Source organism: Balaenoptera ricei, chromosome 20 (genome assembly GCF_028023285.1).
Source record: "Balaenoptera ricei isolate mBalRic1 chromosome 20, mBalRic1.hap2, whole genome shotgun sequence".
Lineage (NCBI taxonomy): Eukaryota > Metazoa > Chordata > Mammalia > Artiodactyla > Balaenopteridae > Balaenoptera > Balaenoptera ricei.
The window spans coordinates 55,252,489-55,307,096 of record NC_082658.1 but is presented as its reverse complement, the minus strand read 5'-3'; the positions used below and the strand labels follow the sequence as shown (position 1 = coordinate 55,307,096).

Genomic DNA, 54,608 nt, shown 5'->3' with positions numbered 1-54,608 from the left:
CCCAGTTATCCACGACGTCCCAAACCCCAAATCAGCCCCAATCCCCTGAACTTCGTGAGAGTCTAGGCCTCAACCAAGGCTGTGTCCTCCAAAGTACCCTAGGACCTTTAAAAGACTGTAGAGTTTCCAAAAAACCAGGCCTTACCCCAAATCCAGGCCTCCACAAGAACCCTCTAGGAACTGACTCTGTCCAAGCTTTGGGCCCACATCAGACCCGAAAGTTATTTAGATCTGAGGCAGGTCCTCGAAAGGAGGATGCAGGGCAGCACATACCAGGGACTTCTGTCCCACCCAGTCAGAACTCCTGCTCTCCCAAGGCTCAGGTGACCTACAATGACATTCAAACCTTCTCAGAGGTATCTGTGCTGATTGAGCTGCAATCATCCTCCCGGCGAGCAGGCGGCCAAGACTGGGTGTGCCACCCCATGGATACAGTTCCTCCAGCCTGCCAGAACTATCGCCAGATGTCTACGCCTCCCAAGACCAGCTGGAAGCCCTACTGTCCTGGGTCAGGCACCCGGCTAGGGCATGGGGTCTTTGACGCCCGCCAGAGACCGTTCAGAGCGGGCAGGGACAAATGCGAAGCTCTGTCTCCCAGGCGCCTTCACCGAGAGACATCCAGCACCTCACCGGAGACCATCAAGGAGTGGGGATATCAGGGGACAGATATGCATGAGGAATAAAGAGACAAGAGAAGTGTTCTGTGGTTGTGTGAGGACATCCACCCCAGCCCCATCCCACAGGGCCTGATGAGGACCTAAACTATCCCTGCTTTCCCTCCATCGCTGTCTAGCTAAATCCGTTATCCCCAAGGCCCTAGAGCTGCATTGTCAATTACAGTAGCCACTAGCCAAATATGCCTATTAGAATATAAATTAGTTACAATTAAGGAAAAGTAATTCTGTTAAAAATTAAGTTAAAAAGTTAAAAATTCTCTTCCTCAGGGAACAGAATTTCCCTGGCGTCCAATTCTGTTCCCTGGTGGTCCAGTTGTTGGGACTTGGCGCTTTCACTGCTGTGGCCGGGGTTCAATCCCTGGTCGGGGAACTCAGACCCTGCAAGCTTCATGGCTTGGCCAAAAAAGAAAAAAATTCTGTTCCTCAGTGTCATGATCTTCTAAGTGCTCAGTAGTCACATGGAGCTAGCGGATACTGTATTGGACGGCACAGATTTAGAACGTTTCCATCATCATGGAAAATGCTATTGGAGAGCAGTGCTTTAGAGTTTAGAGCAATTTTCCTTTCCCTGTCACCCACCCCCAGCATCTTAAAGCTCCCCCAGAGCCCAGAGAACTTAGTTCTTTCTGGGGTGGCTCAGAAGCCACCCTCTGGGGAGGAGGTAAGATGTAGGCATGGACACCCAACGCCTGATTTCCCCAGACTGTGAGAAAGAGCCCAGGCTTCAGTTTTCCTGATCTGGTCTCTTGGGTCACGACCAGAGGTATGCAAACTTGCCTCCCCCGTTCTGGGCTGTGTTTGGGGCTCGTGGTTACTGAGGGAGAAGACCTCTCTTGGTCAGTGACTAGGAAACCTTGTGTTTTAGGCTCCCCAAATTGAGCCTTGGATTCTGACGGTGCCCTCCTTCATAGGCCTCTAATTTTCTCGAGGTGTCTCCACTTAATTTTCTTGCCCATGGACTTAGGCCTAGTTCACTGTGGAGACAGACCCCTGGGAAAAAGGAATGTAAGAATTCCTGGTCCAGCATGCATTGGTCTAATCTGTGAGCGTGTCTCTGGTGTCCTATCTTTCTGTCCTATTATTCTGGCTCCTAGTTTCAGCCTGGACTTAAGCTGTGTCCATGATAGCACTGGCCGCTGAGAGCAATTTCCTTCCCCTCATAATTTCTCATTGCCCTGCCCTAGCCCAGCTGGAGTTTCCTCTGGACTTGATTTTCAGTCCTGATAACTCTTCTGTATACACACATAAGCTGCGAGATTGCAAAGTGTTTTCCCTGCCACCACTTGTGTGTCTGAGGTGGGCAACACTAATATGTCCCTTCCCTGAGTCAGATGTCCATCCCTGGGTCACTACAGGCACACTATCGGTGTGTTCTTGTCTAACATCACCACCACCGATTCCAAGGAGATACGTCCCAGCGGGAGAGCCCATTTCCAACACCTCTCTGGCTCAGCTCTGACCTTGGACAAGTCATGTGCAACCTTTCTAGGCTTGCAGTCTCACCTCTAAAATGAAGTTATAATTGCATGCAAGAACCCTTCTAGATTTAAATGACCAGGGCTCCTCTACTCCCAAGTGAGATGTGGAGTCCCCTATTTCTCCGCATGCCCTAGTGTATGTCCCTCATTATTATTGTTTGCTATTCAGATCCATCCTATTAGGCCTCTGTTTTAACCCCAAGGAGTGTTTGTGCGGTTGACCTGGCCTTGTAAAGACACAGAATAGTTTATCTGCATAGAAACTACAACTTCCATCAGGCACTACTTGAACGGAACCGGAAAGGATGTGGCGGCGTGGCCCCAACGCCCTGGTAGTTTTGAAGACAAACTACAACTCCCAGGATAGCCGCGAGATCTCTGCAGAGCGAAAGGATGGACTGAACTCTGACTGGAGGCCGGGCTGGTCCGGAACCACCCCGACAGCCTCCAGAAAGGGGCGTGGTTATAATTTAGGGGCGTGGCCTTGCAGGCAGCAGGAAGAAGTTACCTGTTGAATCTTCCTATCCATTCTCTTCCCAGCCTTTGTAGCTACCCCTAAGAGGGAAGCCGTAAACCACTAGCCTCTTCTGAAAAAGAGGTAAGGGGACGTAGACAAGGGGCAGCGAAGGAGGCTACTGCATTCCTTAGGAGGGGCCAAACAGCTACTTTCTACCTGCTGAGTCAGGTGAACCGTTCCATGGGGGCGGGGACCAGCATATGAGAAAAGGGCAAGGACGGAGGAGGTGTTTATTTGTTCCCTTTCAAGACTAAATTTAGGGCCCTTCGTCTGCAGACCCATTGGCGGACTGTGCCTTGGGAACCCTCTTGGCCTCTGGAAGAGAAAAGAACGGGGGCCAGTTTTCCGCAGCAAAAGGAACGGCCCGTCTGGGCTTCCTCCCGTCTGTGTATTTCCTAGCCCCAAAACGACAGAGCCATATGGCTTCCGCGGTCTGGGGGAGTGCTCCCTGGTGGGGCCCACCGCCCCCAGCCCCAGCCCGGCCGCTCACGGACATCGACTTCTGCTCTGGGGCGCAGCTGCAAGAACTAACCCAGCTGATCCAGGAGCTGGGTGTGCAGGAGAGCTGGAGTGAAGGTCCCAAGCCAGGACCAGATCTCCTCCAGGCCAAGGACTTTGTTTTCTCTTTGCTTGGTAAGTAACCCTCCCAGCCTTCGGGAACTTGCAGCTCTCAGCTCCGCCTCACCCCGCCCCGGCTCTGGATCACGCCTTTACGATCCCTTCTCTTTCCTTAGGTCTCGTTCACCGCCGGGACCTTCGCTTTCCTCCTCAGGCAGAGCTCTTGCTGCTTCGTGGCGGGATTCGCGAGGGCTCCCTGGATCTGGGGCCTGCGCCTCTAGGTCCCTACGCTCGGGGACCTCACTACGACGCCAGCTTCACCCTCCTGGTGCCCGTGCTTTCGCTAGATGGCACTGGGCAGGAGCTGCAACCGGACGTGGGATCCTGTTACGCATGGCTCTTCCTCCCAGAGCAAGTACGCGGAACCTCGGTCCGGGAGGCATGGCAGGATTGCCTAGGACCCCCAGTCCCAGGAGGACGTGATTCGATCCACCCAGCCCAAAGCAAACAAACTCCCAAGGATCCGCAAATCTCCGTGGACCAGCTGCACGGTGACGTCACTGAGCCTGAGGCACACGAGTCTTTGGAAAAATCACCTAGTAATGTTTCAGTGCCAGAATTGCCTCAACAAGACGTAACCGATGTTGACTTTTCCTCACCACTGAAAAAAACGAATGGTGACGTCACCAAAGCAGCCGACGTTAGCCCAGTGCCACAGCCGTCGGAGGCTCGGGAGGCATGGCCCACATTGTGCCCCGCCCAGGTGGCTGCCTGGTTCTTTGCTTCGCTGGCTGCGGTCGCTGAGTCCCTGTTTCCGGTCCCGGGTGCCCCGCGCTTGGTCCACGCAGCCCGCCACGCGGGGGTCACCACCATCCTCCTGGCTACGCCTGGGCCCCCGCGCCGCCTCCTGCTTTTCGACTTGATCCCCGTGGTGTCCGTGGCCGGCTGGCCCCAGGAGGCTCGGAGCCACTCGTGGGCCGGCCCGCTGGCCTCGGAGTCGTCTTCCTTCTACCTGGTGCCCGGCGGCGGCGGCACAGAGCGGCCGGGCGCCTCCGGATGGCAGCTCTGCTTCGCCCGCCAAGAGCTGGCGCTCAAGACGCGCATACCCGTTCCCCTGCTGCAAGCGCACGCGGCGGCCCAGGCGCTGCTGCGCCCGCTGGTGGCCGGGACTAGGGTCGCGGCGCCCTATCTCCTGCGGACGTTGCTGTACTGGGCGTGCGAGCGGCTGCCCGCGCTCTATCTGGCGCGACCCGAGAATGCGGGCGCCTGCTGCCTCGGGCTGCTGGATGAGCTGGGCCGGGTGCTCGAGGCCGGGACGCTGCCCCACTATTTTCTGAGTGGCCAAAAGCTCGGTGCGGGGGACGGCGCCGCTTCGCTGCTCGGGGCGTTGGCCCTGCTTCGCAGGGACCCTGCCCGCGCCCTGCGAGCCGCTGTGGAAGAGGCCAAGGCTGCACGCAAGGGGGGCGGCTTAGCCGGCGTGGGAGGCGGGGCCCATTAAAGACGCTGTTCCTACTAACCTGGAATGTGCTTCTGTTGGCCAGCGGGATGTGGAGGGGACTGCTCTCCCCTCACCTGGGAGACAGGCTGAGCGCCTTGGGCCCGAAGAACCCGTTCTAGAAGGCCTCCTCGCCGGTTCCTCCGCTTCCTCGCCGGTTCCTCCGCTTCCTCCCACCCTCCTCCCGCCGCATCCCTGGCACAGGTCGTTCCATTCTGGCCTCTCCACTTTCCAAATCTGTGGCCAGCACCCCTCCTGCTCCCGTGCAGCCTCTGGCATCCATCTCCCGCCAGTTCTTATGGTCTTTTCTCTTAGGAGTCAATAGGGATGGGGGTAACATATCTGCTGAAAAAACGTGTAAAGGAGAAAGGTATGGAGACCAGGGACTGACCAATTTGTCTCACACAAAAGCAGAGATATTAAGGAGGCCGGATTTCACCCCAGGCTAGACCTCACCACCACCGCTATCTCTTCAGTTATTCCCCCCACCTTCCTCATCCAGTTCTGTCCTCCATCCCGGGCAGTAGGGTCCCTTTCTCCATTCTCGGGGCATCTGCCATTCCATCTATCTAAGCCCAACCTCTCCCCCCATCCAGAGTTCCATTCAGTGGAGTCGCCTCCTTGTCCCTCCTCCTCTGAACCCCGAGACATGCGAGACATGTCCGCCGCCCCCCTCCCTCCATCCCTTTGGGCCCTTCCCCCCGCCTCCCCCCACCGCTACCAGCCACAACAACACACTCCCCAATCCCCACTCCACCACTCGGGTATAGGGGGAAGCTCGGGGAGGCCCCCCTCCCCGGCCCTCCCCGCCCACTCAGAAGGCAGGGAGGAGGACTTGGCGACAGGCTTTCGTCGTGTGGGGCTGTCACAGGTCGAGGAGCTTTAGGTGGACATGGGGTTCCTCGCCGGGATGTGTGCGCTTCTCCTGCGCGGAGTGGCCCGTTCTCTTCTCCGGACCTGGGCCTTTGAACAACTGGGGGCGTGTTTTTTCCCCTCCGTCGTCTGGACACCCGTCTTCGATGTGTGGAGACGTGGAAGTATTTTCCCACGTGGAGGTGTGCTTTCTCACGAGGGGGTGTGTTTTCCCATGTGCAGGGTGAGGTTTTTTTGCCGCCCTGGACACATGTTGGCTCCCTCAAAGAATTTCTGCGGGGATTTGTGCCCCAGAATCCTGTTCCCTCATGCCTTCTCCCACCTCCTCCCTCCTCCCACCCCCTGGAGACCCTGGAAGTGGTGTGTTCACAAACAGCGACCCTTGGCCACCGGACGACGCAGGGTGGTGCCTGGGAAGTAGCGAGGAAATCACAGCCCCCCTGCCCTGCCCCCAGCCGTCCCGCCCCGGCGAAGCATGTGTATCCCCCGTGGCACAAGTGAGGTGAAGCACGGTCTCCCCAGGCAGGGCTCGCCTTCCACAGATGACAGGCACACATTCCCTGCCGCGGGGAAGGGAGGAGATCCTGCATCCCTGTGCTGCCTGGGAACTTGTCTTCCCCTGGGTCCAGGATGCATTTCTGAGTGGAAACATGTTCTTGCATGTGGATGTATGTTTTCCCATGCAGCCGGCCCCTTTCTCTCCAGCACTTCCCTGCATCTTAGGGCCTCAGGCCCAGCACTTAACTTCTCACACAGCCGGTGTGAAAGGACTTCAAACTGACAGAAGCTGAGGGGGAGGGACAAACCCTGAGGAGATGAGCAGACCCTAAGCTCTGCCCTTCCTCCCCCTCGAGTTCGGGGGGTGGGGGGCTGCGTGGCACCTGCCACCTGCCACCCACAGAGGCCGTGCATGTTTGACCACAGCCCTCACCGCGGTCTGAGGGCAGCCCTTCTTCCCTCCGTCCTCAGACCGTCGCTCATCCGTGCCAAACGGGTGAGGTGGGTTTGAGGGGCGAAGACCCCCCGAAACGTGCCAAGGATTCCTCAGTCCTGGGCCAGGGCAGGTAGGATACAGGAGATGGGGAGGTGGCAGCTAAAGGGGTCCCACCTGCGTCCCTCTTCTCACCATGTCTCTTCCCTCCCTCTCTGCCCCTGTTTTCCCTCCCCCCTTCACTGTCCCCCTCTGAAGCCATCCCTTCCTGGTCTCAAACCAGCTTCTCCCCTCAGCTGCCCACCCCCTCCTTTGACCTGCCCCCTCGTCCCTGGGCCGCCAGGGCTGAAGGAAAGGAGCAGTGGAGGGGGGAGGGGAGGAGAGCAGGGGAGAAAGGCTTTCCCGGACAGGTTGGGGGAGAGAACGGGGTCAGCTGTACTGAGGAACAGATGGAGGGGGCAGTGGGGGATGGCGCTGGGGCAGACACCAGCAGGAAGAATTTGATTTGAAGGGATGTGTGTAAGGTGACTGCCCAAAGAGAAACGGTTTGGGCCTCTGGGGAAAGGAACAATGTCGGGAAGGGTTTCAAGGGACACCAGACGAGAAGGAGCCAATCCTTGTCTGCTGGCATTTTGTGGGTTCATTAGTGCCAAATTTGAATGGGGGGTGGAGTGCTGTCTTCCACTGACACCCAAATCCAGAATCCCTGGTCTTGGCTCCCCAGAACTTTGCCTCCTGACTGTCCCTTCTGCCCCCACCTCCACCCATGGAAACTTAGTTCTTTTCCCACCCCTTCCCCTGCCTGGTCTAGCTCCTTTCCAAACAGCCCTGCCCTCTAAATGCTAGGGACCTGGGCCCTGAACCCTGTAGACAGATGCCCCCCAAACTGGGGCATGGGAGGGGGGCTGGGGGACCCCATGATTCAGCCACGGACTCCAATGCCCAGCCCCTGTCCCCAGAACAACTCCTTGACAATCCCATGTCCCCACCCCAACCCTTCGCGGCTCTGTACACATTTTTAAACCTGGCAAAAGATGAAGAGAATATTGTAAATATAAAAGTTTAACTGTTGGTTTTGCCTGCTGTTATGTTGGGAGGTAGGGGTGGGGCTCTAAAGAAACAAACCTTGGAGAAGGGACTCTGCCAGTGAGGGAGGAGGAGGGGGTCCGAGCCCACAGCCCTTTCCAGTGAACAGCTCTGAGGTCAGAGAGAAAGGGGGAGTGGGTGCTGGGGTGAGGTGGTCATTGGTAATGGGGTTGTTTGGGGAGTTAAGATCAGGACCAGTGTCTGTGCAGAGGTCAGAGCCTGGCGTAGAGGACCAGGCAGGGGCTGATGGGGACAGACACCGAACAGGCCAGAGGGCCTATGGGCTGGTGCAGGTGGCTGGCTACAGGAGAGACACGCAAGGTGAAGGGTTTGGCCTCTGCTAAGCCCTGGCCCAGGCTGGAGGGTCAAACACAGGCCCAGGACTCTCCCTCTTGGCACATTGTGAGGGAGAGCCCCACATCATTGTGACCCGCTTACCCCCAGGAGCCTCTGGGACAGGAAGGCGGCTGGTGGCACTGTGGGCACAGTGGGCTGGGAGTCTAGGGGCTCCGGTGGCCCTAGGGACTCCCATGGCCATGGCTGAGCGGCCCCGGCCCGAGTGGGCCTCGTGTCACAGCCCCAGCACCAACAACTGCCAGGACCTGGGCAACTCCATCCTGTTGCTACTGGGCCTCATCATCTGCGTTCACATTGGCATCAATACGGTGACACTGGTCAGGGTGGGGCCGGGTGGGAGGGTGCTGGCAGGATGGCTGGGGGGCAGGCCAGGTGGCTGGGGCCTGCCTGGGGTCACTGTGTCCTCCCCCACCTAGGTCTGGCGCAGACTCCGTGGCTTCTTACACCACGTGTTTCGTGTTATTTGTGAGAAAGGTAAGTGGAGGATGGGGAGGTTGGGGAATAGGAAAGGCAGAAACCAGGTGTTGTAGCCCTGACCCTAAGCGGGCCCCTTCCCCTCCCGCTCCCCCCGCTCAGACCCCATAACTACGCAGCTTCTCTTCCTGCACGCTGCCTCTCCATCCCTGGAGGAGCCAGGCTCCCCACCAGCCTCTCACCTGTCCCCGATCCACAGAAGCTTCTAAGTTATGCTCACCTGGGAAGCAGACCCAGCCCCCGAAGCAGAGCGCCCCTGCAGTCCGCCTTCGGTGCACCATGGACCCTGTGAAAATGGCTGTGTCCCCCCCACCCACTCGCCGCCGTCGCCGTCGAGACTCTTCAGCACGCCGCGCCCACCGCCCTATAGCCTGGACCACTGACACTGACAGCGACGACGAGAAGCCCCCACGTCAGCAGACAACAATCTGCTCCCACAACTGGGATTGCCCCAGGGACTGGGAAGGCCTTCAGTCCACCCAGGGGTTCTGGACTCCCTGGGCCCAGGATGCTGTGGAGCCGCCTACCCAGACCATCCGCTTCCAGCAAACTGTAGAGGGAAGGCCGCTCAAAAGAGAGATGCAGTCAGAGCTGGGCCTAGAGGCCTACGTGTACCCTGTGAACCCCCCGCCCCACAGCCCTCAGGCCCTGAGCCACAAGAACAGTGGAGGGGGGCCCCAGGCAGAACAGGAGCAGTGCTCGCCAGCCCAGCCACCCATCCTGGGCCCGGCCCACGTCCCAGACATCCCCCGGCGCCACTCCTCAGGGCGCGTAGCCTATAATGCCAGAGACGTGCGGCGGTGGCTGCGGGAGCTGACCAGGGAGTTGGAGGCCCTGTCCCACTGTTACCCCCCGGTCTCTGGATCCAGCACGGCTGAGGGGACGGGAAAGGCCTGGGTATACCGTTCCCTGACAGAGAGGTGACTGGGAGAAGAATAAAAAGAAGAGAGGAGGTGGTTTGTGGTGGTGTGGGGGGTGCCAGGGCCCACACAGCACCCAGAAGCCTGGTTGCTAAGGAAATGATCTCCCTGGCAACAGGGCCTAGAGAGCCCTGAGGACCCTCATCAACCTCTTGGCCTCACCAGGCCCTGTCCTCAGCCCTTTCCCAGGCCCTTCTTGGTTCCAAGGCTCCCACCTGCCTCTACTCTGTTCTTTAGTGCCCAGGGAAGCCCCCCAAATCCCATTCCAGATCCCCAGGCAGTACTGCACTTGAGTGGAGACCCTCATCCCCATGGCCTCAGTCTCTCAGAGGTCCGGCTCCTACCAGAGCCCAGGTTTAGGCTGCAACTACAGGTGAGGTGTGGTCCCTCTGAAGCCCTGGTTTCTTTGGGGAGGGATGGCTGAGAGTGAGGGTACCCAGGCCCTCACAGTTCCCCAGTCAGAACCCGAAGCTCCTGTACACTCAAGAAGGCTTGGAGCGGAGGATAAAATATTGAGGACACTCGCAAGGGCTGCCTCCACACAGCCCTCTGTGACCTCACTCCTCTGATTAGCACTTCCATGTCACAAATGAGGAGACTGAGGCTCAGAGACGCCAAGTGACTTATTCATGGTCACACGGACACCAAGGATCAACTTCATGGCCTCAGACACTCCGTCCCCCTGCTCCCACAAGTAGATTCCCATTGCTACTGAGTCAGCCTGGCCCATCAGAGTCTCTTCCCACCTTCCTCAGTTTCCCATGTAAACTCATCAGAATATTGCATCCACTGGACAGCAGGGAAACCCAGGCCCTACCTACTTCTAGACGGTTGGGATCACACACACGCACACAACTTGGGAACAAGGAGCCAGGTCGAAGGGACTAGACGTCACCTTCCATACCAGATGGGTTCCTGGAATGTGAACAGATAGGCCTTTTATGAATCACCCTGCTTCTCTGTTCATTTTCATTTGACTAACGTTATTGATCATTTTAAGCTGATTCCATTAAGTGGGTCTATATTGAGCACCTGCTATGTGTTTGGAGTCTTGATGGAAAATGCCCACTGGCTGTTTCTATTTCTTTCTTTCTTTTTTTTCTTTTTGGCCATGCAGTGTGGTTTGCAGGATCTTAGTTCGCCAACCAGGGATTGAACCGGGGCCCTCAGCAATGAAAGCACGGAGTCCTAATCACTGGACCTCCCGGGAACTCCCTGTTCCTCTATATCTGTTGAGATGTTCATTGTGCAAACAAAATGACTTGAGGTTCCCCCGGTACCACTTTCACAGACCCCAGCAATGAACCCGGTTTATAATAGTAGATTCCTTTTGTCATATCAACAATTACATCTATTTTGTGCTTTGTGACTTTCATGTGGTTTTCTTAAGACAGCAGCTAACCGTTTTTCAACTCGGAGGGTTGGCTCAGTGGGAGGACAGTTGGTTAGGAAGGAGAGAAACCATGGTTGGGGTTGGTCTCTGGCAAAGGTGGCAAACCCTTGCTCTGAAGTGAAGGGGCCAGTGGGCTCAGTGACCACCAACACCTAAGGCTGCAACCCCTGGCCAGGAAGGGGTGGGTACAGTGGGTGCTAGAGGGGTTATGACTGGGAAATGGGCAGGACAAGGAGGGGATGGTGCAGTGGGGCGACCCCAGAGGGGACTCTTACTGTCACTCATCCATCTAGTCACCCTTGCTGCTGGCCCCAAGCAGGCGTCGGTGGGGAATCCCAACAGGCTACATAAGCTGCCATAATGTCTCGAACAATGAAATGGAGGAAATCCTTTATGCATGATTCAGTCCCTATGAAGACTGTCTCTCATCTGTAACAACCATGTTTGCAAATCAAGTTAAGCATGGCCCCATGGAGACAGAAGGACAGACTGAACTCTGGGGACTAAGCTCCATGGAGTGGGAGCCGAGGGCAGAGATGGCCACATAAAGGGCCAGCTGAGTGGATGAAAGATTGGCCACCTCTGCATTGTGACTCCCTGCTACGTGCCTCATTATGACCATGCTCCCTCACCTGTTGGTGGGTGACCCCAGGTCCTGGCATGAGTGCAGTGTGGGTAAGGGCCGGTGGGGGGGGGGCGGCCCAGGTGGCCCTAGGAGCCCCCACCATGGAAAACCAGCTCTGGTATGACAACCTGGGGTGCTGCCATCAATACCAAGAAAGTACCCAGAATGTGGAGGACTTCCTACTCCTGCTGCTGGGCCTTGTCATTCTTGTCAACATTGGGATCAACATGGCAGCTATGGTCAGCGATGGTTGGGGACCACCAGTAGGGGTGAAGAGGGCTGAGGGTGGGAACCAGCTGCAGCCTGCACCTCCGTCTGCAGGAACGGTCTTGGCTGGGACGGGGGTGAGGGTAGAGAGCCTGGCCTTCATTTTCACACACCTCCCCCCAGATATGGCATGGGCTCCAGAATGCCTTAGACAAGACCATCTATTGGATTAATCAGAAAAGTAAGTACGGAAGACAGGTAGGGGGCACCCCGCCCCCGCCATTCCCAGGGCCCTAGAAACCCAGGCCCCCAGGTTCCCAACCCTGAACTCTTCTGACAGTTGCCCTGCCCTCACGGACTCTCGCCTCCCCCAGATGAAATCTCGCAGGCTTGTGAAAGTTCCCCCAAATATCCTCCAGCCAAGGCCCGAGACGTCCACATCCACTGCACCCTGGACCCTGTGGAAGTGAAAATGGCCCGGCCCACTTGCTACTCCTCGTCCTCCTACCATCATCTCCACAACCGTAGCCGCAGCTGCAGCCGCCGCCCCTGCAGCCACCAGCGGAGACCGAAGAACCGCAGACAATTCCCCTACAGCCGCTCAGTCTTCCATAGGCTGCCTCGCAGCCACAGGATGTCACAGCTGCGGCTGATGCGCTCCTTCGATCGGGAGGACCCGGACTCCTACCTGGAGGAGGGGGATGACCTTTCCTTCCCACAACCCAAGCACCCGCGGGGGTGCTGGGGAGGGCTCTACCAGCGGATGGGCCTGCCCTCCAACGTGGGCCTCTGGGGCCGCCAGGGTGGGATCCTGGCCAGCCTGCCACCACCCTGTCTCTACCTGTCGCCCGAGCCGCGCCGCATGCCCAAGCGTGTGGAGGCCAAGTCCGAGCTAAGGCTGCAGTCCCTCGGGGCTCCCTGCTCACCATCCCGCATCTGGGGCAACGTGGAGGCTGACCAGTGGCCCTCGTCTCCACCACCCCCCCGACGGCTGCCCCCTAACCCCTCGTGGGTCCCTGGGGGGCACAGCACTTACCCCTCAAGGGGCCAGCTCCCGTATGACTCCTGGAATCAGCGGCGGCGTGGTCTGGAAGGCTCTGAGCCTCCATCCGCTCTGGAGCCTCGGGGCTGCCGGCCCGAAGCCCGGCAGCGCAACTCCCCCCAGGCCCACAGACGGAGCCTCCCCAGCAGTGCTCACAGCCAGCCCAACGGCAGCCCGCACCCCTCCACGGAACACTTGAACTATTCCCGGGATGCCCACGAGGTACGGCGCCGGGCGGCCGAATGGGCCGAGATGCTGCCCGTGCGGCGCCCTCTGACCGCCTCCGCCTCCCTCACGGTGCTGGCCGAGGCCTCGTACCGGCGGGCCCCGGCTCCCAGCTCAGCCCTGCTCGTCCGCTCCTCCCAGCCCCTGCCCGACGTCCAGGCTACCGAGCACCTTCCGCCCCGGCCCACCTTCATGCCACTCAGCCGGGACCCGGGGGGCAATGCCAGCTACCAGGTGTATGACAGCCTGGAGCTGAAGCGGCAAGTGCAGGAGAGCCGAGCGCGGGCCAACTCGCTGCCGCCTTCCACCTCGGCCTCGAGGCCCCCTCTGCACGGGCGCCAGACTGGGAAAATGAACTGACCAGCAGCAAACGGGGGCGGGGGCGGGGGCGGGGGGCGGCAGGGCATGGAGAGAGGAATAAAGAGCGCCAGAGTCCAGGAAACATTGGTGGTCTGTGGCTTGGAAGCGCCACTCCTTCTGCCAGCCTGGGTCCCTGCCCTTGGCTTCCTGCAATAAGAAGCCAGTGTCCTCTTCTTGGCCTGAGGGTCCCCTTGGTTTAGTGGCCACAGTCCTGCCAGCAAGCCCCTCCTGGTCCTATACCATGCACTAAGGAGATCTGCAGCTGCAGACTCCAAACCACTGGTCTCTAGGCACCTCCTCTGTGTCTCAGCTGTCCCTGTCCCCAGAGAGCCTCATACAAGAAGCTGCTTCCAAACTGGGAGGTTCCACATCTGGGCAGGTCCAGCTCCACGCCCAGTGAAGGGCATGAAGAAGGCTGAGGCTCTGGACTCCAGCCAGGCCTTCCCCAGGGCTCTGAGGCCAAGGTCCTCCTAGTCTCAGGAGGGGCCAAGAGATGGAATGTGTCATTTGAACAAGTGAGCCAGAGGGTGGTGAGTGAATGATTGACCACTCGAGGGGAGGTAGGCCGGCCTCCGGGCCCTGTTTGACTGTCCAGGCTCAGCTTACCTGATTACCTGGTTACCAGCGAATGCCACCCTGGGCCCTCCTTTTCCTCCCCCTCCCTCATTGTGACCCCAACCACCTGCCCCATTATGACCCAGTCCTTCTCCCCCTCTGGCTCCCAGTGAGTATGTGGAGGCCAGGGGGCCCAGGCAGTCCTGAGACCTGCGGCCATGTGTGAGCAAACCCACTACCGAGCCCAGCCGTGCTCTGGCACCAACCCCAGGAAATGCCAGGAACTAGGAGACTCAATTCTTCTGATCCTGGGCAGCTTCATCTTGCTCAACGTGGGGATCAACGTGGTGACTCTGGTCAGGGCAGGATCTGGGCAGTGGGGTTAGGGGAGCCCTGGGGTCTTGAAGGGGCTGAGGTGGGAGGGCTGCTGGGGTGTGGCCGGACAAGGGTTGGATTTCAGGGCTCACCCTGCTCCCGGCCTCCCCTCCTCCCCTGCTTCCCTCAGCTCTGGAGGCATCTGAAGAGCTCCTTGCGGACACTCTTCCGTCACGTTTTCCCCAAAGGTGAGTGGGCGCCAGCGTGGGCTCAGGGGATATGGGCCTGTCCCCTTTCTTCTATCCCTGCCTCGATTCTCAGCCCCTCAGGAACCCAGGCCCTGTCCCATCTCGCCTTTCCCCGCAGACAAGGAAGCCAGCTGTGTAGGCAGCCATCGCATGTGCGTGCGCTGCTCCGTGGATCCCAAGAACCTGTGCTCAAGAGTTCCTTCCCGCTTCCGCCATCGCCCAAGCTTCCTGCTCGGGCACCCAAACCACCTTGACTCGTGGATGCCAGACACAAAACATGAGAAGGCTTCTGGGTGCTGCTGGAGGCCGCCTCAGTGTGGACGGGCTGGGGCTCCCATGGAGGCTCCACGGGGACTGTGGAAGGAGGGGGTAGTGGGCGCTGGCGAGGCCCCTCCGGTCACAGCCTTAAAGTCCCGAGCCACCTTTTACTCCAGGCAAGAGACATCTTCCAAGCTCCGCAGGATGAGCAAGGTGGACGTGCTTCCACTCCGCCTGCCCCAAGAGAGCAAGACGAAGACCCCAGACTATGACCCAGCCCAGGCCCCAGCCCGGGCCCAGACCCGCCCCCCAGTTCAGCCCCCTGCGCATGCTCCTGCCAAGGCCCAGACCTTCTCCTCAGCCCACCCCCCTGAGCACACCCCCCCCCAGGCCGAGAGCTGCTCCCGAGGCCACGCCCATGAGCACACTTCCGCCCAGGCCCAGGCCTTCTCCCCAGTGGACCCCACTGGGCGCACACCTGCCAAGGCCCAGAACTTCTCCTCAACCCACCCCTCTGAGCACGCCCCACCTCAGGCCCAGACATGCTCCACGTTCCACCCCCCTGAGCACACCACCCCCCAGGCCCAGACCCCCTCCCCAGCCCTCACCCCTGGGGGCAGCCCTGCCCAGGTCCATGGCCCTGAGCATACCTCAGCCCATACCCCAGCCCCGGCCCAAGCCCAGGCCCCCTCAAATGCCTCAGCCCAGTCCCTGGGCCACACTTCTGTCTGCACCCTGACCCATGCTCATCTGACCTATACCCATGCCAACACTCTGGTCCCTCCCCCACCTTCGGCCCCAGTCCCTCCCCCAACTTCTGCCCCTGCTACTACTCCTGCCCTAGCCCCTACACCAGCCCCTGTCCCGATCTCTGCCACAACCTCTGTCCCAGCGCTGGTCATGGCCCTGACGACCACTCCAGTCCCTTCCACCACCCCTACCCCCATCCTAGCTTCTATTCCCTCTACCTTGTCTGCCTTCAGCCAAGGCCTCTCCTCCGGCCAGGTGGTCTACGATGCCCGCAGGGTAAAGCAGAACGTGGTCCATGTGTGTCCCCCTCAGAACTCTGGGTACTCCAGAAAGGACTTGGGTACCGTCTCCAGGCCCCAAGAGGGGCATGGTCTGGTGAGCTCTGGTACAGCTGAGCAAACACTGAAGCAATGTAGTGGGGACAGTGCCAAGCCCTCCACAGGATCCATACTGGGTTACCTGGAGTCGGGGAATATGGAATGGAAGATCTCAAATGATGCCAAAGACAAATTTGTGCAGTCCAAGACCTTCCCTTACTGCAGCTTCCATCCTTGCAGTTCTGAGAAGAGAAACACGGACCCCCAGGCTCCAGTCTACCCCAAATTCCTGGTGTATTCCAAGGATGCTGCACCTTCTCAACCTTGCTTCCATTCTCCAACCAGTGCCCAGAGCTCACCATGCGCCATGCCTCCACCATGCACTCTTTCTCTGCCTCTTGTTTCTCCCAGATCCTTTGTCCTTCATCAACACAGCAACCACCAGAAGCCCTCCGCCTTAATACAACCCCCCAACTTTCCCCCAACCTCCAAGTCTCCTCCGTCTGTCCTCTCTTCCCAGGGCCCCATCCCTCCCCAGTTATCCACGACGTCCCAAACCCCAAACCAGCCCCAACCCCCTGAACTTCGTGAGAGTCTAGACCTCAACCAAGGCTCTGTCCTCCAAAGGACCCCAGGCCCTGCAAAAGATTCCAGAAACCCAGGCCTTACCCCAAATCCAGGCCTCCACAAGAACCCTCTAGGAACTGACTCTGTCCAAGCTTTGGGCCCACATCAGACCCGAAAGTTATTTAGATCTGAGGCAGGTCCTCGAAAGGAGGATGCAGGGCAGCACATACCAGGGACTTCTGTCCCACCCAGTCAGAACTCCTGCTCTCCCAAGGCTCAGGTGACCTACAATGACCTGCAAACCTTCTCAGAGGTACCTGTGCTGATTGAGCTGCAATCATCCTCCCGGCGAGCAGGCGGCCAAGACTGGGTGTACCACCCCATGGATACAGTTCCTCCAGCCTGCCAGAACTATCGCCAGATGTCTACGCCTCCCAAGACCAGCTGGAAGCCCTACTGTCCTGGGTCAGGCACCCGGCTAGGGCATGTGGTCTTTGACGCCCGCCAGAGACAGTTCAGAGCGGGCAGGGACAAATGCGAAGCTCTGTCTCCCAGGCGCCTTCACCGAGAGACATCCAACAACTCACCGGAGACCATCAAGGAGTGGGGATATCAGGGGACAGATATGCATGAGGAATAAAGAGACAAGAGAAGTGTTCTGTGGTTGTGTGAGGACATCCACCCCAGCCCCATCCCACAGGGCCTGATGAGGACCTAAACTATCCCTGCTTTCCCTCCATCGCTGTCTAGCTAAATCCGCTATCCCCAAGGCCCTAGAGCTGCATTGTCAATTACAGTAGCCACTAGCCAAATATGCCTATTAGAATATAAATTAGTTACAATTAAGGAAAAGTAATTCTGTTAAAAATTAAGTTAAAAAGTTAAAAATTCTCTTCCTCAGGGAACAGAATTTCCCTGGCGTCCAATTCTGTTCCCTGGTGGTCCAGTTGTTGGGACTTGGCGCTTTCACTGCTGTGGCCGCGGTTCAATCCCTGGTCGGGGAACTCAGTCCCTGCAAGCTTCATGGCTTGGCCAAAAAAGAAAAAAATTCTGTTCCTCAGTGTCATGATCTTCTAAGTGCTCAGTAGTCACATGGAGCTAGCGGATACTGTATTGGACGGCACAGATTTAGAACGTTTCCGTCATCATGGAAAATGCTATTGGAGAGCAGTGCTTTAGAGTTTAGAGCAATTTTCCTTTCCCTGTCACCCACCCCCAGCATCTTAAAGCTCCCCCAGAGCCCAGAGAACTTAGTTCTTTCTGGGGTGGCTCAGAAGCCACCCTCTGGGGAGGAGGTAAGATGTAGGCATGGACACCCAACGCCTGATTTCCCCAGACTGTGAGAAAGAGCCCAGGCTTCAGTTTTCCTGATCTGGTCTCTTGGGTCACGACCAGAGGTATGCAAACTTGCCTCCCCCGTTCTGGGCTGTGTTTGGGGCTCGTGGTTACTGAGGGAGAAGACCTCTCTTGGTCAGTGACTAGGAAACCTTGTGTTTTAGGCTCCCCAAATTGAGCCTTGGATTCTGACGGTGCCCTCCTTCATAGGCCTCTAATTTTCTCGAGGTGTCTCCACTTAATTTTCTTGCCCATGGACTTAGGCCTAGTTCACTGTGGAGACAGACCCCTGGGAAAAAGGAATGTAAGAATTCCTGGTCCAGCATGCATTGGTCTAATCTGTGAGCGTGTCTCTGGTGTCCTATCTTTCTGTCCTATTATTCTGGCTCCTAGTTTCAGCCTGGACTTAAGCTGTGTCCATGATAGCACTGGCCGCTGAGAGCAATTTCCTTCCCCTCATAATTTCTCATTGCCCTGCCCTAGCCCAGCTGGAGTTTCCTCTGGACTTGATTTTCAGTCCTGATAACTCTTCTGTATACACACATAAGCTGCGAGATTGCAAAGTGTTTTCCCTGCCACCACTTGTGTGTCTGAGGTGGGCAACACTAATATGTCCCTTCCCTGAGTCAGATGTCCATCCCTGGGTCACTACAGGCACACTATCGGTGTGTTCTTGTCTAACATCACCACCACCGATTCCAAGGAGATACGTCCCAGCGGGAGAGCCCATTTCCAACACCTCTCTGGCTCAGCTCTGACCTTGGACAAGTCATGTGCAACCTTTCTAGGCTTGCAGTCTCACCTCTAAAATGAAGTTATAATTGCATGCAAGAACCCTTCTAGATTTAAATGACCAGGGCTCCTCTACTCCCAAGTGAGATGTGGAGTCCCCTATTTCTCCGCATGCCCTAGTGTATGTCCCTCATTATTATTGTTTGCTATTCAGATCCATCCTATTAGGCCTCTGTTTTAACCCCAAGGAGTGTTTGTGCGGTTGACCTGGCCTTGTAAAGACACAGAATAGTTTATCTGCATAGAAACTACAACTTCCATCAGGCACTACTTGAACGGAACCGGAAAGGATGTGGCGGCGTGGCCCCAACGCCCTGGTAGTTTTGAAGACAAACTACAACTCCCAGGATAGCCGCGAGATCTCTGCAGAGCGAAAGGATGGACTGAACTCTGACTGGAGGCCGGGCTGGTCCGGAACCACCCCGACAGCCTCCAGAAAGGGGCGTGGTTATAATTTAGGGGCGTGGCCTTGCAGGCAGCAGGAAGAAGTTACCTGTTGAATCTTCCTATCCATTCTCTTCCCAGCCTTTGTAGCTACCCCTAAGAGGGAAGCCGTAAACCACTAGCCTCTTCTGAAAAAGAGGTAAGGGGACGTAGACAAGGGGCAGCGAAGGAGGCTACTGCATTCCTTAGGAGGGGCCAAACAGCTACTTTCTACCTGCTGAGTCAGGTGAACCGTTCCATGGGGGCGGGGACCAGCATATGAGAAAAGGGCAAGGACGGAGGAGGTGTTTATTTGTTCCCTTTCAAGACTAAATTTAGGGCCCTTCGTCTGCAGACCCATTGGCGGACTGTGCCTTGGGAACCCTCTTGGCCTCTGGAAGAGAAAAGAACGGGGGCCAGTTTTCCGCAGCAAAAGGAACGGCCCGTCTGGGCTTCCTCCCGTCTGTGTATTTCCTAGCCCCAAAACGACAGAGCCATATGGCTTCCGCGGTCTGGGGGAGTGCTCCCTGGTGGGGCCCACCGCCCCCAGCCCCAGCCCGGCCGCTCACGGACATCGACTTCTGCTCTGGGGCGCAGCTGCAAGAACTAACCCAGCTGATCCAGGAGCTGGGTGTGCAGGAGAGCTGGAGTGAAGGTCCCAAGCCAGGACCAGATCTCCTCCAGGCCAAGGACTTTGTTTTCTCTTTGCTTGGTAAGTAACCCTCCCAGCCTTCGGGAACTTGCAGCTCTCAGCTCCGCCTCACCCCGCCCCGGCTCTGGATCACGCCTTTACGATCCCTTCTCTTTCCTTAGGTCTCGTTCACCGCCGGGACCTTCGCTTTCCTCCTCAGGCAGAGCTCTTGCTGCTTCGTGGCGGGATTCGCGAGGGCTCCCTGGATCTGGGGCCTGCGCCTCTAGGTCCCTACGCTCGGGGACCTCACTACGACGCCAGCTTCACCCTCCTGGTGCCCGTGCTTTCGCTAGATGGCACTGGGCAGGAGCTGCAACCGGACGTGGGATCCTGTTACGCATGGCTCTTCCTCCCAGAGCAAGTACGCGGAACCTCGGTCCGGGAGGCATGGCAGGATTGCCTAGGACCCCCAGTCCCAGGAGGACGTGATTCGATCCACCCAGCCCAAAGCAAACAAACTCCCAAGGATCCGCAAATCTCCGTGGACCAGCTGCACGGTGACGTCACTGAGCCTGAGGCACACGAGTCTTTGGAAAAATCACCTAGTAATGTTTCAGTGCCAGAATTGCCTCACCAAGACGTAACCGATGTTGACTTTCCCTCACCACTGAAAAAAACGAATGGTGACGTCACCAAAGCAGCCGACGTTAGCCCAGTGCCACAGCCGTCGGAGGCTCGGGAGGCATGGCCCACATTGTGCCCCGCCCAGGTGGCTGCCTGGTTCTTTGCTTCGCTGGCTGCGGTCGCTGAGTCCCTGTTTCCGGTCCCGGGTGCCCCGCGCTTGGTCCACGCAGCCCGCCACGCGGGGGTCACCACCATCCTCCTGGCTACGCCTGGGCCCCCGCGCCGCCTCCTGCTTTTCGACTTGATCCCCGTGGTGTCCGTGGCCGGCTGGCCCCAGGAGGCTCGGAGCCACTCGTGGGCCGGCCCGCTGGCCTCGGAGTCGTCTTCCTTCTACCTGGTGCCCGGCGGCGGCGGCACAGAGCGGCCGGGCGCCTCCGGATGGCAGCTCTGCTTCGCCCGCCAAGAGCTGGCGCTCAAGACGCGCATACCCGTTCCCCTGCTGCAAGCGCACGCGGCGGCCCAGGCGCTGCTGCGCCCGCTGGTGGCCGGGACTAGGGTCGCGGCGCCCTATCTCCTGCGGACGTTGCTGTACTGGGCGTGCGAGCGGCTGCCCGCGCTCTATCTGGCGCGACCCGAGAATGCGGGCGCCTGCTGCCTCGGGCTGCTGGATGAGCTGGGCCGGGTGCTCGAGGCCGGGACGCTGCCCCACTATTTTCTGAGTGGCCAAAAGCTCGGTGCGGGGGACGGCGCCGCTTCGCTGCTCGGGGCGTTGGCCCTGCTTCGCAGGGACCCTGCCCGCGCCCTGCGAGCCGCTGTGGAAGAGGCCAAGGCTGCACGCAAGGGGGGCGGCTTAGCCGGCGTGGGAGGCGGGGCCCATTAAAGACGCTGTTCCTACTAACCTGGAATGTGCTTCTGTTGGCCAGCGGGATGTGGAGGGGACTGCTCTCCCCTCACCTGGGAGACAGGCTGAGCGCCTTGGGCCCGAAGAACCCGTTCTAGAAGGCCTCCTCGCCGGTTCCTCCGCTTCCTCCCACCCTCCTCCCGCCGCATCCCTGGCACAGGTCGTTCCATTCTGGCCTCTCCACTTTCCAAATCTGTGGCCAGCACCCCTCCTGCTCCCGTGCAGCCTCTGGCATCCATCTCCCGCCAGTTCTTATGGTCTTTTCTCTTAGGAGTCAATAGGGATGGGGGTAACATATCTGCTGAAAAAACGTGTAAAGGAGAAAGGTATGGAGACCAGGGACTGACCAATTTGTCTCACACAAAAGCAGAGATATTAAGGAGGCCGGATTTCACCCCAGGCTAGACCTCACCACCACCGCTATCTCTTCAGTTATTCCCCCCACCTTCCTCATCCAGTTCTGTCCTCCATCCCGGGCAGTAGGGTCCCTTTCTCCATTCTCAGGGCATCTGCCATTCCATCTATCTAAGCCCAACCTCTCCCCCCATCCAGAGTTCCATTCAGTGGAGTCGCCTCCTTGTCCCTCCTCCTCTGAACCCCGAGACATGCGAGACATGCGGCCTTGTCTCGGCTCCACCTGTCTCTAAGACCGTCCCCACTCCCTGCCTCCAAGGAACCCCAGGGTTCCGCCCGCCCAGCTTCACCCCCCCCATCTCTTTCCCGGAGTCTCCGCCCCCTGCCCCGCCCCCGGGCCGGCTCTCGGAGGAGGGGAGAGCTGCTGTCGCCGCCGCCGCCTCAGCTTCCCACAGCCGCTACCGCTGCCGCCGCTGCCGCCGCTCCGCTTGGTCCAGCCGCCAGGCCCAGTGCTCACTTCGCCAGACCAGGGCGCTCTGCGGAGACACCCTCACTCCTTCCTGGGGTCCGGGACGCCTAGCCGGGCGTGGGGGGAAGCTCCGCTTGCGGGGTACAGGGAGGGAGGAGCCTGGAACCAGAGCCAGCGCCAGCCGTCCCCGGATCGACAAGACAGGACAGGTTGAGGGGCGTCGGGGAAGGAAGAGGGGGTGCTATAGGCAGTCCCGGGGAGGACAAGGAAGCCCTGTCGCAGAAAGCTCTGATGCGCTCTGACTTATAGCGGGTCTGTTCACATTTGGGGACCCGTGACAACGTGGGTGCACTCCTCTCTCGGGGGGCTGGTTGGATTGGAGGGCGTGGGATCTAAACAGCACCAGCTGTCCCCGAGGAAATTAGGGGCTGCCAGAAAAAAACAAAAAAGCCAAAAACCTATGCTCCTTATTCCGAGGTGACAGAGGGCCCTCCAGACAACCACCTGGTGTAACCACTAGGAAGGGCGGATTTGGAGGTGACTTCAAAAGGAGTGGAGGGTAACAAGGTGAGGAAAGGGGCTCAGCAGCTGGAACCCTGTGCCACTAGAAATGGGGGTGACTTGGTAAAAACCGGTATCGTCCAGAGACAGGGTCTGGGAACCTCTTCTTGCTGATTGGCGACAGTCTGGATATTTCAAGGCATAGTTTTTTGGGGATTTCAGTGAAAAAAAGTGGGGGATTCTTCACTTAGAGGGTGGCAAAGGAAAAGACACCAAGGTTGGGTTCTTCCTAGACACTGGCAGCACCCCAGCAGGGGTGGGGTGAGCTAATATCCCCAAAGCTAAGGACCCACACCCTTAAAATTACAAGAGTGGCTTTGGCAGGAGTGCAGGGCCCGGAAATAGGGTGGAAAGGTGCCTGGGGATATTGGAACCACATCCTGGAAAATTTGAGGGTCTTGGCTTTGGGATAGTGTTAGTGGGGGACAGGGACACTGGAGATCAGAGAAGGGGGAGTTTTCTGTGGGGGGCAAAGGTCGAGGGTGGGGTCAACTGAGAGGTACATAGGCTGCTGGGTCTGGCGAAGCTAGCACGAGGCCCAAGGGTGGGAGCTGGTGCCTGGGGTGGGGGTCGTCTAGGGCTTATCCTCAGGTCCCGTGGGTGAGGCGGCGAGTCGGACCGGAGAGGCAAGACCATGTCCTGGTGAGCTAGCGGGCTTCTCTGGGGGGTCCCAGCGCGCTCCGGGAGCCTGCCGGTTTTGGGGTGTCTCCTCCCGGGGCGCCATGGCGGCACCGGCCAGCAGCCTGATCCGGCAGAAGCGGGAGGTCCGCGAGCCCGGGGGCAGCCGGCCCGTGTCAGCGCAGCGGCGCGTGTGTCCCCGCGGCACCAAGTCCCTTTGCCAGAAGCAGCACCTCATCCTGCTGTCCAAGGTGCGACTGTGCGGGGGGCGGCCCGCGCGGCCGGACCGCTGCCCGGGTGAGTGGCTGGGGCGGGGTCTCCGGGCCGGGGGTCTCTCTGCCTGGGAGGTTGAGGCCAGGGACTCGGAAGAGCGGGGCCCGACTGACGGCGGCTCCCCGAAAGTGAAAGGGGGTGCACCTGGACCACAAACTCTCGGCCAGACGATGCCTCAGTTTCCCTTCTCTCTCGCCCATAACCCCGAGTCTCCTTGCTTTCGAGGGCAAGGGGAAGGCTTGAGGGGCTAAGCCTGGTGCCCCGAAGCCTGGCAGCTCCCGCTCGCCCCCCCTCCCAACACACGAGTCCCCACCCCCACCGTCCTCTGCCTACGTGCGGTCTCTCGCGATTCTTTCAATGCCGAGCGGAGGGGCCTGGGGGTTCCGGACGCCTGGGTCACCCCGAGGGTTTCTGCGGCTCCGGCAGCCCCGCCCCCGCCCCGCTTCTCCCGCTCCTCCGAGCCTTGGCTCCGTTCCTCCTCGCCGAGCTTGCCTGGCTCGGTACCAATCTCCCCAGCTCTCCCCGGGGTGTCCTTGCAGCTACCTCGCCAGTCCGCCCCTCTGTGCGCCCTCCTCCCGTGACCTGCACTTCAAGAAGGGAGCTGGGCACTCCCCCATGACCGCCTACGCGACTCCGAAATCGGGTCCCACGGGCTCAGGGGACCCTCTGCCGCGAGCAACTCAGACACACTACACGGCTGGATACCCGCACGGAGACTGGGGGTCGTACCATCTACGAGGGGGTACCGGGAACTCGGCCGCAAGCGCCGGGGGAGGAGAGTTGTGAGGGTTAGCGTGTGGTCCCCGTCCAGGTGCGACAGGCGGGAAGTCCCTCTGGCCTCGCTCCCGCCCGCTCCCAGCTCCCCTAGGGGGAGACCCCCCCGCCCCCCGCTGGCGTCCTCCTCCCCCCGCCGCCGGCCCTCCGCAGTGGTACGGTCCGCAGCCCACCCTTTGAGTGGGACCCAGCCCCCACGTGAGTCAGCCTGCCTCACCAGCTCCCTGGCCCCCTCCCCCATTTCCTTGGTTTGCTACCGAATATCCCCCATCCCAGGCGGGTTACCTGGCTGAAGGGGAGAGGCTGAGCCTCAGGGAGGGCTGGGCCCCCGCGAGCCAGCAGACTGACAGACAGACAGACAGACAGATGGGTCAGTGTCAGACAGGCCGGCGCTGGGCCAAGGCGAGGCCCGCGAGAAGCGAGCGGCAGCCGCAGCAGCAGGTGCTGAGTCAGCGTCAGGCCCAGTCCCACCCCCACTCCTGAGGGGGCGCCCCTACCCTGGGGTCACCTTACTGCCCCCCACATTCGCAAACACACTGCCGCTTCAGCAGCTCTGCCTGTCTCCCTTTGTCCTCTGCCTTTCCATGTATCTCTCCCCTTCCTCTACCTTCTTCTCCCCTCCCCCCATTCTGGTTGAGCTGTAGAGTAGGAATTAAGCCTTTAAATAAATTTCAATCAATTAAACTGAAAGCTGGTTAGAGGAAGCAGAAGGGACCCACACCCCAGCTTCCTCTGGAGTCAAAGAGAGGTGGGAGAGACCTTGCTTAGAGGGTCAGGGAGCTGGGGCCCTGGGACCCTCTTCCTTCCCTCCATCCTCCTTTCTTTCTCTCCTCTGATCCCGCCAAGTGTAGCAATGTTTCTGGGAACAGAGATGTCATGTTCCAAGATGAATGTCTCTTTCTCCAGAGCCTCAGCTCAAAGGCATCGTCACCAAACTGTTCTGCTGCCAGGGTTTCTACCTCCAGGCGAATCCCGACGGGAGTATCCAGGGCACCCCAGAGGACACCAGCTCTTTCAGTGAGAGGGGAAGCCAGCTGCTGGGTGGGAAGGGGGAGAGCAGGCATAGGAGATGACAATCCTATTGTGGCTTCAGGTTCTGTTGTTTTCAGTCTGGCTCTTTGACCCCGCAAAGGAAGAAGTAGAACTGGGACCAGAATTGAGGGGGGGCTCAGATGGGGATTGGAGGCTTGGGGTACTGATACCTCTTCTCTCCACCCCCAGCCCACTTCAACCTGATCCCTGTGGGGCTCCGTGTAGTCACCATCCAGAGTGCCAAGCTGGGTCACTACATGGCCATGAACGCTGAGGGGCTGCTCTACAGCTCGGTGAGACAAGGGGGCAGAGTGGCCTGGAGTCAGGGGACTCCCCTAGCTACAGCCTTCCCAACTACAGATATTTTGCAGCTCAGGGCCTCCTCTCCCTCCAGCTCTTGCCGACACCCTGTCCTCACTGCCCGCTCCCAAGCACCTCCTCTAGGGTCCCTCCAATCCCTTCTCCTCCAATAGCCTCCTAAACACCCCCAGGCTCTTTGAATGTCCAACTCTTTCAACCTTTTAGAACCCCTGTGTCTTCTCCAACCTCCTCTAGACCTCATTATTACTCACTTCCCCAGAGTCATTCAGGATACTGGGGAAGGATTCAGGAACTCCTCCAAGCAGAAATTCTCTCCAGGTCCCCTGGATGGTGAGAGGTTGGGAGTAGAGCAGAGAGAAGTTATCTTCTTATTCCAGGCCCCCAGAAGTCTAGTTCCTGGCCCTCGGGGGCCACCAGACTCTTCCTCATCCTCCCTTTCTCCCAGTTCCTGCGTGGGCTCAGAAGTTGGCTCTCCCAGTCTCAAACGTATGGATTATATCCTGCCTTGTTCTTCCCAGGGCTCCCTTCTGTTCAGTGATGCGTCTTTTTGTCTTTCTGTCTGTGTGTGCCTTTCTGGGTCTTTGTCTCCTCAGCCACATTTCACAGCTGAGTGTCGCTTTAAGGAGTGCGTCTCTGAGAATTACTATGTCCTGTACGCCTCTGCTCTCTATCGCCAGCGTCGTTCTGGCCGGTCCTGGTACCTGGGCCTGGACAAGGAGGGCCGAGTCATGAAGGGAAATCGAGTCAAGAAGACCAAGGCAGCCGCCCACTTTGTGCCCAAGCTCCTGGAGGGTGAGTATGGACCCCCAGGGAAGAGGTGGACCACATGGGACGGTATTGACCTTGACAGGGACATTTAGTGACACACAGCTAAGGGGCTATAAGTGTTTTAAGAGGACACATGCTATGACAGGTCAAGCCAGGAAGGCTCTGGCCTTTGGAGGTTTGGGAAGCTCTCCTCCTGTGGGTTCCCAGAGGAGGATTGTAGGGGAAGGGAGCCCTTTCAGAGCTCTCTTGGTGCCTAACTCTCCTTCCTGCTCCTCTCTCTCCCCTTCACAGTGGCTGGGTACCGGGAGCCTTCTCTCCACAGTGTCCCTGAGACCTCCCCTTCCAGGCCCCCTGCCCCCTGCCATGCAGTCCCCGGACTGGAGGCTCCCTACCCTCGCCACCACCACAGCCTGTCTCCCAGCCCTGCTTCTGGCCCTGCTCTCACCCCTGCTGCCACGCTCATGCCCTGAGCAGCCAGGTCCCACCAGGTGCTCTACCCAGAGGGAGCCTAGGGGCCGGCCGTGACTTCCGGGGCTGCTGAGACCCTCAGATCCTTGGGCCCGGGAAAGGGGTCAGAGAGGGGGGATGTCTGAAAATGGTCCTGGCTGATCACTTCTTTCCTTCCACACTCACACCCTCCAAAGCCTTTTCCCGAGATGGCGCGGGGAGTTCCAAAACTGACAAAACCAGGGCATAAATCTTCCGCACCCCGGGCTCAGGCAGTTCCTGGAGCCCTTTGCCCTTTTCATGGCCACCAAGCCATAGATTTATAGGTCCACTGGAGCTCAGGATTAGTTTCCTTCTTTCCCTACTCCACCTTTTGCCTTGTTCCAGACAGGTTCTGGAACACCAGGCACCCCAGCCAGGGCCATTTCTGCACTCAGGGTCTGTGCTGGAACACAGGCATGCTGCCAGGCTCTGTTCTGGATCCATCAGGCTTCTGTCCTTCACCCAGATGGACCCCTGGTTTCCAAGTGGAGAGAGGCTGGATTTGGGCCCTGTCCAGCTGTTGGTCTTGGCCTGAATTGAGCCAGTCTCAGATCACCACAGGTTTAACTTTCTTACCCCAGAGACACCCAATTCTAGAGCGTGATGTTCTAGACACGTACGGAGCCATACTTCCTTCTGAATCTCAGCTCTAGGACATAGACCACGACTCTCAGCCCTTCCCTCTAGGATGGAACTAGAGCCTATATAGCCATGTTATTGCTCTAGAGTAAGAGTTCTAGACCCACGCTCCCACCTTCTCTAGTGATACCTGTTAAGCAGGAGCTCTGGAAAGGACCCAGCTATGATTCACAAAGAACTAAGTTCTGGCTGGATCAAGAACCACTTCTTGTTTTCCCTAGACAATTTTCCAAAAATCTTATTCTTTCTATAGAATGCTAACCTTCTTTTTTACATGCAGTTTCTAGCTCCTGCAACTCAGCTGGGGTCCTGCCAGGGAACAGAGGCTGAGGAAGGGCAGAGGAATTTTGGAAGGAATCCCTGGCTCATGGAAGAGCAGCTAGGATGGGGAAGGGGCCAGAACTATGGCATGACTGGACCTGTGCCTGGGTTGGGGGGACATGAACACTTAGCTACCTCAGCAGGAATTCCTTCCAGGTCCCCTTTAAAGCTGAGGTCTTTAGGGTAATGGGTCTAGAATAAAAAAGACAAATGGGACATAGCTTTGACCCCCCCCAAATGAGGAGACCCCAATTCAGCAATAAGTCCCACCCTTCTCCCCTACAGGTCAGGCCAAAGAGGGTGAGGGCCTCTTGGTCTCTAGACCTCATACACCCCTCCAGCTTCTAACTGAATAGAACTTGCTTTACCTCAGCTGGATGTTAGGTACCCAAAAAGGCTCTGCTCCCAGGGGACCGGTCTCCACTCCATGCTTTCTCAATTAAAGACGATTTATACAATTGAAGTGTTGTCTGCCATCTGTGGGTAGCAGGCTTTGGCAGTTGCTCGGGGAGGGATCAAGTCGCAGGGGCGGGGCGGGGCGGGTGGGCTGCCCCCCAATAACAGGTGCACATTCCTGGGCGCCTCGTCACTTCCCCTGCGCTGGCTGTCCTGGCGGCTCATCCAAGCGGACTCACTGAGCGACGCGGGCGGGCTATGACACCAGGGGCGCTGCTGCTGCTGCTGCTGCTGCTGGGGGCGTTGGGGGCGCCGTTCGCCCCGGGTAAGTCTGGGCCTCAAAGGGGCAGTGACAGGGCCAGAGGTCGTGGCCAGGAACCAGAGCTTCACTCAGTTCTCTCCTCCTCCAGGCGCCCGCGGCTCGGAAGCGGAGGGCCGACTCCGTGAGAAACTTTTCTCGGGCTATGATAGCTCGGTGAGGCCGGCGCGGGAGGTGGGAGACCGCGTCGGGGTCAGCGTTGGTCTCAGCCTAGCGCAATTAATCAGCCTGGTGAGGGCGCACGCGGGGAGTTAAGGTCTGGCCCACCAGCCGGCTGGGGGCGTGGCTTTAGGCAGGGCGGGACCCAGGGACCACTGGGGGCGGGGTCCGGGGCGAGGCCAGGCTGGGAGACTGACGGGCGGTTGGTAGAGATTGGGTCGAAATCGGACCAATGGACGACCTGTGGGCGTGGCTGCTGGACGGGCCAGGATTGAGCCGGGCAGGATGATGAACGGGCCTGTGGGCGGATCTCACAGTGGAGCTGGGGCCGATGGACAGGCCGGAGAGCGGACCTGGAGGCGGGGTCACAGGCTGGGGCGGACCTTGGTGCCGGACAGGGTCAATAAACAACAGCGGGCAGAGATTCACTCCGGCCGGGGCCGGGACTGGGACTGGTAAATGAACTGGCGGGCTGTACGGCCAGCAGGAAGTTTACGAGATAGAGGCGGGGCTTAAACCAACGCAGCTTATAGGAGGTGGGGCTTGAACCCAAGAGGGTGCGACTCAGAAAAAGAGGGGAGTTTCCAGGGAGAGTTTACCCACCGAGCCCCTCATTTCTCTACACTGACATCATATCTACCCTTTAAACTTTTCCCTTCTAGAACGAGAAGGATGAGGAGATGAGCACAAAGGTCTACTTAGACCTGGTACGGACACCCCCGCAGGGTGGGAAAGGGCGGGCGTCCCGCTGCCTTTACAATTTTCTCGAATGTCCCGTCCCGCACAGTAAGATTTTTTTTTTCTTTTTTTTGCATCACGACCTCAGAAAACACATTTATAACTGAAACAGAAGCTTCAGGAAACAATAACTATCTTTACTATGGGAGCTGCATTCCATGTGTTTTTCATTCTAAATTTTTTTTTTTTTTAACATTGGTTTGGGGCCACTCATTTGATTCCGGACCTATGAAAAGGGTCGTTAACTGCAGTTTGAAAACCACTGTTTTAGAGGCTAGCGTGCAACCCCCTCGTTTTTACAGAAAGAAGAAACTGGGGCCCGATGAGAGGGAAGGGGAAATTAGTTGATAGGGTCCCAAAGAGTGCAGGTGGAGTCTTAAACAGAGCCCCGGCCTCCAGAACCACAGACCATGCCTGCGCGGCTCTCTTCCCTTGCACTCCCTGCCCGGGCTTCCTTCGCACATCCCAAGACTCCTTCCAGCCTCCAGCCCCAGACGGCCCCTCAGCCTCTGCTTCCCTAGGAGTGGACTGACTACAGGCTGAGCTGGGACCCTGAGGAGCACGAGGGCATCGATTCACTCCGCATCACTGCCGAATCCGTGTGGCTACCAGACGTGGTGCTCCTAAACAAGTGAGGATGTTCCCAAAGTCTGGGAGGTGGGGCAGGGCCTCTGGAGGGGCGCGGCCTCCGGAGGGAGGGGCCTGATCCCAGATGAGAAGATTCTTTCCCTGCAGCAATGACGGAAATTTTGATGTTGCTCTGGACATCAGCGTCGTGGTGTCCTCCGACGGCTCCGTGCGCTGGCAGCCCCCGGGCATCTATCGCAGCAGCTGCAGCATCCAGGTGTCCGGGCCCCACCTGGGAAGCTCAAGGCGCTCCTAGAAACCCTCACTCAGACATCCCTCCTCCATTATCCCCATGACCCTCACGTCTCCCTTACCCTTCTGATTTTCCGTTGAGTTTCATCTTCTCTGTCCACTTTCATTGACTTCCAGTCTTCCTCAGTGACCCCCCCCCTCCATTGTCCATGACCTCCCCACATAACCTTCTTATTCCTCTGTGACTCCACTTCTCTGTGATCTTCCCCTGGTGGTCCCCATCTCCCTAGTGCCCCATATCCTCTGACCCCTGTCTGCCCTGTGACCTCCCCAACTCCCCCAGCCCTGACCAGCTCTCTGGCAGCTCTAGTGACTCTCCACTCCATCCAGGTCACCTACTTCCCCTTTGACTGGCAGAACTGCACCATGGTGTTCAGTTCCTATAGCTATGACAGCTCAGAAGTCAGCCTGCAGACTGGCTTGGGTCCCGATGGGCAGGAGCGGCAGGAAGTGCACATTCATGAAGGCACCTTCATTGGTGAGTGGGCATGGCTCCCATGTCCATGGGCTTTATGATTTCCAGTTTCTAACAGGCTGATAAATATACTCCATCAGTGAGTCCCTGTGGGTTCAGCAAGATAGGTATAACTGTCTATATTTTGTGGTTATGGAAATTGAGACTTGCTCATTTATTAGAGATGGGCTGTCCAGCCCAGGGACCATAGCTAGCCCCTTATTACATCAGTCCCCCCTGCTCTAGGATGTGGCAGAGAAAGCCATATCTGGGAATTCCCTGGCGGTCCAGTGGTTAGGACTCCACACTTTCACTGCTGAGGGCCCGGGTTCAGTCCCTCATTGGGGAACTAAGATCCCACAAGCAGCGCAGTGGCGCGGTGAGGCAAAAAAAAAAAAAAAAAAAGAAAACAAAGCCTTATCTGGCACCAACAAAAACAGGTTCCACATCTGTGTCACCTTCTCTTCTCCCCCCTCCGCCCCCCAAGAGAATGGTCAATGGGAGATTATTCACAAGCCTTCTCGGCTAATCCAGCCTCCAGTGGATCCTAGGGGAGAGGGGGAAAGACGGCGTGAGGAAGTCACCTTCTACCTCATCATTCGCCGGAAGCCTCTCTTTTACCTGGTCAACGTCATTGCCCCATGCATCCTCATCACTCTTCTGGCCATCTTCGTCTTCTACCTGCCACCAGATGCAGGTAAGGGGGGAAGGGGCCCAGCACTCCTTCTTACCAATAGCTCAGCTTCTTCCTCTTCCCCCATAATACAGGGAAGGTTTTCCTGCCAACTCAAGCCTTCATGAACTGTGCTTCAGCAATCTCACCCAGGTTTTCCTTTCAGGAAGAGCCTTTGCCTCTGCATCCAGATTTCCCCTCCAACCTCAAGCTCTACCTCCCCTCTGCTGCTCACTTCTCCGCACCCAGTAACTTCTGAACTCTTCCCTTCAGAATCCTAGGGTCTCATCCTTGGAACTGCCACTCCTCTGACCAACAAACTCCCAGGCTTAGCTAACGCTTCCTTTCCCTTTCCCCATTCCTGGCATCCTCCCTCCCCCACTTGTCAAATGCCTACTAGTCCCTTAACCTCCTATCTCCCTTGGAAATAACAGCCAACATTTCTCTGGGAGACAGCACAATATGCTAACAGAGTAACCTTGGGCAAATTCCTTAATCTCTTAGTGTCCTAATCTGGAAATAGGACAGTCGTTGTCCCTCCCACATAGGACTATTTTGAGGATTAACTGAGTTAATAGAACTATGCCTGGTACTCTGTAAGCTTTGTGTTAAGTGTAGGTATAGTCTTTTCTAATTTTGAGCACTTGCTATAAGATAATACAAATAATGTGTTACATATATTAACTCAGTTCTAATCTTCACAACTCTGTGAGGTAAGTACTGAATTGTCTTCCCATTTCACAGAGGGTAAGTGAGTTTAAGTCATTCACCTGACATTACACAGAGAGAGGCAGCGTTGCTATTCCAACCCTGGTTAGTACTAGTCTGATTCAGAGACTGATATCCTAAACTCTCGTATTCAAAACATGCTTTCCTGGGAGTTCCCTGGTGGCCTAGTGGTTAGGATTCCGGGCTTTCACTGCTGTGGCCTGAAAAACAAAACAAAACAAACAAAAAACACGCTTTCCTTCTCTCTGTAATCAAGCCCTCTCTCAGTCTAGCGAAGGAGAGTGATGCAGCTCTAGAACACACTTCCACATGTAACTTCTTCTTCCTGGAGCAAGGCAAATCTTGGAACCCAACATTACAGGACTAAAGTAGAACAGACCATAAAAGTTATTTATTTCAATACCTTCCGTGAAGTTTGCAGTGCCTGTTGTATGCCACAGTAATAACCAGCCACCTGGCATATTCTTATATACTTGGTTTCATTTTTAGATCCTTCGATTTGCTATATAGCTCCTGCTACAGGGGTTGGTCCATTCATTCATGCAACAATATTTGTTGAACATCTGTAACATGCAAGGCACTGGGAATATATCAGTGAATAAAACAGACAAAAATCCCTGGTCTCATGGAGTTTATATTCTAGTGGGGGAGACAGTCAGTAAACATAATAAATAAACCCATTGGATAGTATATTATTATTTTTTTAATTAATTAATTAATTTAGGCTGCATTGGGTCTTCGTTGCTGCGCGGGGGCTTTCTCTAGTTGTGGTGAACAGGGGCTACTCTTCGTTGCAGTGCACGGGCTTCCCACTGCGGTGGCTCCTCTTGTTGTGGAACACGGGATCTAGGCGCACGGGCTTCAGTAGTTGTGGCACACGGGCTCAGTAGTTGTGGCTCGCGGGCTCTAGAGCGCAGGCTCAGTAGTTGTGGCGCACGGGCTTAGTTTCTCCGCGGTATGTGGGATCCTCCCGGACCAGGACTCGAACCCGTGTCCCCTGCATTGGCAGGCGATTCCTAACCACTGTGCCACCAGGGAAGTCCTAGATAGTATATTAGGAGAGGTCAATTCCTAAGAAGGAAAATGAAGTAGGAAAAGGGTTTGGGGAGGATGAGAATGGGGGTAGGGGTTGCAATTTATTTATTTATTTAGACAATTTTATTGAAATATAGTTGATTTACAATGTTGTGTTTCATTTCTGCTGTACAGCAAAGTGACTCAGTTATAGATATATATATTCTTTTTCATATTCTTTTCCGCTATGATTTATCACAGGGGTTGCAATTTAAAAATAGGATGGTCAGTGAATGCCTCACTAAAAAGGGAATGTTTGATCAATATTTGAACAAAGACTTGAAGGAAGTGAGAGAATGACCCTGGTAGATATCTGGGGGAAGAAATTACCAGGAGGAGTTAACAGTGAATGCAAAGGCTCTGAGGTGGCGTGTGCCTTGCATATCCAAGAAATAGCCAATGTAACTGAATGAAGTAAGCAAGAGAGAAAACAGTAGGAGATGTAGTCAGAGAGCTAATGGGAAGGCCTTGTAGACTTCAGTAAGGACTCTTATGCTAAAGGCGATGGGAAGCCACTGGAGTGATATGATCTGATTTACATTTTAACGCGATCAATCTGGCTGCTCTGTTGAGAACAGTCAGCAGGGGGGCAAAGGATGAAGCAAAGAGGAGGCCTTTATAATAACTCAGATCTGAGGTAATGGTGGCTTGTACCAGGATGGTAGTGGTAGATGTGATAAGTCATCAGTTTCAGGATATCTTTTGAAGGTAGAGCCAATAGGGTTTGGTATGGATTGGATATGGGATGCGAGAGAGGAGAGCTGAGAATGACTCAAAGGGATTTGGCCTGAGCCACAGGAAAGATCGAGTTGTCGTTTATGAACTGGGGAACACTATGTGGGGAGTCGGTGGTGAGGGAATTAAGTTTTGGACATGTGAATTTCGAGATGTCTATTGGACACCCAAATGGAGAGGTTAAGTAGGCAGGTGGATACAAGTGTGGAATTTAGGGGAATCAGTCCAGGTTGGAGGTATAAATGTAGGAGTTATTTGCATGCAGTTGGCCCTTCCAAAAGCCTGTCCTTGAGTGAGCTGGAAACACGGTCACTGATTATGCCAGGGAGATTGCTTTCTGGCAAAGCCTAATCCTCCCGCCTTCCCCTCTGTCCCCCAAGGAGAGAAGATGGAGCTCTCGATCTTTGCCCTGCTGACCCTTACTGTGTTCCTGCTGCTGCTGGCAGACAAAGTGCCTGAGACCTCCCTGTCTGTCCCCATCATTATCAAATACCTCATGTTTACCATGGTCCTCGTCACCTTCTCAGTCATCCTTAGCGTCGTAGTCCTCAACCTGCACCATCGCTCACCCTACACCCACCAAATGCCCCTTTGGGTCCGTCAGGTAAGAAGATCTCCTCTCCAACCTGTGTTAACTCTCAATCCTAGTATTTGGCTTTTTGTCCCGGTATCGCTCCTCCCTCCCACCAACTTCAACCTTCCCTTTCACAGACCTGAGGGAGAACTACAACTCCTGGTAGAGTGTCAAAGTGCCAAGGTCTTTGGGTGTTGAAATGTTGCCCAATTAATTTTATCCTCCCATCATTAACATTGCGTAGATCCCAGACTCTCTTCATCAATACTGCCCATCGTGGGTCCCAAGGAAGCATTCTCAGGGTTAGGTACTATCAGGGTGGAAGCCCTCAGAACTTTTCTTTCCAGTCAGGATGCCTCCTAACCCACTTAAGAACTCTTGGGCTGTGTAGTTGCATTTCATCTGTGGGATGCATGCACGCATGCGCAAGAATGGGCACGTGCCGTGGGGGTGGTTGGCGGCTTCCCTTCTGGTCTGAAAGCATAAGAGCCCCCTCCAACACGCCTCTTCTTCTACTCTGCAGATCTTTATCCACAAACTCCCTCTGTATCTGGGTCTGAAGAGACCCAAGCCTGAGAGAGACCAGATACCGGAGCCACCTCCTATACCTCTCAGGGATTCTCCAGGAAGTGGCTGGGGTCGGGGAACAGATGAATATTTCATCCGCAAGCCACCAAATGATTTTCTCTTCCCCAAACCCAACAGGTAGTATCTACTCCCCATCGCCCACGTAGAAGGGAGAGGGAGAACTACAGTTCCCAGAAGACTGTGCGCAGGCAGGCGTCCTAAGCTCCCGGAGGATGTCGTGGTTGAGCATCATGGGAGTTGCAGTATCCCTTCTGTTGCCCACTTTGCGGGGAGGTGGGGACTAAAGCGTACGGGAATAGGAGGAATTGCGGAAGGCTAGAGAGGGCGCCGCTGTCAGAGGGAACCTGAAGGGCTCTCTCACGTTTTGAAACCTGGACGGGCGTTGGAGGAGGGAGTTGGGGCGGGGCCTAGAGCACCCGCGCAGGCCGTCTTTGCGCCCCGGTCGTGGCCAAACAGACTCGCCTCTTTCAGGTTCCAGCCTGAACTGTCTGCCCCGGACCTGCGGCGATTTATCGATGGTCCAAACCGGGCTGTGGGCCTGCCTCCCGAGCTACGGGAGGTCGTTTCCTCAATCAGCTACATCGCTCAACAGCTGCAGGAACAGGAGGACCACGACGCGGTGAGTCCGAAGAGGGTGGGCCAAGGCAAGGCCTGGGTGGCCTTGGCTCCACCCGCAAATTTAGGCTCCGCCCCCAGCACTCGATTTTATTTCTGATTGGAAGTTTGCCTCACTTGGTCCCGCCCCCTGGTTTCCGACTTGTTCTTTACTCACATCCGTCGCCCGCAGTTTCGCTCTCTGCTATTCTGCGGGCCCGCCCTTGTCTCAAAGCCGTGGTAGGAGGACCTGGGTGCGGCACAGGGCCTTGGGGCCGCCTTCCCTGGGGGTCTGGAGCTCAGGAACAGTTTCCTCTTCCTACCCTCAGCTGAAGGAGGACTGGCAGTTTGTGGCCATGGTGGTGGACCGCCTCTTCCTGTGGACCTTCATCATCTTCACGAGCGTCGGTACCCTCGTCATCTTTCTGGACGCCACGTACCACTTGCCCCCTCCCGACCCCTTTCCTTGAGGACGAGAGGGCCGAGACCGAGGTCCTTGACCAGTTGAATTGAGAGTTAGTTTGGTAGTACTCTCAAGCCCTGTACCTTTCTGCATCTTAACTCCTTCACTAGGAGTCCAATCCTCTCATCATTTCGTTTCTAGGGAGGAAGCCCAAGTGGGACTGGGCAGATGGGGGCCTTGGGCCCACCTGAAATGCACTATCCGCTTATTTACTCTTTGGCTTCTTGAAGAAGCTCCATTGGATATTCACACCTAGGTTGGCAATGAATGGAACAAAGAACAATCGCTAGCTTGTAAGCCTTCTGAGGGCAGGAACTATGTCTGTTCACTGTAATATCCCCAGCACCTAGCACAGATTCTAACCTATATAGCCGCTACCTCTGGTTGAATGAATAGGGAAATTTTTTTCTGTAAGGAAATACACTAATATCGCTTATATTTGCATGTTGGGACTAGTGGTCGTTTTTTCTTTGTTTTTACCTTTCTGTAGTTTATTGTATTTTGTAGTATGTATTATCTTTAGGATAAAAAAAGTTATTTTTGAAAGGATGCATTTGTAATGAGGATAAAAAAGCACACTGTAAAAACCTCAAGTTCCAGCTTTGGTGCTCAAACTTTGGACAAGCTACTAAACTGCTCTGTGCCTCAGTTTCCCCATCTGTAAAATGAAGCTAATAATAGTATCTGCTCCCTAGTCTGAGGATCATATGAGAAGATGAGAACAAAAGCATTATGCAGTATACATCAGAGGTTACAATCCGGTGTGTTTTGTTTGGCCCATGTTGTTGGCCAGCAGAATTTAAAATTTGAATTGGTTTGGTACTTTTAAAATGTGGATATTTCACAGAGAAATTTGGATTTCTGGCTTCTCCTGAAACTTTTTAAGAACTACAGTAGCACCAGGTCTGATTCCCCTGTTGGCAGCAACCTGCTAGAGCTGATTAGTGGCTGCCCACTCTGGTCAAGGTATTTGTACCAGAATTCCTCAAAGGCCCCACCCACCTGACCACTCATTTTACTTGCCCATCCCTGCATAACACTAGACAAAATACAGGGGAGGGGAGGAGGGACAGGGAGTTGAAGCCCGTGGGAGGCCAGGAGTGGAACAAGAAAGGGTGTTGGTGTCTCTTATGGCCATCACACATTTTGTGCCTCAGTTTCCTTTCAGTTTGGAGAAAAGGCTTCATCTGGGAGATGAAGATCTTGTGCCCAGCAGGCTGTGTTAATGTTTCTGCCTGGAGGTCAGAGCAAAGTCAGCTTGAGCCTAGTGGCTGCAGCAATTACAATGAAGTACCTAGGGTCAACAGGCTCTCACACCTACTCAACTGCTGGAAGTTGTTGTCCTAAGAGGGAGAATAGGGCTACAACTTGTAGGGATCCCTGTGGGACAAGGTTAGCATGTCCCTGTCCAGCCAGACCCACCAGCCACGCCAATAATTGCACCTGGCATCCCACTGTGGAGCACAGTTCGTTTGTCTTGTTGGTTTATTGGCCTAGAGAGTTGGACACACACACAAATGCGGAGATAAATATTGGTCAGTTTCTCTAAATCTGGGTCCTCACTACGTATAGAGCTAGAGTCTGTAGAATTCTAAATCTTGCGTGCTGTGGCACAGAACCAGTGGCCTTTCCACTCCACCGTCACCCTTCTTCCCAGGGAACATGGGGAAAGAGGGCACAAACTGACAAGACTTGATAATTTTCAAAAGACAAAGTTGCAAAATCCCAAATTTCCAACATGTGAAATTCACAGTATTCAAGTTCCCCAACTCAGATACATGTATTTTAATCGCCATTTCACCACAATCTCCTTTGTTGCCCAGAACCACCAAATTCTGGAAACTATTTTCCTAAATCATATTTTCAAAAAAATAAATGTCTACAGTCTCAGTTCTCCCAAAATGTCCATGGTTTTAGAATTTTGACCTGTTCTGAAATTCAAATTCCCTGGTCCATCCTCAACCCCTTCCATCTCTGTGCCTTTTTGCCTCAGAGGAGTGCAGGTTAAGGATATAGGGGGACTGTTAACGCATCTGCCCCCTGCCTCCAAGGCCTTCCTCAGTCTCTCTTATGGTTCCGCTGTGTGTGTGTGTGTGTGTGTGTGTATATATATATATATATATATATATATATATATATATATATATAATATATATAATTTGTGTGTAGATATATATGTATTCTTTATTATGTACTTTTTTCCGCAGTTTTTCTAAAGTGCCAGAAACAAGATTTGTGGGAATTTTTTTAGTGATTTTTTTTTTTTTTTTTTTTTGCAGATCTTCTCAGACCAGGGCTCGAACCCGCGTCTCCTGCATTGGCAGGCAGATTCTCAACCACTGCGCCACCAGGGAAGCCCTCTCCCAGATCCTTTGTCCTTCATCAACACAGCAACCACCAGAAGCCCTCCACCTTAATACAACCCCCCACCTTTCCCCCAACCTCCAAGTCTCCTCCGTCTGTCCTCTCTTCCCAGGGCCCCATCCCTCCCAGTTATCCACTACTTCCCAAACCCCAAACCAGCCCCAAGCCCCTGAACTTCGTGAGAATCTAGGCCTCAACCAAGGCTCTGTCCTCCAAAGGACCCCAGGCCCTTCAAAAGACTGTAGAGTTTCCAGAAACCCAGGCCTTACCCCAAATCCAGGCCTCCACAAGAACCCAGGCCTTACCCGAGACCCAGGTCTCCACAAGAACCCAGGCCTTACCCGAGAGCCAGGCCTCCCCAAGAACCCAAGCCTTGCTCAAGATCCAGGACTCCACAAGCTTCCAGGCCTTACCCAAGACCCTTATCTCTGCAAGAATCCAAACCTTTCCCAAGACTCTGACCTTCAGAAGAATCCAGTCATTACCCAAGGTTCTGGCTCCCAGAAGAGCTTAGGTTCTACTCGAGATGGACGTTTCTTTAAAAGCCCATATCTCCCCCAACCCTCTGGTCTCCACAAGAACACACCGTTTCTCCAAACTTCTGACATTCAGAGGAGCTCAGGCTTTATGCATGATTGTGGAGTCTATAGGAATCTAGAACGAAACCAAGAGACTGTACTCTATAAAAGTCAAGAGCTCTCCCAAAGAACTGACCTCCATAATAGCCCACACCCTTCTCAAGATTCTGGATGTTACAAGAGTACAGGTAGTGCCCAAGATCCAGGAGTCTCTAGGAGTCCAGACTTTACCCAAGATTCTGGGCCACAGAAGAGTCCATACCTTGCCCAAGACTCTGGAGTCAACAAGAGCTCAGGCCTTTGCCAGGAATCTGGCCTCCATAAGAGCCCAGGCCTTGTGCAAACCCCTCGCCTCCATAAGGGCTCAAGCCTTACCCGAGACTCAGGAGACTACAAGAATCCAGGTCTTACCCAAGATTCTGGAGTCTGCAGGAGCCAAGGCCTTACACAAGATTCTGACCTCCATAAGAATCCAGGCCTAACCCAAGCCACTGAAGTCAAAAGGAGATGTGGCCTTACCCAAGATGCTGGAATTTACAGGAGCTCAGAACATACCCACGACCCTAACTTCCACAAGTACTCAGGAATTAATCGAGATCCTGGCCCCCATAAGGGTCCAGCCCTTACTCAAGACTCTGGCTCATCCAAGAGATCAGGCCTCCATAACAACTCATGCCTTACCCCAAATCCAGGCCTCCACAAGAACCCTCTAGGAACTGACTCTGTCCAAGCTTTGGGCCCACATCAGACCCGAAAGTTATTTAGATCTGAGGCAGGTCCTCGAAAGGAGGATGCAGGGCAGCACACACCAGGGACTTCTGTCCCACCCAGTCAGAACTCCTGCTCTCCCAAGGCTCAGGTGACCTACAATGACCTGCAAACCTTCTCAGAGGTAACTGTGCTGATTGAGCTGCAATCATCCTCCCGGCGAGCAGGCGGCCAAGACTGGGTGTGCCACCCCATGGATACAGTTCCTCCAGCCTGCCAGAACTATCGCCAGATGTCTACGCCTCCCAAGACCAGCTGGAAGCCCTACTGTCCTGGGTCAGGCACCCGGCTAGGGCATGGGGTCTTTGACGCCCGCCAGAGACCGTTCAGAGCGGCTAGGGACAAGTGCGAAGCTCTGTCTCCCAGGCGCCTTCACTGAGAGACATCCAACAACTCACCGGAGACCATCAAGGAGTGGGGATATCAGTGTGTGATGAGAAACTTAGAGAAAGAGGGGACAGACATGCATGAGGGATAAAGAGACAAGAGAAGTGTTCTGTGGTTGTGTGAGGACATCCACCCCAGCCCCATCCCACAGGGCCTGATGAGGACCTAAACTATCCCTGCTTTCCCTCCATCGCTGTCTAGCTAAATCCGCTATCCCCAAGGCCCTAGAGCTGCATTGTCAATTACAGTAGCCACTAGCCAAATATGCCTATTAGAATATAAATTAGTTAAAATTAAGGAAAAGTAATTCTGTTAAAAATTAAGTTAAAAAGTTAAAAATTCTCTTCCTCAGTAAACAGAATTTCCCTGGCGTCCAATTCTGTTCCCTGGTGGTCCAGTTGTTGGGACTTGGCGCTTTCACTGCTGTGGCCGCGGTTCAATCCCTGGTCGGGGAACTCAGACCCTGCAAGCTTCATGGCTTGGCCAAAAAAGAAAAAAATTCTGTTCCTCAGTGTCATGATCTTCTAAGTGCTCAGTAGTCACATGGAGCTAGCGGATACTGCATTGGACGGCACAGATTTAGAACGTTTCCATCATCATGGAAAATGTTATTGGAGAGCAGTGCTTTAGAGTTTAGAGCAATTTTCCTTTCCCTGTCACCCACCCCCAGCATCTTAAAGCTCCCCCAGAGCCCAGAGAACTTAGTTCTTCTTAGGGTGGCTCAGAAGCCACCCTCTGGGGAGGAGGTAAGATGTAGGCATGGACACCCAACGCCTGATTTCCCCAGACTGTGAGAAAGAGCCCAGGCTTCAGTTTTCCTGATCTGGTCTCTTGGGTCACGACCAGAGGTATGGAAACTTGCCTCCCCCGTTTTGGGCTGTGTTTGGGGCTCGTGGTTACTGAGGGAGAAGACCTCTCTTGGTCAGTGACTAGGAAACCTTGTGTTTTAGGCTCCCCAAATTGAGCCTTGGATTCTGACGGTGCCCTCCTTCATAGGCCTCTAATTTTCTCGAGGTGTCTCCACTTAATTTTCTTGCCCATGGACTTAGGCCTAGTTCACTGTGGAGACAGACCCCTGGGAAAAAGGAATGTAAGAATTCCTGGTCCAGCATGCATTGGTCTAATCTGTGAGCGTATCTCTGGTGTCCTATCTTTCTGTCCTATTATTCTGGCTCCTAGTTTCAGCCTGGACTTAAGCTGTGTCCATGATAGCACTGGCCGCTGAGAGCAATTTCCTTCCCCTCATAATTTCTCATTGCCCTGCCCTAGCCCAGCTGGAGTTTCCTCTGGACTTGATTTTCAGTCCTGATAACTCTTCTGTATACACACATAAGCTGCGAGATTGCAAAGTGTTTTCCCTGCCACCACTTGTGTGTCTGAGGTGGGCAACACTAATATGTCCCTTCCCTGAGTCAGATGTCCATCCCTGGGTCACTACAGGCACACTATCGGTGTGTTCTTGTCTAACATTACCACCACCGATTCCAAGGAGATACGTCCCAGCAGGAGAGCCCATTTCCAACACCTCTCTGGCTCAGCTCTGACCTTGGACAAGTCATGTGCAACCTTTCTAGGCTTGCAGTCTCACCTCTAAAATGAAGTTATAATTGCATGCAAGAACGCTTCTAGATTTAAATGACCAGGGCTCCTCTACTCCCAAGTGAGATGTGGAGTCCCCTATTTCTCCGCATGCCCTAGTGTATGTCCCTCATTATTGTTTGCTATTCAGATCCATCCTATTAGGCCTCTGTTCTAACCCCAAGGAGTTCGGCGCCGGGCGGCCGAATGGGTCGAGATGCTGCCCGTGCGGCGCCCTCTGACCACCTCCGCCTCCCTCACTGTGCTGGCCGAGGCCTCGTACCGGCGGGCCCCGGCTCCCAGCTCAGCCCTGCTCGTCCGCTCCTCCCAGCCCCTGCCCGACGTCCAGGCTACCGAGCACCTTCCGCCCCGGCCCACCTTCATGCCACTCAGCCAGGACCCGGGGGGCAATGCCAGCTACCAGGTGTATGACAGCCTGGAGCTGAAGCGGCAAGTGCAGGAGAGCCGAGCGCGGGCCAACTCGCTGCCGCCTTCCACCTCGGCCTCGAGGCCCCCTCTGCACGGGCGCCAGACTGGGAAAATGAACTGACCAGCAGCAAACGGGGGCGGGGGCGGGGGGCGGCAGGGCATGGAGAGAGGAATAAAGAGCGCCAGAGTCCAGGAAACATTGGTGGTCTGTGGCTTGGAAGCGCCACTCCTTCTGCCAGCCTGGGTCCCTGCCCTTGGCTTCCTGCAATAAGAAGCCAGTGTCCTCTTCTTGGCCTGAGGGTCCCCTTGGTTTAGTGGCCACAGTCCTGCCAGCAAGCCCCTCCTGGTCCTATACCATGCACTAAGGAGATCTGCAGCTGCAGACTCCAAACCACTGGTCTCTGGGCACCTCCTCTGTGTCTCAGCTGTCCCTGTCCCCAGAGAGCCTCATACAAGAAGCTGCTTCCAAACTGGGAGGTTCCACATCTGGGCAGGTCCAGCTCCACGCCCAGTGAAGGGCATGAAGAAGGCTGAGGCTCTGGACTCCAGCCAGGCCTTCCCCAGGGCTCTGAGGCCAAGGTCCTCCTAGTCTCAGGAGGGGCCAAGAGATGGAATGTGTCATTTGAACAAGTGAGTCAGCGGGCGGTGAGCGAATGATTGACCGCTCGAGGGGAGGTGTGCCGGCCTCCGGGCCCTGTTTGACTGTCCAGGCTCAGCTTACCTGATTACCTGGTTACCAGGGAATGCCACCCTGGGCCCTCCTTTTCCTCCTCCTCCCTCATTGTGACCCCACCACCTGCCCCATTATGACCCAGTCCTTCTCCCCCTCCCCCACCAGAGGAGTCTGGCTCCCAGTGACTATGTGGAGGCCGGGGGGCCCAGGCAGTCCTGGGACCCACGGCCATGGGTGAGCAAACCCACTACCGAGCCCAGCCGTGCTCTGGCACCAACCCCAGGAAATGCCAGGACCTAGGAGACTCAATTCTTCTGATCCTGGGCAGCTTCATCTTGCTCAACGTGGGGATCAAGGTGGTGACTCTGGTCAGGGCAGGATCTGGGAAGCGGGGTTGGGGGAGCCCTGGGGTCTTGAAGGGGCTGAGGTGGGAGGGCTGCTGGGGTGTGGCCGGACAAGGGTTGGATTTCAGGGCTCACCCTGCTCCCGGCCTCCCCTCTCCCCTGCTTCCCTCAGATCTGGAGGCATTTGAAGAGCTCCTTGTGGACACTTTTCAATCATATTTTCCCCAAAGGTGAGTGGGCGCCAGCGTGGGCTCAGGGGATGTGGGCCTGTCCCCTTTCTTCTATCCCTGCCTCGATTCTCAGCCCCTCAGGAACCCAGGCCCTGTCCCATCTCGCCTTTCCCCGCAGACAAGCAAGCCAGCTGTGTAGGCAGCCATCGCATGTGCGTGCGCTGCTCCGTGGATCCCAAGAACCTGTGCTCAAGAGTTCCTTCCCGCTTCCGCCATCGCCCAAGCTTCCTGCTCGGGCACCCAAACCACCTTGACTCGTGGATACCAGTCACAAAACATGAGAAGGCTTCTGGGTGCTGCTGGAGGCCGCCTCAGTGTGGACGGGCTGGGGCTCCCATGGAGGCTCCACGGGGACTGTGGAAGGAGGGGGTAGTGGGCGCTGGCGAGGCCCCTCCGGTCACAGCCTTAACGTCCCGAGCCACCTTTTGCTACAGGCAAGAGACATCTTCCAAGCTCCGCAGGATGAGCAAGGTGGATGTGCTTCCACTCCGCCTGCCCCAAGAGAGCAAGACGAAGACCCCAGACTATGACCCAGCCCAGGCCCCAGCCCGGGCCCAAACCCGCCCCCCAGTTCAGCCCCCTGCGCATGCTCCTGCCAAGGCCCAGACCTTCTCCTCAGCCCACCCCCCTGAGCACACCCGCCCCCAGGCCCAGACCCCCTGCCCAGCCCTCACCCCGAGCGCAGCCCTGCCCAGGTCCATGGCCCTGAGCATACCTCAGCCCATACCCCAGCCCAGGCCCAAGCCCAGGGCCCCTCAAATGCCTCAGCCCAGTCCCTGGGCCACACTTCTGTCGGCACCCTGACCCATGCTCATCTGATCTATACCCATGCCAACACTCTGGTCCCTCCCCCACCTTCGGCCCCAGTTCCTCCCCCAACTTCTGCCCCTGCTACTACTCCTGCCCTAGCCCCTACACCAGCCCCTGTCCCGATCTCTGCCACAACCTCTGTCCCAGTGCTGGTCATGGCCCTGACGACCACTCCAGTCCCTTCCACCACCCCTACCCCCACCCTAGCTTCTATTCCCTCTACCTTGTCTGCCTTCAGCCAAGGCCTCTCCTCCGGCCAGGTGGTCTACAATGCCCGCAGGGTAAAGCAGAACGTGGTCCATGTGTGTCCCCCTCAGAACTCTGGGTACTCCAGAAAGGACTTGGATACCGTCTCCAGGCCCCAAGAGGGGCATGGTCTGGTGAGCTCTGGTACAGCTGAGCAAACACTGAAGCAATGTAGTGGGGACAGTGCCAAGCCCTCCACTGGATCCATACTGGGTTACCTGGAGTTGGGGAATATGGAATGGAAGATCTCAAATGATGCCAAAGACAAATTTGTGCAGTCCAAGACCTTCCCTTACTGCAGCTTCCATCCTTGCAGTTCTGAGAAGAGAAACACGGACCCCCAGGCTCCAGTCTACCCCAAATTCCTGGTGTACTCCAAGGATGCTGCACCTTCTCAACCTTGCTTCCATTCTCCAACCAGTGCCCAGAGCTCACCATGCGCCATGCCTCCACCATGCACTCTTTCTCTGCCTCTTGTTTCTCCCAGATCCTTTGTCCTTCATCAACACAGCAACCACCAGAAGCCCTCCGCCTTAATACAACCCCCCACCTTTCCCCCAACCTCCAAGTCTCCTCCGTCTGTCCTCTCTTCCCAGGGCCCCATCCCTCCCCAGTTATCCACGACGTCCCAAACCCCAAATCAGCCCCAATCCCCTGAACTTCGTGAGAGTCTAGGCCTCAACCAAGGCTGTGTCCTCCAAAGTACCCTAGGACCTTTAAAAGACTGTAGAGTTTCCAAAAAACCAGGCCTTACCCCAAATCCAGGCCTCCACAAGAACCCTCTAGGAACTGACTCTGTCCAAGCTTTGGGCCCACATCAGACCCGAAAGTTATTTAGATCTGAGGCAGGTCCTCGAAAGGAGGATGCAGGGCAGCACATACCAGGGACTTCTGTCCCACCCAGTCAGAACTCCTGCTCTCCCAAGGCTCAGGTGACCTACAATGACATTCAAACCTTCTCAGAGGTATCTGTGCTGATTGAGCTGCAATCATCCTCCCGGCGAGCAGGCGGCCAAGACTGGGTGTGCCACCCCATGGATACAGTTCCTCCAGCCTGCCAGAACTATCGCCAGATGTCTACGCCTCCCAAGACCAGCTGGAAGCCCTACTGTCCTGGGTCAGGCACCCGGCTAGGGCATGGGGTCTTTGACGCCCGCCAGAGACCGTTCAGAGCGGGCAGGGACAAATGCGAAGCTCTGTCTCCCAGGCGCCTTCACCGAGAGACATCCAGCACCTCACCGGAGACCATCAAGGAGTGGGGATATCAGGGGACAGATATGCATGAGGAATAAAGAGACAAGAGAAGTGTTCTGTGGTTGTGTGAGGACATCCACCCCAGCCCCATCCCACAGGGCCTGATGAGGACCTAAACTATCCCTGCTTTCCCTCCATCGCTGTCTAGCTAAATCCGTTATCCCCAAGGCCCTAGAGCTGCATTGTCAATTACAGTAGCCACTAGCCAAATATGCCTATTAGAATATAAATTAGTTACAATTAAGGAAAAGTAATTCTGTTAAAAATTAAGTTAAAAAGTTAAAAATTCTCTTCCTCAGGGAACAGAATTTCCCTGGCGTCCAATTCTGTTCCCTGGTGGTCCAGTTGTTGGGACTTGGCGCTTTCACTGCTGTGGCCGGGGTTCAATCCCTGGTCGGGGAACTCAGACCCTGCAAGCTTCATGGCTTGGCCAAAAAAGAAAAAAATTCTGTTCCTCAGTGTCATGATCTTCTAAGTGCTCAGTAGTCACATGGAGCTAGCGGATACTGTATTGGACGGCACAGATTTAGAACGTTTCCATCATCATGGAAAATGCTATTGGAGAGCAGTGCTTTAGAGTTTAGAGCAATTTTCCTTTCCCTGTCACCCACCCCCAGCATCTTAAAGCTCCCCCAGAGCCCAGAGAACTTAGTTCTTTCTGGGGTGGCTCAGAAGCCACCCTCTGGGGAGGAGGTAAGATGTAGGCATGGACACCCAACGCCTGATTTCCCCAGACTGTGAGAAAGAGCCCAGGCTTCAGTTTTCCTGATCTGGTCTCTTGGGTCACGACCAGAGGTATGCAAACTTGCCTCCCCCGTTCTGGGCTGTGTTTGGGGCTCGTGGTTACTGAGGGAGAAGACCTCTCTTGGTCAGTGACTAGGAAACCTTGTGTTTTAGGCTCCCCAAATTGAGCCTTGGATTCTGACGGTGCCCTCCTTCATAGGCCTCTAATTTTCTCGAGGTGTCTCCACTTAATTTTCTTGCCCATGGACTTAGGCCTAGTTCACTGTGGAGACAGACCCCTGGGAAAAAGGAATGTAAGAATTCCTGGTCCAGCATGCATTGGTCTAATCTGTGAGCGTGTCTCTGGTGTCCTATCTTTCTGTCCTATTATTCTGGCTCCTAGTTTCAGCCTGGACTTAAGCTGTGTCCATGATAGCACTGGCCGCTGAGAGCAATTTCCTTCCCCTCATAATTTCTCATTGCCCTGCCCTAGCCCAGCTGGAGTTTCCTCTGGACTTGATTTTCAGTCCTGATAACTCTTCTGTATACACACATAAGCTGCGAGATTGCAAAGTGTTTTCCCTGCCACCACTTGTGTGTCTGAGGTGGGCAACACTAATATGTCCCTTCCCTGAGTCAGATGTCCATCCCTGGGTCACTACAGGCACACTATCGGTGTGTTCTTGTCTAACATCACCACCACCGATTCCAAGGAGATACGTCCCAGCGGGAGAGCCCATTTCCAACACCTCTCTGGCTCAGCTCTGACCTTGGACAAGTCATGTGCAACCTTTCTAGGCTTGCAGTCTCACCTCTAAAATGAAGTTATAATTGCATGCAAGAACCCTTCTAGATTTAAATGACCAGGGCTCCTCTACTCCCAAGTGAGATGTGGAGTCCCCTATTTCTCCGCATGCCCTAGTGTATGTCCCTCATTATTATTGTTTGCTATTCAGATCCATCCTATTAGGCCTCTGTTTTAACCCCAAGGAGTGTTTGTGCGGTTGACCTGGCCTTGTAAAGACACAGAATAGTTTATCTGCATAGAAACTACAACTTCCATCAGGCACTACTTGAACGGAACCGGAAAGGATGTGGCGGCGTGGCCCCAACGCCCTGGTAGTTTTGAAGACAAACTACAACTCCCAGGATAGCCGCGAGATCTCTGCAGAGCGAAAGGATGGACTGAACTCTGACTGGAGGCCGGGCTGGTCCGGAACCACCCCGACAGCCTCCAGAAAGGGGCGTGGTTATAATTTAGGGGCGTGGCCTTGCAGGCAGCAGGAAGAAGTTACCTGTTGAATCTTCCTATCCATTCTCTTCCCAGCCTTTGTAGCTACCCCTAAGAGGGAAGCCGTAAACCACTAGCCTCTTCTGAAAAAGAGGTAAGGGGACGTAGACAAGGGGCAGCGAAGGAGGCTACTGCATTCCTTAGGAGGGGCCAAACAGCTACTTTCTACCTGCTGAGTCAGGTGAACCGTTCCATGGGGGCGGGGACCAGCATATGAGAAAAGGGCAAGGACGGAGGAGGTGTTTATTTGTTCCCTTTCAAGACTAAATTTAGGGCCCTTCGTCTGCAGACCCATTGGCGGACTGTGCCTTGGGAACCCTCTTGGCCTCTGGAAGAGAAAAGAACGGGGGCCAGTTTTCCGCAGCAAAAGGAACGGCCCGTCTGGGCTTCCTCCCGTCTGTGTATTTCCTAGCCCCAAAACGACAGAGCCATATGGCTTCCGCGGTCTGGGGGAGTGCTCCCTGGTGGGGCCCACCGCCCCCAGCCCCAGCCCGGCCGCTCACGGACATCGACTTCTGCTCTGGGGCGCAGCTGCAAGAACTAACCCAGCTGATCCAGGAGCTGGGTGTGCAGGAGAGCTGGAGTGAAGGTCCCAAGCCAGGACCAGATCTCCTCCAGGCCAAGGACTTTGTTTTCTCTTTGCTTGGTAAGTAACCCTCCCAGCCTTCGGGAACTTGCAGCTCTCAGCTCCGCCTCACCCCGCCCCGGCTCTGGATCACGCCTTTACGATCCCTTCTCTTTCCTTAGGTCTCGTTCACCGCCGGGACCTTCGCTTTCCTCCTCAGGCAGAGCTCTTGCTGCTTCGTGGCGGGATTCGCGAGGGCTCCCTGGATCTGGGGCCTGCGCCTCTAGGTCCCTACGCTCGGGGACCTCACTACGACGCCAGCTTCACCCTCCTGGTGCCCGTGCTTTCGCTAGATGGCACTGGGCAGGAGCTGCAACCGGACGTGGGATCCTGTTACGCATGGCTCTTCCTCCCAGAGCAAGTACGCGGAACCTCGGTCCGGGAGGCATGGCAGGATTGCCTAGGACCCCCAGTCCCAGGAGGACGTGATTCGATCCACCCAGCCCAAAGCAAACAAACTCCCAAGGATCCGCAAATCTCCGTGGACCAGCTGCACGGTGACGTCACTGAGCCTGAGGCACACGAGTCTTTGGAAAAATCACCTAGTAATGTTTCAGTGCCAGAATTGCCTCACCAAGACGTAACCGATGTTGACTTTCCCTCACCACTGAAAAAAACGAATGGTGACGTCACCAAAGCAGCCGACGTTAGCCCAGTGCCACAGCCGTCGGAGGCTCGGGAGGCATGGCCCACATTGTGCCCCGCCCAGGTGGCTGCCTGGTTCTTTGCTTCGCTGGCTGCGGTCGCTGAGTCCCTGTTTCCGGTCCCGGGTGCCCCGCGCTTGGTCCACGCAGCCCGCCACGCGGGGGTCACCACCATCCTCCTGGCTACGCCTGGGCCCCCGCGCCGCCTCCTGCTTTTCGACTTGATCCCCGTGGTGTCCGTGGCCGGCTGGCCCCAGGAGGCTCGGAGCCACTCGTGGGCCGGCCCGCTGGCCTCGGAGTCGTCTTCCTTCTACCTGGTGCCCGGCGGCGGCGGCACAGAGCGGCCGGGCGCCTCCGGATGGCAGCTCTGCTTCGCCCGCCAAGAGCTGGCGCTCAAGACGCGCATACCCGTTCCCCTGCTGCAAGCGCACGCGGCGGCCCAGGCGCTGCTGCGCCCGCTGGTGGCCGGGACTAGGGTCGCGGCGCCCTATCTCCTGCGGACGTTGCTGTACTGGGCGTGCGAGCGGCTGCCCGCGCTCTATCTGGCGCGACCCGAGAATGCGGGCGCCTGCTGCCTCGGGCTGCTGGATGAGCTGGGCCGGGTGCTCGAGGCCGGGACGCTGCCCCACTATTTTCTGAGTGGCCAAAAGCTCGGTGCGGGGGACGGCGCCGCTTCGCTGCTCGGGGCGTTGGCCCTGCTTCGCAGGGACCCTGCCCGCGCCCTGCGAGCCGCTGTGGAAGAGGCCAAGGCTGCACGCAAGGGGGGCGGCTTAGCCGGCGTGGGAGGCGGGGCCCATTAAAGACGCTGTTCCTACTAACCTGGAATGTGCTTCTGTTGGCCAGCGGGATGTGGAGGGGACTGCTCTCCCCTCACCTGGGAGACAGGCTGAGCGCCTTGGGCCCGAAGAACCCGTTCTAGAAGGCCTCCTCGCCGGTTCCTCCGCTTCCTCCCACCCTCCTCCCGCCGCATCCCTGGCACAGGTCGTTCCATTCTGGCCTCTCCACTTTCCAAATCTGTGGCCAGCACCCCTCCTGCTCCCGTGCAGCCTCTGGCATCCATCTCCCGCCAGTTCTTATGGTCTTTTCTCTTAGGAGTCAATAGGGATGGGGGTAACATATCTGCTGAAAAAACGTGTAAAGGAGAAAGGTATGGAGACCAGGGACTGACCAATTTGTCTCACACAAAAGCAGAGATATTAAGGAGGCCGGATTTCACCCCAGGCTAGACCTCACCACCACCGCTATCTCTTCAGTTATTCCCCCCACCTTCCTCATCCAGTTCTGTCCTCCATCCCGGGCAGTAGGGTCCCTTTCTCCATTCTCGGGGCATCTGCCATTCCATCTATCTAAGCCCAACCTCTCCCCCCATCCAGAGTTCCATTCAGTGGAGTCGCCTCCTTGTCCCTCCTCCTCTGAACCCCGAGACATGCGAGACATGTCCGCCGCCCCCCTCCCTCCATCCCTTTGGGCCCTTCCCCCCGCCTCCCCCCACCGCTACCAGCCACAACAACACACTCCCCAATCCCCACTCCACCACTCGGGTATAGGGGGAAGCTCGGGGAGGCCCCCCTCCCCGGCCCTCCCCGCCCACTCAGAAGGCAGGGAGGAGGACTTGGCGACAGGCTTTCGTCGTGTGGGGCTGTCACAGGTCGAGGAGCTTTAGGTGGACATGGGGTTCCTCGCCGGGATGTGTGCGCTTCTCCTGCGCGGAGTGGCCCGTTCTCTTCTCCGGACCTGGGCCTTTGAACAACTGGGGGCGTGTTTTTTCCCCTCCGTCGTCTGGACACCCGTCTTCGATGTGTGGAGACGTGGAAGTATTTTCCCACGTGGAGGTGTGCTTTCTCACGAGGGGGTGTGTTTTCCCATGTGCAGGGTGAGGTTTTTTTGCCGCCCTGGACACATGTTGGCTCCCTCAAAGAATTTCTGCGGGGATTTGTGCCCCAGAATCCTGTTCCCTCATGCCTTCTCCCACCTCCTCCCTCCTCCCACCCCCTGGAGACCCTGGAAGTGGTGTGTTCACAAACAGCGACCCTTGGCCACCGGACGACACAGGGTGGTGCCTGGGAAGTAGCGAGGAAATCACAGCCCCCCTGCCCTGCCCCCAGCCGTCCCGCCCCGGCGAAGCATGTGTATCCCCCGTGGCACAAGTGAGGTGAAGCACGGTCTCCCCCGGCAGGGCTCGCCTTCCACAGATGACAGGCACACATTCCCTGCCGCGGGGAAGGGAGGAGATCCTGCATCCCTGTGCTGCCTGGGAACTTGTCTTCCCCTGGGTCCAGGATGCATTTCTGAGTGGAAACATGTTCTTGCATGTGGATGTATGTTTTCCCATGCAGCCGGCCCCTTTCTCTCCAGCACTTCCCTGCATCTTAGGGCCTCAGGCCCAGCACTTAACTTCTCACACAGCCGGTGTGAAAGGACTTCAAACTGACAGAAGCTGAGGGGGAGGGACAAACCCTGAGGAGATGAGCAGACCCTAAGCTCTGCCCTTCCTCCCCCTCGAGTTCGGGGGGTGGGGGGCTGCGTGGCACCTGCCACCTGCCACCCACAGAGGCCGTGCATGTTTGACCACAGCCCTCACCGCGGTCTGAGGGCAGCCCTTCTTCCCTCCGTCCTCAGACCGTCGCTCATCCGTGCCAAACGGGTGAGGTGGGTTTGAGGGGCGAAGACCCCCCGAAACGTGCCAAGGATTCCTCAGTCCTGGGCCAGGGCAGGTAGGATACAGGAGATGGGGAGGTGGCAGCTAAAGGGGTCCCACCTGCGTCCCTCTTCTCACCATGTCTCTTCCCTCCCTCTCTGCCCCTGTTTTCCCTCCCCCCTTCACTGTCCCCCTCTGAAGCCATCCCTTCCTGGTCTCAAACCAGCTTCTCCCCTCAGCTGCCCACCCCCTCCTTTGACCTGCCCCCTCGTCCCTGGGCCGCCAGGGCTGAAGGAAAGGAGCAGTGGAGGGGGGAGGGGAGGAGAGCAGGGGAGAAAGGCTTTCCCGGACAGGTTGGGGGAGAGAACGGGGTCAGCTGTACTGAGGAACAGATGGAGGGGGCAGTGGGGGATGGCGCTGGGGCAGACACCAGCAGGAAGAATTTGATTTGAAGGGATGTGTGTAAGGTGACTGCCCAAAGAGAAACGGTTTGGGCCTCTGGGGAAAGGAACAATGTCGGGAAGGGTTTCAAGGGACACCAGACGAGAAGGAGCCAATCCTTGTCTGCTGGCATTTTGTGGGTTCATTAGTGCCAAATTTGAATGGGGGGTGGAGTGCTGTCTTCCACTGACACCCAAATCCAGAATCCCTGGTCTTGGCTCCCCAGAACTTTGCCTCCTGACTGTCCCTTCTGCCCCCACCTCCACCCATGGAAACTTAGTTCTTTTCCCACCCCTTCCCCTGCCTGGTCTAGCTCCTTTCCAAACAGCCCTGCCCTCTAAATGCTAGGGACCTGGGCCCTGAACCCTGTAGACAGATGCCCCCCAAACTGGGGCATGGGAGGGGGGCTGGGGGACCCCATGATTCAGCCACGGACTCCAATGCCCAGCCCCTGTCCCCAGAACAACTCCTTGACAATCCCATGTCCCCACCCCAACCCTTCGCGGCTCTGTACACATTTTTAAACCTGGCAAAAGATGAAGAGAATATTGTAAATATAAAAGTTTAACTGTTGGTTTTGCCTGCTGTTATGTTGGGAGGTAGGGGTGGGGCTCTAAAGAAACAAACCTTGGAGAAGGGACTCTGCCAGTGAGGGAGGAGGAGGGGGTCCGAGCCCACAGCCCTTTCCAGTGAACAGCTCTGAGGTCAGAGAGAAAGGGGGAGTGGGTGCTGGGGTGAGGTGGTCATTGGTAATGGGGTTGTTTGGGGAGTTAAGATCAGGACCAGTGTCTGTGCAGAGGTCAGAGCCTGGCGTAGAGGACCAGGCAGGGGCTGATGGGGACAGACACCGAACAGGCCAGAGGGCCTATGGGCTGGTGCAGGTGGCTGGCTACAGGAGAGACACGCAAGGTGAAGGGTTTGGCCTCTGCTAAGCCCTGGCCCAGGCTGGAGGGTCAAACACAGGCCCAGGACTCTCCCTCTTGGCACATTGTGAGGGAGAGCCCCACATCATTGTGACCCGCTTACCCCCAGGAGCCTCTGGGACAGGAAGGCGGCTGGTGGCACTGTGGGCACAGTGGGCTGGGAGTCTAGGGGCTCCGGTGGCCCTAGGGACTCCCATGGCCATGGCTGAGCGGCCCCGGCCCGAGTGGGCCTCGTGTCACAGCCCCAGCACCAACAACTGCCAGGACCTGGGCAACTCCATCCTGTTGCTACTGGGCCTCATCATCTGCGTTCACATTGGCATCAATACGGTGACACTGGTCAGGGTGGGGCCGGGTGGGAGGGTGCTGGCAGGATGGCTGGGGGGCAGGCCAGGTGGCTGGGGCCTGCCTGGGGTCACTGTGTCCTCCCCCACCTAGGTCTGGCGCAGACTCCGTGGCTTCTTACACCACGTGTTTCGTGTTATTTGTGAGAAAGGTAAGTGGAGGATGGGGAGGTTGGGGAATAGGAAAGGCAGAAACCAGGTGTTGTAGCCCTGACCCTAAGCGGGCCCCTTCCCCTCCCGCTCCCCCCGCTCAGACCCCATAACTACGCAGCTTCTCTTCCTGCACGCTGCCTCTCCATCCCTGGAGGAGCCAGGCTCCCCACCAGCCTCTCACCTGTCCCCGATCCACAGAAGCTTCTAAGTTATGCTCACCTGGGAAGCAGACCCAGCCCCCGAAGCAGAGCGCCCCTGCAGTCCGCCTTCGGTGCACCATGGACCCTGTGAAAATGGCTGTGTCCCCCCCACCCACTCGCCGCCGTCGCCGTCGAGACTCTTCAGCACGCCGCGCCCACCGCCCTATAGCCTGGACCACTGACACTGACAGCGACGACGAGAAGCCCCCACGTCAGCAGACAACAATCTGCTCCCACAACTGGGATTGCCCCAGGGACTGGGAAGGCCTTCAGTCCACCCAGGGGTTCTGGACTCCCTGGGCCCAGGATGCTGTGGAGCCGCCTACCCAGACCATCCGCTTCCAGCAAACTGTAGAGGGAAGGCCGCTCAAAAGAGAGATGCAGTCAGAGCTGGGCCTAGAGGCCTACGTGTACCCTGTGAACCCCCCGCCCCACAGCCCTCAGGCCCTGAGCCACAAGAACAGTGGAGGGGGGCCCCAGGCAGAACAGGAGCAGTGCTCGCCAGCCCAGCCACCCATCCTGGGCCCGGCCCACGTCCCAGACATCCCCCGGCGCCACTCCTCAGGGCGCGTAGCCTATAATGCCAGAGACGTGCGGCGGTGGCTGCGGGAGCTGACCAGGGAGTTGGAGGCCCTGTCCCACTGTTACCCCCCGGTCTCTGGATCCAGCACGGCTGAGGGGACGGGAAAGGCCTGGGTATACCGTTCCCTGACAGAGAGGTGACTGGGAGAAGAATAAAAAGAAGAGAGGAGGTGGTTTGTGGTGGTGTGGGGGGTGCCAGGGCCCACACAGCACCCAGAAGCCTGGTTGCTAAGGAAATGATCTCCCTGGCAACAGGGCCTAGAGAGCCCTGAGGACCCTCATCAACCTCTTGGCCTCACCAGGCCCTGTCCTCAGCCCTTTCCCAGGCCCTTCTTGGTTCCAAGGCTCCCACCTGCCTCTACTCTGTTCTTTAGTGCCCAGGGAAGCCCCCCAAATCCCATTCCAGATCCCCAGGCAGTACTGCACTTGAGTGGAGACCCTCATCCCCATGGCCT

The 54,608-nt window shown here is 56.5% G+C and overlaps 10 protein-coding genes and 1 long non-coding RNA gene across 16 annotated transcripts; 10 read left to right on the top strand and 1 right to left on the bottom strand.

Annotated features, from left to right (window-relative positions):
• Nucleotides 1-2,379: 2,379 nt before the first annotated feature.
• LOC132355730 (transmembrane protein 102-like) lies at nucleotides 2,380-4,746 on the top strand. The gene is made up of 3 exons (XM_059908226.1): nucleotides 2,380-2,753; nucleotides 2,949-3,305; nucleotides 3,407-4,746. The coding sequence occupies exons 2-3, from the start codon at nucleotides 3,092-3,094 to the stop codon at nucleotides 4,726-4,728; spliced, it is 1,536 nt and encodes a 511-aa protein (XP_059764209.1). The 5' UTR covers nucleotides 2,380-2,753; nucleotides 2,949-3,091; the 3' UTR covers nucleotides 4,729-4,746.
• Nucleotides 4,747-8,145: 3,399 nt separating this feature from the next.
• LOC132355269 (spermatid maturation protein 1-like) lies at nucleotides 8,146-9,370 on the top strand. The gene is made up of 3 exons (XM_059907515.1): nucleotides 8,146-8,289; nucleotides 8,389-8,446; nucleotides 8,646-9,370. The coding sequence occupies exons 1-3, from the start codon at nucleotides 8,146-8,148 to the stop codon at nucleotides 9,368-9,370; spliced, it is 927 nt and encodes a 308-aa protein (XP_059763498.1).
• Nucleotides 9,371-11,485: 2,115 nt separating this feature from the next.
• LOC132356158 (uncharacterized protein SPEM2-like) lies at nucleotides 11,486-13,218 on the top strand. The gene is made up of 3 exons (XM_059908980.1): nucleotides 11,486-11,623; nucleotides 11,775-11,832; nucleotides 11,966-13,218. The coding sequence occupies exons 1-3, from the start codon at nucleotides 11,486-11,488 to the stop codon at nucleotides 13,216-13,218; spliced, it is 1,449 nt and encodes a 482-aa protein (XP_059764963.1).
• Nucleotides 13,219-13,991: 773 nt separating this feature from the next.
• On the top strand, nucleotides 13,992-40,402 carry LOC132354578 (uncharacterized protein SPEM3-like). Its single transcript, XM_059906440.1, has 4 exons — nucleotides 13,992-14,129; nucleotides 14,279-14,336; nucleotides 14,455-16,182; nucleotides 38,405-40,402. The coding sequence occupies exons 1-4, from the start codon at nucleotides 13,992-13,994 to the stop codon at nucleotides 40,015-40,017; spliced, it is 3,537 nt and encodes a 1,178-aa protein (XP_059762423.1). The 3' UTR covers nucleotides 40,018-40,402.
• Nucleotides 18,570-20,931, top strand: LOC132355343 (transmembrane protein 102-like). The gene is made up of 3 exons (XM_059907634.1): nucleotides 18,570-18,938; nucleotides 19,134-19,490; nucleotides 19,592-20,931. Exons 2-3 carry the CDS (start codon nucleotides 19,277-19,279, stop codon nucleotides 20,911-20,913), a joined length of 1,536 nt encoding a protein of 511 aa, XP_059763617.1. The 5' UTR covers nucleotides 18,570-18,938; nucleotides 19,134-19,276; the 3' UTR covers nucleotides 20,914-20,931.
• LOC132355351 (fibroblast growth factor 11) lies at nucleotides 21,917-28,011 on the top strand. Of its 3 annotated transcripts, XM_059907652.1 has the most exons (6): nucleotides 21,917-22,324; nucleotides 22,993-23,233; nucleotides 24,890-25,000; nucleotides 25,205-25,308; nucleotides 25,930-26,128; nucleotides 26,396-28,011. In XM_059907652.1, exons 2-6 carry the CDS (start codon nucleotides 23,041-23,043, stop codon nucleotides 26,572-26,574), a joined length of 786 nt encoding a protein of 261 aa, XP_059763635.1. In that variant the 5' UTR covers nucleotides 21,917-22,324; nucleotides 22,993-23,040; the 3' UTR covers nucleotides 26,575-28,011. The 3 variants fall into 3 exon arrangements, with proteins under 3 accessions (XP_059763635.1, XP_059763634.1, XP_059763633.1); XM_059907651.1 differs by lacking the exon at nucleotides 21,917-22,324 and having other exon boundaries at nucleotides 22,974-23,233; XM_059907650.1 differs by lacking the exons at nucleotides 21,917-22,324; nucleotides 22,993-23,233; nucleotides 24,890-25,000 and having other exon boundaries at nucleotides 25,141-26,128.
• LOC132355359 (uncharacterized) lies at nucleotides 24,649-28,571 on the bottom strand. Its single transcript, XR_009499593.1, has 2 exons — nucleotides 27,922-28,571; nucleotides 24,649-26,043 (listed from the first exon to the last, which is right to left on the bottom strand). It is a non-coding gene; the product is annotated as an uncharacterized LOC132355359 (long non-coding RNA).
• On the top strand, nucleotides 28,141-38,369 carry LOC132355346 (acetylcholine receptor subunit beta-like). 4 transcript variants are annotated; one of them, XM_059907638.1, is made up of 11 exons: nucleotides 28,141-28,274; nucleotides 28,360-28,499; nucleotides 29,090-29,134; nucleotides 29,687-29,796; nucleotides 29,901-30,009; nucleotides 30,375-30,522; nucleotides 30,986-31,195; nucleotides 34,090-34,313; nucleotides 34,989-35,059; nucleotides 35,343-35,490; nucleotides 35,795-36,372. In XM_059907638.1, the coding sequence occupies exons 1-11, from the start codon at nucleotides 28,208-28,210 to the stop codon at nucleotides 35,933-35,935; spliced, it is 1,413 nt and encodes a 470-aa protein (XP_059763621.1). In that variant the 5' UTR covers nucleotides 28,141-28,207; the 3' UTR covers nucleotides 35,936-36,372. The 4 variants fall into 4 exon arrangements, with proteins under 4 accessions (XP_059763621.1, XP_059763620.1, XP_059763619.1 ...); XM_059907637.1 differs by lacking the exons at nucleotides 34,989-35,059; nucleotides 35,795-36,372 and adding exons at nucleotides 34,807-34,988; nucleotides 38,208-38,369 and having other exon boundaries at nucleotides 28,142-28,274; XM_059907636.1 differs by lacking the exon at nucleotides 34,989-35,059 and adding an exon at nucleotides 34,807-34,988 and having other exon boundaries at nucleotides 28,143-28,274.
• A 2,526-nt stretch (nucleotides 40,403-42,928) lies between the features above and the next one.
• LOC132355355 (uncharacterized protein SPEM3-like) lies at nucleotides 42,929-46,314 on the top strand. Its single transcript, XM_059907661.1, is given in 4 exon segments — nucleotides 42,929-43,061; nucleotides 43,222-43,279; nucleotides 43,398-43,918; nucleotides 43,921-46,314. Coding segments are annotated over 4 exon segments (2,412 nt in total). The 5' UTR covers nucleotides 42,929-42,935; the 3' UTR covers nucleotides 45,628-46,314.
• A 1,014-nt stretch (nucleotides 46,315-47,328) lies between these two features.
• Nucleotides 47,329-49,690, top strand: LOC132355712 (transmembrane protein 102-like). Its single transcript, XM_059908214.1, has 3 exons — nucleotides 47,329-47,697; nucleotides 47,893-48,249; nucleotides 48,351-49,690. Exons 2-3 carry the CDS (start codon nucleotides 48,036-48,038, stop codon nucleotides 49,670-49,672), a joined length of 1,536 nt encoding a protein of 511 aa, XP_059764197.1. The 5' UTR covers nucleotides 47,329-47,697; nucleotides 47,893-48,035; the 3' UTR covers nucleotides 49,673-49,690.
• A 3,379-nt stretch (nucleotides 49,691-53,069) lies between these two features.
• Nucleotides 53,070-54,294, top strand: LOC132355233 (spermatid maturation protein 1-like). Its single transcript, XM_059907474.1, has 3 exons — nucleotides 53,070-53,213; nucleotides 53,313-53,370; nucleotides 53,570-54,294. Exons 1-3 carry the CDS (start codon nucleotides 53,070-53,072, stop codon nucleotides 54,292-54,294), a joined length of 927 nt encoding a protein of 308 aa, XP_059763457.1.
• The last annotated feature ends 314 nt before the right edge of the window (nucleotides 54,295-54,608 follow it).

Bases quoted from the DNA above. Each gene is read 5' to 3' on its own strand.
- LOC132355730 (XM_059908226.1), top strand. From the start codon at position 3,092: ATGGCTTCCGCGGTCTGGGGGAGTGCTCCCTGGTGGGGCCCACCGCCC. The intron at 3,306-3,406 runs GTAAGTAACCCT...CTCTTTCCTTAG, and splicing joins CTTTGTTTTCTCTTTGCTTG to GTCTCGTTCACCGCCGGGAC.
- LOC132355269 (XM_059907515.1), top strand. From the start codon at position 8,146: ATGGCCATGGCTGAGCGGCCCCGGCCCGAGTGGGCCTCGTGTCACAGC. The intron at 8,290-8,388 runs GTCAGGGTGGGG...TCCCCCACCTAG, and splicing joins GCATCAATACGGTGACACTG to GTCTGGCGCAGACTCCGTGG. The intron at 8,447-8,645 runs GTAAGTGGAGGA...CCCGATCCACAG, and splicing joins TCGTGTTATTTGTGAGAAAG to AAGCTTCTAAGTTATGCTCA.
- LOC132356158 (XM_059908980.1), top strand. From the start codon at position 11,486: ATGGAAAACCAGCTCTGGTATGACAACCTGGGGTGCTGCCATCAATAC. The intron at 11,624-11,774 runs GTCAGCGATGGT...ACCTCCCCCCAG, and splicing joins GGATCAACATGGCAGCTATG to ATATGGCATGGGCTCCAGAA. The intron at 11,833-11,965 runs GTAAGTACGGAA...CGCCTCCCCCAG, and splicing joins CTATTGGATTAATCAGAAAA to ATGAAATCTCGCAGGCTTGT.
- LOC132354578 (XM_059906440.1), top strand. From the start codon at position 13,992: ATGTGTGAGCAAACCCACTACCGAGCCCAGCCGTGCTCTGGCACCAAC. The intron at 14,337-14,454 runs GTGAGTGGGCGC...CTTTCCCCGCAG, and splicing joins CCGTCACGTTTTCCCCAAAG to ACAAGGAAGCCAGCTGTGTA. The intron at 16,183-38,404 runs GCCCCATCCCTC...CTCTCTTCCCAG, and splicing joins GTCTGTCCTCTCTTCCCAGG to GGCCCCATCCCTCCCAGTTA.
- LOC132355343 (XM_059907634.1), top strand. From the start codon at position 19,277: ATGGCTTCCGCGGTCTGGGGGAGTGCTCCCTGGTGGGGCCCACCGCCC. The intron at 19,491-19,591 runs GTAAGTAACCCT...CTCTTTCCTTAG, and splicing joins CTTTGTTTTCTCTTTGCTTG to GTCTCGTTCACCGCCGGGAC.
- LOC132355351 (XM_059907650.1), top strand. From the start codon at position 25,516: ATGTCCAACTCTTTCAACCTTTTAGAACCCCTGTGTCTTCTCCAACCT. The intron at 26,129-26,395 runs GTGAGTATGGAC...TCCCCTTCACAG, and splicing joins TGTGCCCAAGCTCCTGGAGG to TGGCTGGGTACCGGGAGCCT.
- LOC132355346 (XM_059907636.1), top strand. From the start codon at position 28,208: ATGACACCAGGGGCGCTGCTGCTGCTGCTGCTGCTGCTGGGGGCGTTG. The intron at 29,135-29,686 runs GTACGGACACCC...CTGCTTCCCTAG, and splicing joins CAAAGGTCTACTTAGACCTG to GAGTGGACTGACTACAGGCT. The intron at 34,314-34,806 runs GTAAGAAGATCT...TCTACTCTGCAG, and splicing joins TGCCCCTTTGGGTCCGTCAG to ATCTTTATCCACAAACTCCC.
- LOC132355712 (XM_059908214.1), top strand. From the start codon at position 48,036: ATGGCTTCCGCGGTCTGGGGGAGTGCTCCCTGGTGGGGCCCACCGCCC. The intron at 48,250-48,350 runs GTAAGTAACCCT...CTCTTTCCTTAG, and splicing joins CTTTGTTTTCTCTTTGCTTG to GTCTCGTTCACCGCCGGGAC.
- LOC132355233 (XM_059907474.1), top strand. From the start codon at position 53,070: ATGGCCATGGCTGAGCGGCCCCGGCCCGAGTGGGCCTCGTGTCACAGC. The intron at 53,214-53,312 runs GTCAGGGTGGGG...TCCCCCACCTAG, and splicing joins GCATCAATACGGTGACACTG to GTCTGGCGCAGACTCCGTGG. The intron at 53,371-53,569 runs GTAAGTGGAGGA...CCCGATCCACAG, and splicing joins TCGTGTTATTTGTGAGAAAG to AAGCTTCTAAGTTATGCTCA.